At 39.3% G+C, this 72,089-nt stretch overlaps 2 protein-coding genes across 2 annotated transcripts; one reads left to right on the forward strand and one right to left on the reverse strand.

Moving 5' to 3' along the window:
- Window positions 1–29,412: 29,412 nt before the first annotated feature.
- Window positions 29,413–34,501, forward strand: FBXL21 (Putative F-box/LRR-repeat protein 21). The gene is given in 4 exon segments (XM_007461386.1): window positions 29,413–29,778; window positions 30,251–30,373; window positions 33,341–33,512; window positions 33,858–34,501. Coding segments are annotated over 4 exon segments (1,305 nt in total).
- Window positions 34,502–39,986: 5,485 nt separating this feature from the next.
- On the reverse strand, window positions 39,987–47,852 carry LECT2 (leukocyte cell derived chemotaxin 2). The gene is made up of 4 exons (XM_007461387.1): window positions 47,807–47,852; window positions 45,955–46,051; window positions 44,334–44,470; window positions 39,987–40,153 (listed from the first exon to the last, which is right to left on the reverse strand). The coding sequence occupies exons 1-4, from the start codon at window positions 47,850–47,852 to the stop codon at window positions 39,987–39,989; spliced, it is 447 nt and encodes a 148-aa protein (XP_007461449.1).
- Between the last annotated feature and the right edge of the window lie 24,237 nt (window positions 47,853–72,089).

Genomic DNA, 72,089 nt, shown 5'->3' on the forward strand with positions numbered 1-72,089 from the left:
TAAAGGTGAGGAATTGAAGCTTTATAAAGTTAAGTAACTTGCCCAGGATCACATAGTTATTACTAGATAAGAAGCCAGTCTTTTGAACACAGCAGCCTTGTGTAGATTTTGGGGTATGGTTTGCTTGTTCTCATTAATTTCTTAATAGTCTATAATTTCAGTTCTGTTTTCTTCATGAAGTTTCTATTGGTTTCTTCCTATCCACGTGATCTTCATCCTTGGAACTCAGGAATTTCACCCAGAATTTGTGTAGTTGTGGCTATTCTTTTTACTCCCGACCAGCAAATAGCCCATTTGATCTTAAGATCATAATCTTTCTTCCAGTTAAAATCTTTTCTATTAGTTTTTTGATCACCAATCTTCATTTTTGTCCTCCTATAATTCCTATTGTACATATTTTGAAATGTCTTAAACTTATTTTTCATGGCTTTGTTTTTCCCTTAAATTTCTTACCATTGTTTTTACTCCTGATTTCTGGGGGAACTTTTGGATTGGGTCCTTTAATTCCCAATTCAATTATTTGCAGAATCCAATCTGTTGTTTAAACGCCTCTATTGAGGGTTTTTCCCCCACCAATGAATATTTTAACTTAGAATTTTCAGTGTGCATTCCAAATAGTATGTAATAAGCTCATGAAGCCCATCATGCACCATTTTTATAAAAATGATTAATTAAGAATTCCACCAAAGCTTTCATTTCCATTAAAGTTCTTTGACCCGGGATACAGCCATCCAACTTCTCTTTCTCCAAAATCTGATACCCACTGTCAGACCCTAAACCAACTTATTTGGTTCAGGCTCACTCTCCCCCATACCTTACTTCAGCATCTTTCCATCTTCTTTTTTGATCTTTAGTAAAGTTTTAATTTTAGAACAGTTTAAGGTTTACAACACAGTTGTGAATATAGTACAGAAAGTTCTCATATAGCCCACATCTAGTTTCCCCAGCTATTAACATCTTACATTTGTTACTTATGTACATGGTTCATTTGTTACAATTGATGAACCAATATTGATACATTATTATTAACTGAAGTCCTTACCTTATTCAGATTTTCTTAGTTTTTCCTTTATGTCCTTGTGCTGTTCCAGGATCCCATCCAGGACACCACATTACGTTTAGTCGTTATGTCTCTTTAGGCTCTCCTTGGCTGTGACAATTTCTCAGACTTTCCTTGTTTTTGATGACCTTGACAGTTTTGAGGAATACTGGTCAAGCATTTTGTAGGGAATGTCCCTCAGTTGAGATTTGCCCGATGGTTTTCTCATGATTAAACTGAGGTTGTGTGTTTTGGGAGGAAGACCACAGAAGTCAAGTGTTGTTTTTGTCACATCATATCAAACGTACATACATCAACATGACTTATCCCTACTGATGCTGACCTTGGTCATCTGGCTGAGGTAGCATTTGTCAGGTTTCTTACTGTTGATTATTCTTTTCTCCTTTTTCCATACTGTACTCTGTAGAAGGAAGTCACCATACGTAGCCCACACATAAGGAGCAGGGAGCTGTGTTCCATTTTCTTGAGGGCTGAGTATCTACATAAATTATTTGGGATTCTTTTGCATGGGAGATTTGTCTCTTCATTTATTTATGTCAGTATGGACTCATGAATATTTATTTTACACTTTGGGTTACAATCCAATACTGCCTTATTTATTTGGTTTCTCAAATTGTTCCAGCTTTAGCCACTTTGGAGATGTTTAAATTGTCTTCTGTGTCCCTTTGACCCTATCATTGTGGGTTTTTTCGTGTTTTGAGCACTGTATTACTTTCTGGTACTATAAGATATCCCAGGCTCATCTTGCCTATTTGCTTCCCCAGTCCTAGAATCAGCCATTTCTCCAAAGACTGCGGATTCCTTTTATTGGGGAATGGTATTAGAAAGCAAGATGGAAGCTAGCTTTGTTCATTGCTGCTGGGGTTTTGTTTTTGTTCTTTTCAGTTGTGCAATTGTATTTTTTATCTTCAAGAATTGTTACATATTATTTGTTTTCCTAACAGCCTGCTCTTGCTTTATTGATACAATGTAAGAATAAGAATTGTTAAAAATATATGCACAGGAAGTGGGGGAGGGAGGAGCTCTTTTATTAAGCGCTTTTCATTCAGTATTATTTACTCTGAATGTTTCATTTAAACCGCTGAGTATTTTTATATATTTGGTAATTTTTTGCTTTGCTGATGCATATGGACAGTTGTTCAGAAAGATAATCAGGACGGGCAGCTGAGATGGGTTCCAAAAGAGACTATGTAAGCCAGTGTAATTTCTTTCAGTCCTTAACAAACATAGAAGACAAATTTAGATGTATAATTTTTCTTTAGCAGCTTACAGATTGAATAGTTTGTTCAGGACAGGGATGTTGCTGTAAGCAGTGCTAAGCTGCTTGGGTGGAATTTCATGTTAGCTCAAGAGCAAGGTCTCCTTCTTGTCTTGGAGGTTGGACATCAGCTAGCACAGAGCCTCCCTCTAGGTGACATCTTGGCCATCACAGAGTCTTCCTCCACCCAGAGGACAAGCCCTGTCCTCAGCAGCCTCAAGGATGCAGATTTTAAGCAAGATTACTGGATTCCACTCCCCTTGGTCTCTAGCACCTGCTCTAGGTACTTTAGGTAAAAGACTCAAAACAAAAAAGTATTGAACTTTGTCTCTGCTCACTCCTGTTTTTTTTAAAAAAAATCTTTATTGGAGTATAATTGCTGTAGAGTGTTGTGTTAGTTTCTGCTTTATAACAAAGTGAATCAGCTATACATATACATATGTTCCCATATCTCTTCCCTCTTGCGTCTCCCTCCCACCCTCCCTATCCCACCCCTCTAGGTGGTCACAAAGCACCGAACTGATCACCCTGTGCTATGTGGCTGCTTCCTACCAGCTATCAGTTTTACATTTGGTAGTGTGTATATGTCCATGCCACTCTCTCACTTCATCCCAGCTTACCCTTCCCCCTCCCAGTGTCCTCAAGTCCATTCTCTACGTCTGTGTCTTTATTCCTGTCCTGCCCCTAGGTTCGTCAGAACCTTTATTTTAGATTCCATATATATGTGTTAGCATATGGTATTTGTTTTTCTCTTTCTGACTTACTTCACTCTGTATGACAGACTCTAGGTCCATCCACCTCACTACAAATAACTCAATTTTGTTTCTTTTCTTTTTATGGCGGAGTAATGTTGCCTTGTATATATGTGCCACATCTTCTTTATCCATTCATCTGTCGATTGACACTTAGGTTGCTTCCATGTCCTGGCTATTGTAAATAGAGCTGCAATGAACATTGCGGTACATGACTTTTTTGAATTATGGTTTGCTCAGGGTATATGCCCAGTAGGGTGATTGCTGGGTTGTATGGTAGTTCTGTGTTTAGTTTTTTAAGGAACCTCCATACTGTTCTCCATAGTGGCTGTATCAATTTACATTCCCACCAACAGTCTGCTCGCTCCTTTTATAGTAACCTGCTCTATCTCTAGCTCCCTGAGGGGGTACAATGGCAATCCTTTCAGTTACCCCAGGTGAACGTCCTCTCATGGTGGGATGTCTGACCAGCCCTCCCTTACTCCACTCCTACCTGGGCCGTTCCAACTGAAACCTCATAAAATAACAAGGTTGGCATGTTAGTTATTTATGGCTGCGTAACAAATTACTCCAGAACTTAGCTTTAAACAACACACATTTATTATCAACACACATTTCTTATCTCACAGTTTCCGTCTGTCAGGAATCTGGGCATGGCTTAGCTGGGTCCCCTACTTCAAGGTCTCTCACAAGGTTGCAATCAAATGTCAACAGAGGCTGTGTGGTCTCATCCAAAGGCTCAGTTGAGGGAAGGATCTGCTTTCAAACCCACATGGTTTGGGTAGGAATCAGTTCCTCTGTTTGGACTGAGGACTTTGATTCCTCTCTTGTTGGAGGCTGCTGTCAGTTCCTTGTCATGTGGGTCTCTCCAGTATAGTAGCTGGCTTCACCAATGTGACCAATAGAGAGCATCTGCTAAAAAAACAAAAGATCTTTTATAAAACAAAAGATCTTTTATAACCTAATCACAGAAATGACACCCTATCACTAGGTCCAGCTCTCACTCAAGGGGAAAGGATTATACAAGAACACAAATACCAGGAGATGGGGATCATTGGGGTCATCTTAGAAGTTGGCCTACCACATGTGAGGATGGACCCTACTCCAGTCTCCAGCTGGGATACATAATTTTTTATCTGGTATGGTTGGGTTGTTTCTGTGGGACTCTGGGAAAGAATGCACATTAAAAAAGTGGGCTTAAAACATTTATCTAAGTCCTGGATATGATGAACTTTATTTTTTATATGCTGAGTTTGAAATTATAGAAAGAGCTTCAGGTGAAATTTTTCATTCTGTTGTTCACTTAACAATAATTCTTTTACCATTTTCTGTAAGCCAGCTTTTAATTTAGATACTCTGTGTACATTATCTCACTTTAAACCTCACACCAATTGTTTGTGGAAGGCATTACTAGCTGGAATTTTGGGGTGAGAAAGTTGAGGTATAGAGAATTGAGGTAACTTTCCAATGTCTGGGCATCCCAATACCCTAAGCAGCTCCCTCCCAGCCCCAGGATTGGCTGACTCATCCAGCTGCAGTCTCCATCTCAAAGGGGACAGGGCTCTGTGTATCAGCACTTGAGGATTGTGGTAGAATCCACTTCCTGTGCACCCCCTCAGATCTGTTAACTCTATGTAATTGGCCCCATATGCAAACGATTGGCCTCTGTCTCAGTTTCCACCTCTGTATCCTGCTCCCTTGGATGGAATGCATCAAAATGACTGTCTCCTTGGTTCCTGACTCGGTCTCCTCATAATTATGGCAAGCCCTGCTCCTCCTCCACGGCTAGTGACAGGTCCTAGAAACCCAGTCCAGCTTAGAGGGCAGGTTTCTCACTACCCATCCCACAACACACTGGATTACTTAGACCTCCAGTGTCACTAAGCTAGTGAGAGGCAGAGCCAGGATTCAACCCATGCTCTTTGTATTATCTCATTCTGTCTCTCAGGTTGACCATTAAAGTAAACAGTTCAAACTCAATCACTGTTTGTATTGTTCTTTCCATAGTCTAGATAGTATTAACTTGATTAAATAGGTAAAATGGAATAGAGGAACTTAATAAAGATACTGTGGCCACAGTCACAATTACAAGTGAAGGTCAGGGTAGGGGTAGCAGGCACCATGAACTCAGAGCAATGGTGGAGAGAAGCATCAGGCCACAGGCACCATGCACATGCCAGGGGTTTATTTCACGGCTCCTTTTGGTGGAAAAAAAGGCACCATCTCTGGCTACATTTCTACTGTTTCCAGAATGCCTGGGACACCAAGCATGGGAGCCAGCAGAGGCCTCACCCACAAAACCATGTGCTTTAGTGTCTGCCTAAAAGAATGAAAGACTAATGTGTTTTCCAAGTTGATTTCAGAAAAAAATAAGCAAAGCAAAGAAAGTCACCTTGCTCTTCATGACGCTGCATAAGAGGCAGACTGGAGATCCTGTGCAGTACCTCTAAAAGTTCTCAGTAAGGGCAGGGGATCTCCAATAGCCAGTGTTCACTTCAGTCATCCTGATGGGGTTTCAGTTTGGCTCAAAGAGTGCAGAAATTGCTGAATAGAGTATCATCTTAGTTAACAATGGTTACACGATTTTATGAAGTTTTGCTACTAATGGTCCTTCTAGATAAGGTATTTGTTTTATTCATTCCAACTTGTCCGTATTATCCTTCTAAGGAAGAATTGGGGGTCTGAGGTAGGGTCAGGGTCAGTATCAGAGTGTGGGTAGGGTCTTTTTATAGGCTTGTCCCCTGGGAATGTTTGATTCAGTTGCACACTCCCTTTTTCTGGAAGCTTGCTCCTCTTGTGGCCCCAGTGACAGCTCATGCTCGTAACTTTCTTCTGCCTCATGCACTACCTCTCGGTGTCCTTTGCTGGCTCCTGGCTCCGTCCAGCCTCTCTGTACTAGATTGCCCCAGCACTTGGTTCTGGGCTCTCGGCGCTTTTCTACATGACTTAGATGCTCTCCTTCATTCCTGGCTTTACCCCATCCACATGCTGGTTTCTCTCAGTTGTATCTCCAGCCCTGGCAGTTTCAGTGAGCTCTACACTTGTGTTACAAGGGTAATATATTTAAATATGTCTAGATTGCATTTCCCTCTGAATAGCCATATCGCCATTTCCCATAATCCCTTGGCCATAGCAATGTGACTGGAAAGAATTTTTGTATCCTTCAATTATATTAGAATTCTGTATATAGGGAGAAGATTCCCCCTGCCCCCACCCCATCTCTGCTGTCTGGGCCGTGATGCTTGCTTCCCAGGGCAGGAGAAGAACGGACCAGGGTGAATGAAAGTTGGAAGCCCACCTCTTCTGGTACCAAGGGCTTGTTGGGAAAAGAAGGTGGGGCAGAAGAGGCAGACAATGGGAGTTTTTGTTCAGTCTACTTTGGAGGCTAAGAGAGGAGATTGTCTCCCATCTGGGCCTGATGCCAGCTTGGGTGATGGGAGGCAGATGGTGGACAAACATATCAGAGTAAAATCAGTGGCATGGCATGGTCAGGCAGAGACAGGGCCGGGTGGTCACTCTCTAAAGCTATCCTCAGTTCCCATGTGATGAGGATGGGACTCAGAAATGCCCACATGTTCCGAAAGTGTCCGTGGACCATGGCTGGGTAAAGAGCTAGTACACGTTCATAGGGCCACAGTGTGGTTCGGGTCAGGAGCTGGGTGGAGAATATGGCAGGCACCCAGAAGGCTGTACAGGGCCAGCTGACAAGAGGCCGAATCACCCAGGGAGTCCCAGAGCCTTAACCGAGCTCTCACCAGCCATAGGCTGCCAGTTTCAGCAGTGAACACCAGCAGGACAAGCAGTGACCAGGGCCACGCAAACAAGGTGCACTGCTGCAGAATCCAGAGGTGGCAGAGGACACCAAAAGGAGCAAAGACTCCTGCCAGGCACTGCTGGGAGTGCACCGTGGGTGCCCACCATCTTGGGGGAGAGAGGAGTGATGGGATGGAAATCCAAGAGATTGAACCCGTTTAAATTCTTCCCTCAGTTGAAGAATAGCAGACTGGGCTGACTCTAGTTCTCTTCCTCCACCTGCCCCCATCCCTCAGTGGGTCAGGAATCTCGAGGAAGATGTAAGAGGCTATGATCTCTTCACACTTCTGAGTTATACTTAATAGAAGCAAAAATTTCCCCAACTCATATGTCTGACTGTTTCACACCCAACATGCATCCTAGGCTAACTTTGCCGAAATTGAATTCTTGACCCCTCTCCTAAAAATAACCTAGCCCACTCCCCGATTGCCCTCCCTCAGTCAGTGACAGCACCGTACCCCATGGGTTTAAGGATCAGCATTGATTGCTCCTTTCCCCTCGCCTCTCACATCTAATCCATCAGTAAGTCCTGCCAGCTCTTCACCCAGGCATATCCTAAACCCACTTCTTTTTTTTCTCCACCATAACTATTATCCCTACAAAGATTCTTTCAATATCTTCCCCCCTGTTCTCATTCCTGAGGCTGCTTCCTGCCCATATGGTGCATTATGTGTGATAGAAAAATATACGCCTTTCTCCAGGTGAACGTAGGCCCCTGCTGGACACAGGGCTTGGTGAGTCGTGCAAAAGCTGGATTTCAAGCCCACTCACCTACTCTGCCTGCCTTCCTCACGTAGGATCCAACCTACATAAACAGAACCAGCACCCCTCCTCACTCCTAAGCTTCTCCCTATGGTCTGTTACCCACCAGCTGCCAGAGGGATCTTTTAAAAACACGAATTGGATATCACTGCCCTGGAAGACCCTCACTGTCTTCCCCAAACCCTTAGCACAGAGTTTCAGCTCCCCCCACCACCTGCTACCCCGTGACCCACGGTGTCCTGCATGCTGGGATCCCTGCTTCCTCCTTCAGCCTCATCACGCTCACTCGTGGCCGCTCTCTCCCTTTCCCTCCTGCACGATGCCGGTCCACTCTTTGTGCTCCTGATGTCCCCTCATGCTGGGAAATGCAGGCTGGCTCCTTGTCATTCAGGTTCAAGCTCAAATGTCACCTCCTCAGGAAGGATTTTTCTAAATGCCCCTATTCATACCGCCCCCCTCCCACACCCTTTATCATATTACGTGTTTTGTTTTCTTGAAAGCATTTACCAACCTCTAAAATCATCTTTTTAACGAAAACATTTCCTCTCTCTCTCTCAAGAATAAAAGTTCCAAAAGCAGGGACCATTTCTGTCTGTTCCACCTCTGTTTTCAGAGTCTTGAACAATGAATAGCACATATTTGTTGAATGAACACTTGAATTAAATGGTGAAGATGCATGTGGTGCTCTTGTAGGTGTTTCATAAAAAGACTGCACTGCTGACTGGGAAAGTCAAGTCTTTAGTGTTTCTCTGAGAGACAGTGACGTGGCCCTCGACACACACAGAGGGAAGAATAAGCGTAAGAAACCAGTGAGCAGGTTGCTGGACAGTGAACCATACACTCATGTTATAAGTTTTTCGATAATAAATGACATGGCAAGTTGATATCAGTGCCATTGGCGAATCTTAACAAAAGTCATGTAAAGTTTTATCAGTATTTCTAAAGTTCAGAAATAATTATTATGATGTACTCTACTTGGAATATAAAACCGTTGATGGAAACTATTGATGTCTAGATTACCATATGAGTTAAGGCAAAGATTTCTTACCTAAAGAAAAACTTATTTTAACAAATAATTCACGTAGTATATTCTATTTTGCTAATTTCATGAGGGTGAGAGTGAGATCTCCCCACCCCTTCCTTTTTATAATGTCTAAATTATATAACATGGTAAAAGATGCCCTTCAGTTCTGTGTTTATGATATTAAGGAATCTTTTGGGGTGTTGTTTTTCATTACTGAATTTAAAACTAGAAAAGAGCAAGTTTGAAAGTGTCTGGGTACTTTTACAAAGCCATGCAAAACATATTCTCCTGATGACCATCTTATTTTCTGACTCTGAAACTTATATTTTCACCTTTTGTCTTCATCCTGGTTGTGGTTTAAAAAAGTCTGATCACAAAGAATGATAATAACACATACTAAACAATAATTCAAATAGAATAATCTTGACATCTATTCATCATCAAGTGCTCAAGTTTTCTAAAACATTATTCATTGTGTTACTAAGTCCAGGAACCACCCATTTTCACACAGTTTATTCTACAGCCCTTGTAAATGAATATTACTACTTGTGACTGAGCCCTGTCGTAACCAGTTCATGGAACTACTACAATTTGGGCATTTATCAAGAGTCACCGTCTTCTGCTACCTTATTTGTTTCTAACGTTCAATCCTCCAAAGATGGGCTTGTCGTGTGAGGCTCTGGCTTGAGGTTTCTCTTCTCACAGTTTCTTCTGTTCAGTTTAGGAGAAGCAGCAGTGGCATAGCGGACTAGGTTTCATGGCATTTATGGAGATTACTGTAAGACACTAGTTACTAACATACGCTCTGTTGAACAGGAGAAAAAACAATTGATTTTTACTTGAAACCCACTCTACTTTTCTTCTTTCCTCTTTCTCCCCCTTATTGCCTGCTTTCCTGTCTCCCTCCCTCCCTCCCTCCCTCCCTATCTTCCTTCCTTCCTTCCTGTGTATACTGAGTTTCAGCTATGCATTAAACCCAGTGTGAAGTAACTACGCATGAACACATTTGTAAAAGACCTTATTCTGTGCCTGGAACACAGTAGATGTTCCATTGGCAATTGAATAGAATCAAGTACATGGTTTCTACCTTTGATCCTGACGTGATCGAATCTTTTATTTGGAGTTACCTAGGCACAAATCAGTTAGTTTAGGTTGTCTTATCATATCACAGAATCTTCGGCAAATGACCCTTCATCTTGTGCTTAAATGAATGAATTTTGCCGTGATGCAGTATGGCATGGAAAGAGACCTGTATTTCATTTAGAAAGTGCTGAATAATTCACAAGAGAGAGTATATAAAGCACTGCGCAGTAGAAAACGTGTTGGAATGAAAACCAGCAGGTCTGATTTCAAGTCCAAATTTCGTCCCCAGTGTGCTGTATAACGTTGAGTCTATCACTCCCTCTGTGTGAACCTCATGTTCCCCATTTGAAAAATTAGAGGATGTATGACTCAGGATTCTTTGAATCAAAAGTGACAGAAATCTAGCTAAAGCTAATTCAGGCAAAAAAGAGAAATTTTCAAGTCAAACATCTTCAGGCATGGCTGAATCCGGGAATCGGTCAGCATTGTTGGAACACTGTCCTTCTCTCTGCTCTGCTTATCTCTGTGTTGGCCTTACCTCTCCTCCTGCAGATGGACTTCCACTATGGGCTCAAAGGAAGGAGCCACTGTAACCTCACGTTTGCACCATCCCAACTTATTAACTCTACAGGAAAGGACTCCTATTTCCCAAGATCTGTATACCAATCTGAGGAAATCTGAGAATGGTCTGCTTTGGTCACATGGCTATCCTTTGGCCCTATTTCTGTTGCTAAGGGGAGTAGGTGGTATCCTGGTTTGCATACAGATCACATGTCTACCACTGAAATTGGTTTTGGGGAGGGATCTTCTTGGTTGCCACCTGGTGTCCGTTTTCTGGCCACAGAAAAGAGCTGGAAAGACTTGGGATGACACAAGCGAGCTCTCAGCCTTCCCAGGCAATCTGTTTCTCCAAGCCTCTGATAGATGAGGAGACACTGAACCAGAGAGACATTTCTCCTTTAAAGTAAAACTATGGCCCATTTGCTTTGCTCATTTCTCTGTCCTGTCCTAGTGGATGGTAGTTTGTTTGCTTACTAGGAGGGTTTCTATTTCCCAAAGAGATGAGGTACTCGCCAAAAGTGAAATGGCTAGACTGCGAATAAGTCTGGGGTAAAACTCATAACTACCTTCTCCCGTCCAGTGCCCTCTCCACACCACCATGCTTTTTCTTTGCTCAAGCAGGTAATACTGATTTACCACTTGGTGCCTGAGGTCATGGGCTACTCTAGTTTGGAGGCAGTTGACAAGTTAATTCCTCCTGGGCCCAACTTGAAAATCTTCTTATTAGTTTATATGATTTGCATTCCTAGAATAGAGGCATTTTTGGAGCATCCTGGTTGACAAGCTCAATGAAATATCACTGCTTTTGGTGGTTGAGAGTCCACCTGTCGATGCAGGGGACACGGGTTCTTGCCCCGGTCCGGGAAGATCCCACACGTCGCGAGCGGCTGGGCCCGTGAGCCATGGCCGCTGAGCCTGCGTGTCCGGAGCCTGTGCTCCGCAACGGGAGAGGCCGCAACAGTGAGAGGCCCGCGTACTGCAAAAAAAAAAAAAAAAATCACTGCTTTTGATGAAGAAGATGTATAGAATGAATGACTATGTTGAGTTACAGGACCTTTTGTAAGAAATGCAGTCAGTCATTTCCAAGCACACACAAAAGCAAGACATTGAATGTGCACTGAGGGGCTCAGAGGACAGCAGTTAACGTTTAGGAACCTCAATTTCCTCACCTATAAAATGGGAGAGTTACACTAAATGACTTCTAAGGTCCTCCAGAAGTCTGTGAATATATGATTCAAGGCCTGTTGGAGTCTCTTTCAGACTTTAGACCCATGGGGCAGAGTTTATTTTAATAAGTAGAGCAGCTATGTGCTGGAGATGCTTGGGGTGCAGGGGTTGTGAGTGTTTGGCCTACTTGACTCTATCTCCAGGGCATTGGCAGTCAAAGTCCTGCCCCCAAACACAGAGGACTGGCTTGTTGATTCCTGAAACGTCACCACTGGCACTTCATTCATTTTATTTCTGGCTTTGATCTCTCCAAAAGGACATATAACAACTTTGGAAGAGGCAGTTTATTTAAGCCATAATCAGAGGCTTTCCTGTGTGCTAGTTTTGAAAGTAAGAAGAGTGGGGGTTCCGGGCACGAGAAGAGGGGATTTAAGGTGATGAGGGGCATGCCATTAGGAGACCAGGGCACCAAAGCCACACTCTAAACATTTGACAGCTTTGTAGGGGCTCAATCTCATAAAGGACACTTGTCTTTAGATTGTAAGTGTGGTCAACACAGAGCATATGTGTCACTCACACTTTGACCTCAGGAAAACACTTATGGTTAAGAAAAAAGTGCCGAGAGTGAACCCTTCTTCCTTCGCCAAGCCTTCTCTGAGCAATCTGCTCAACTGTGATGTGGTAAGAAGACAGGAAGAACCAAGTGAAGTTAACTGAGGTCACTGGCTGGCCCAGGGTCGCCAAGGCACTCTGTTGATAGTCAACACATCATTCACTTTTTTCTCATGCTAATAAGCAAGGCAACAATAGACTTTCTAAGGCTTAAATGACATATTGTAATTGTCAGCCTGCTGCTTGGGCTCCTCTTTCATTTTCTGTTCTATTACAAAGGTGTCAAAAGCCAGTGAGATCTTGAATCCATTAAGCCTTCTACTGCTACCTGATGTTTAAAGTGCTGTATAAGTACATGTAATTATGGTACTCTTTTTTTAAAACACATTTTAAGATGTTCAAATGAAAGGTATTATTTAATACTTAATTTCTAAAAAATATGTAATGATTATATGCTGTCCTTAGCCTAAAATGAGAAGTTCTGTCTGTAATCCTGTCTTAGTACTTGTGCTGTTTTTTCTTGGAGTAGTGGTGGGGGAGTGGTAGTGACAGGTTATACCAGCCTGTCTGTATATAGGCTTGCTCTGTCTATCCATCCATCTATCCATCTTCTGTCTACTGGAACAATTTTGTGAGATGACAAGACATTCATTTACTCATGCCCTTTACAATTATGCTTTGAGTACTCCCTATGTGCCGGGTGCTATTCTAAGTAGTGAGGATACAGCAGTGAATAAAACAGGCAAAAATCCCTGCCTGCCTGGAGCTTACATTTTAGTGGGGGCAATCGATAAGCAGAACATATAGTATATTACACAGTGGTTAGTACTAAGGAGAAAATAAAGTGGGTGACATTTGAGTGAAGCCTTGAAGGAGAAGACGGAGTAAGCCCTGTGGATATCTATGGAAAGAGCGTTCTAGATAGAGGGCAAAGTGAATAGCAAAGGCCCTGAGGCAAGAGTATACTGGGAGGGTTTGAGGAGCAGAGAGTAGAGTGAGGGACAGACGAGGGAGGAGGTAGTAGATGAAGTCAAAGGGATGGGGCGGCAGACAGCGGACTGCAGGGAGGCTTCTTAGGTCCCTATAAGGACTGCCTTTTACTCTGAGTGGAAGGACGCCATTAGAGGGTTTCAAGCAGCGGAGTGACATGGCTGACCTGACATTCTCATAGGAGTCCTCTGGCTACTGCATTCAGAATACATCGTAGCAGCAAAAGCAGAGGCAGGGAGGCCGTTAGGGGCCACCAAACACTCAGGAGAGATGGTGGTGGCTTGGATCAGGATTGTGGCAGTCAGGGTGAGGAGAGGTATTCAGATTCTGGACATGTTTTGAAGTTAGAGCTGAAATTTGCTGACAGATTTTACTGAAAGAAAAGAGAATTCTAAAGTTTTGGGCCTGAACTGAAAACATGGTGTTGCTATTTACTGAGACAGGAAAACAGCAAGAGAAGCAGGTTTTGAATAAGAGGATCTAGAGGTCACTCTGGGCACAAATTTGAGATGACTGTCGGAAATCCAAGTCCAAGAGAGACCTGGATATAAAAGTCTGGGGTTCAAGAGAGAGGGGAGGACCGGAGATCTAGACATGGGAGTCAATAACATGTAGATTGAGCTTAAAGTCAGGAGAAGGGGTGACGTCACCAAGAGAATCAGCATAAATAGAGAAAAAAGTGCTCCCAGAACTGAGCCAGGGCAGAGGTCGAGGAGCTGGGAGAGGGGGCGGCCAAGGAGAGGAGTGGCCATGTTAACGCAAGTTCACGTGCCCCACACACAGTGAGGCCAGACAAACTGAAAGAGCAGAGAAAGGCTTATAGCAAGGCCATGCAAGGAGAGGAGGTGGCTCACGCCCTGAAAAGCCTCGAGTTCCCCGAAGGGTCAGCAAAGCATTTTTAAAGGCCAGGAGATGGGGGGGGTGGGGGTCACAGGGTAAGTGGTCAGCTTGTGCACAGTTCTCTCATTGGCTGATGGTGAGGCAGCCGGGTGCTGTCACAGGGGTTAACATTATCAGTGCTTAGGCTCCAGAAGGCCTGGGGCTATGTGCTCATCATCTCCAAGTAGTTCTTCCATTGGTGGTGGTGGTGTGGGGTTTCACATCCACAAAGCAACGCAGGAAATGTGCATCAAATACTGTTATCTAGGCACTTCAGAGAGGAGCTAAAGCAGAGGATATGGGGGAGGGCCTGTCCCGGGAAGGCCCCATAGGGTCCTGCTTGTTTACAGCCAGAGGAACCAAGGGAAAACCAGAGACTGCATCCAGAGTCTTTGCCGTGGAATAGGACATAATTGAATAGTGTACTCAAAACATCATTATACGTTATTGTCCTACATTTAGAAAAGTGTCTGTGATTTGGGTTGGGAGTAGGACAAACCAAAGCTAAAAGAACAGGCTAACGTGATGTCTTCTGGTCAGAGAAAGGTGATGCCTTCCCATCATTTTTCCTGCTTTACAAGAGGCTGCATACCAAAGTTTAAAATTTGAAGCGTTTGTTTTAAAAACTATTTGGGGATTTTTTTTTTTTTCTGCGTAATTCAGGAGTAAAGTCATTAGAATTCTCAACGTATTTCTATGGAATATTAGCCAAAAATTTTTAAATTAAATTTAGGCTATTTGAAAGTAGGTTTTATACAATGTCCAGAATATAGGGCAATCTGAGTTTGTGAAAAGGAACTTTTTCTCAAATCCTTTACCTTTTATGGATAATGTTCTAACTCTGTGTTGAGAACATTTAGGAAAAGTGCTAGGGATGCCATGAATAGTGCATAAGAAATGCTGTGATTTATTAATTAATGTTTTTAGCATAATTTTCTAGGTAGTTAATTCAAGGAAATGCAACTGAATTATACTCAGAAGTCAGTGAGTAGTTGTACATCATCACCGTCACTTGTCAAAGGTAACCTATATATGGCATTCTACAAGCTTGAAATTTGTTATTTTTTCTGGATTCAAAGTGAAAACTGTTCCAAAGGGAAATACATCAATATAAGAAGAGTTTGACTCGGTTCTCCTCTGAAGTACCCATACAATTTTTCTGCTAGAAAGAACGAATCACTTTCAGGGTATGACTCAACAGCAACTTGCTCTTAACGAAACACACTTCATTCAATAGTGGATGCTGTCATGATTTCCTTTCAAAGATTTGAAAAGTTCCCTAAAGGCAAGAAGGTGTGATCGATGTTGATAAAGGAATATGAGTAACAGAATTTCCTCTGAAGAGAAAACATCTTTTATTAAACATAAGGGCAAAAATGCTCAACAAGGATTTGAGGATCTAAAATATACTCTTTCACTATGATTTGACCCAGACTGAATACATATTCTGTGACTCACCATCAAGGGAAGAAAATAGCTCCAATTCTCACACATGAGATCTGCTCCCCGCTTCTGGAGGAAAATCGTTCCCCCTAAGCCCAAAGCTTTGTGCCTTCTCAAAAGCCTGGACTCCTCCTCAGAGGCCATCTTACGAGTGCACACCACGCCACGTGCTGGGTACGCATGTGGTCCGGAAAGTGGTTTCACTTAGATTTTTATTTGACATGTTTTGCACACCTCACCCCATTTTTATAAGGCTCAAATAAGAAGACTCATTTGAAAGATTTAAAGATGTAACTCTCTCTCTAAGTGCTGAGCTTTATAAGTTTACTCAACAGGGGGAGTCCACACAGGAAAATGTAAAAACCAGACATGCTGTGTTCTGTTTGAATGTCTACTGATGCAGTGGTTTAATTAATACCACCATCTAGGAACCTTGGTGGTAGGTGTGTGATTGGCAGTGACGTGAGCAGAAGTGAACATTATTGTCGTGAGCATCTGGCTGTGTTGCACAGATGACTGTGTGGGTCAGTTTGTTCTTGCTCTGTTCTCTGTCTTGCACTGGTTACCATCGGTGTTGACTGGCAAACTCTGTTGATGTCTATGAGCCTGTGTTTTCAGTGTCTCCTTACTACCTTAGTGACAAAGAGCTGCCCTGTTTCTGTTTGGGTACTTGATTGGTGTGTTCGCTGCCAGTGTACTGCTATGCTGTAGCATTTAAAATATTACTTCCCCTAAATAGTATAGTATTTTTTTCTATTTCCTCTGACAATTGTTCTACTTTTATGATCTAATGTAATTGACTGGCAATATAGTATATCCCTCACGATAATGAATAATAATCATGTTTTTTTAAAAAAACCCTACTTTGGAGCATTTTCTTTCTAAAACCAGTAAGTCAAATTAAACTATTGTGTAGTTAATTTCCAATCTTAAGATGTGTTGTTTTTCAAAGATTTTAAATTAACATAGGAAAAGGTCATAAACAAGAAAATTTAATACACTGAAAGTGTTTACTGCTCTATATAAGGAAAATATTTCAGCGTTAAATTTTTCCTCTTGTTAAAAAAGCTAAGACATTTTCATTCTTGCTAATGACTACTTTTTGAAATGCTCTAGAAATGGCTGATCACCAGGACAGCTATAAAACATGACCTACTAACCTACTTTTATCAAATGATTTGAAATGGCTGACCCTGTTTCTCTCTATAATCCCAGATTAGTGCTGACAATCAAATTAATAATATACATTTTGCCTTTCATAAATAAAGTGACTGCAGAAAATTATCTCTAAATTAACGAAGTATTTCTATGAAATGTTTAAACGTAGCAATAAATTAGTTTCTTTTTAAAACAAAGTATATTTGCAGAATCATTTACTTGAGTTACAGCTTTTAAAACCAGATAATCTACAAAGTTGAACATAATTCAAAGTTGTACTTTATTTTAAAGACTTTGCATATAAAAGCTTGACTAGAAAAGCATTAGTGAAAAGCAACAGGTTCAAAATCATTTTTCTTCTCTGTTTTAAGAAATGATAAGTTCAGATCCATGAGATGGTACAAAACAAGGCTACCTTACACCAGATAGAACATGGTGTTTATGAAATCTTGAGCTCCATGCAATCCCCTTGATTTTATGCACTTTTCAAAACAGGATAGTGGCTTTGAATCAGTATTGTCCGTGATGACTAACCCTGACCCATTTAGAAATGTTCATTTCATAATTCCCTCTTTTTACAGGGGCTTCATACTGTGTTTGAATACAGTAAAAACAGCAGCAAGCTCTTCCACATTTAGGGACACACTAACTGGCATTTCTGATTTTAAAATTAAAAGCCTTAATTTTTACTTTACTAATTTTACCTTTACTAATTTCCTTTGGGGAAAGCTTAATCTAAAGGAATATGAAGTGAAATCAGAAAGTCTTAACCTATTTAGAATAGCTTATATATCTTTTTAAATATTAAAAACCAAGTTCTTAAAAGGAAGGTAGGATAGATCTTCAGAGCATAATTATATGGATTTTAGGGTTCAGTTGACACAAACTGTAACAAAAACAACTTTTAGAGGGTCTTTTTATATAGGTAATGTGTTTGGCAAATGTGACATTGTTTTTTCCCATCACACTACCAAAACTAAAGACTTTTTATTCAATAGCAACTATTACTGATATAATTCAAATGTTTTTTTGTTTTTGTTTTTGTTTTTTTGCGGTATGCGGGCCTCTCCCTTTGTGGAGCACTGGCTCAGGACGCGCAGGCTCAGCGGCCATGGCTCACGGGCCTAGCCGCTCTGCGGCATGTGGGATCTTCCTGGACCGGGGCACGAACCTGTGTCCCCTGCATCGGCAGGCAGACTCTCAACCACTGCGCCACCAGGGAAGCCCTCAAATGTATTTTTCTTTCCAGTAGGATACAGAGACAACTTAATTGTAGAGTTCTGAAATGATGTTGAATTAAATATGATTTAACCCCTGTGTAGTACAGAATTATCCTTACCTGAAGAGAGGTCTTATCTTCACCCTCAGCTCCCATAATGTGATCTCTAAGTCCTTGGAATGTTCTGCCTGATAAGAGTGTCTTTGTTTACCTGAGGCTTTGGGCCACACCAAACAGTCTAACAATGTGATTTATGGTGAGGGCTTTGGGCCATGTGGTATCATCTCTACCTCTGGTGGGGCTGGCCAGTAATCAGTCCACACTGGCAGTCAACCATGTCTATGTGACCAAACCCCAATAAAAACTCTGCATACCAAGGCTCAGGTGAGCTTCCCTGGATGGCAATACTCCATGTGTATTGCCATACATTGTTGCCTGGAGAATTTAGTGTTGTCCATGACTCCACTAGGAGATTACAACTGCTGACTTGCGTGGGGAACTCTCCTGGTCTTTGCCCCATGCATCTCTTCCCTTGGCTGATTTGATCTGTATCCTATCACTGTAATTAACCATAACCATGAGTATAGCCACTTTCAATGATTTCTGTGAGTCGTTATAGCAAATTATCAATCTTGAGGACTACCTGAATGGTATCAGAAGCAAGATGGTCTTGGGTATCCCTGATATCTGTAGTTGGTGTCAGAAGTGGCTGCAGTCTTGGGGACAGTCCTTTCCTGAACTTGATAATTCCCCAAAGTGAGACATTCTTTTATCCTTGAAAATATTTTTGGTGACATTTTGGTTGCACAGTTTTACTAATATGACAGTCCTTATGGCTGTTCCCAAATATTCCAGGTTTTTCCTTCTAGATATGTGATAGAATTGCACTTTCTCACCTACCTAAATTTGAGTGTGGCCATTTTGATGAGCTAAATTTGAGTGTGGCCATTTTGATGAGCTTTGACCAATGAAATGAGAATGGAATTGTTGTGAGGTTAGATGCATAAGATACAATTATGCATCCCACTGCCTCTTCCCCTCTGCCACAAACTGATAACTTTCTAGATAGTAACTGTTCCATCATTCTTGGTCCCAGAATGAAGACAAGAGGGACCAGAGCTCCCAGCTGAATTATGAGAGAAACATAGCATGACTGAGAATTAAACCATTATCGTGTTAAATCCTTGTGGTTTGCAGTTATTTGTTATGCAGCATAACCTAGACTATTCTGATTCAAACCACCAGAATCACTATTTGTTCACAGCATGACAATGACATTCCCTACAAAAGGACTATACAGAGATGCTCTTCTTAAAAATTATTATTGGCATAATTCTGTGGTCCTTAGCTTGAAATGAAGTATATCACAATTGTCTGTCCAGCATTATTTTAGATATGGCCGTATCTGTCAAAATCTAATGTAGTTGAACAAATAATTCCATATCTAGGATTATTATTCAGTAATATCTGCAGAAGTGCACTAAGACATGATTTTCATAATAGTAAAAACTAAATTTCAGCGATAGGATAATAGTTAAAGGAATTGTGATTTTTCCATATAAGGGGAACTTCTCACTCATCCACTACAGAATATGCAGGGGAGACCTCCTATTCCAACCACGATAAACAGGGACTAGATTTACCCTCTATGGAAGAAAAAAAGGTGGGGAGGAGACAAAATATTAGAAACAACAGCTTTCAAGACACAAGACATCAGAAGCCCTATGAGTGCCGCCATTTTACTGCATTGAGAGCTTCTAGACTGCTATACAGGAAGGGGGAACCCAGGCTGAGTTTAGTGGACCTCCCTGAACTTAGGTATTTGTGATATGCCACTAAAGCAGTACTTAGGGGGACAGTTATAGCACTAAATGCCTATATTAGAATAGAAGGAAAGTTCAAAATTAATGAACTCCACTTCCACCTTGAGAAACTAGAAAAAGTATATCAAGTTAAACTCAAAGTAAACAAAGGAAATAACTATCAGAATAGAAATCAATGAAATACAAAACAGAGAAAACAATTCAGAAAATCAATGAAACCAAAAGCTGGTTCTTGGAGAAAAACAATAAAATTGTTAATACTTTAGCCCGACTGAACCAGTAAAAAAAGAGTGTAGAGACAAATTACCAATATCAGGAATGAGAGACGTGACATCATTACAGATACTATGGACATTAAAAGGATAATAAGAATATTATGAACAATATTATGCCAGTCAATTTAACAGCTTAGATGAAACAGACAAATTTCTTAAAATATGCAAATGTCCAAAGCTCACTCAAGAAGAAATAGGTAACATGAGTAGCTCTATGTCTACTAAAGTAATTGAATTTGTAGATAAAAACCTTCCCACAAAATAAACTCCAGGCCCAGATGGTTTCATTGGTAAGTTCTACCAAATATTTAAGAATAAATAATCCATTTTTATACAAACTCTTCTAGAATATTGAAGAGGAGGAAGTACTTCCCAACTTGTTCTATGAGGCCAGCATTACTTGTTATCAAAATCTGAGAAGAATACTATAAGCAAAGGAAATTACAAGTCAGTATCCCCTATGAACATAGATGCAGAAATTCTAAACAAAATTTTAGCAAATTGAATTAAACAATAGATTAAAAAGATAATAAATTATGACCCAGTCAAGTTTATCCTGGGAATGCAAGATTGGTTTAACATTTAAAAAGGAATAATGTAATTCACCATTTTAACAAACTAAAAAAGAAAACCATAAGACTATCTCAATAGATACGTAAGAAGCATTTGACAAAATTGAGTATCCCCTATTCATTAAAAAAGCAAGAAGGAAGCTCTCAGCAAAGTAAGAATGGAAGGGAGCTTCCTCAACCCAATGAAGGGCATCTAGCAAAAGGCTATAGGTAACAACATACTTACTGATTAAAGATTGAATGCTTTCCACCTAAGCTCAAGAACAAGCCAAGGGTGTCTGCTCTCACCAGTAATCTTCAACACTGTACTGTAGGTAAAGAGCAGTCAGGCAAGGGAAAGAAATTAAAAGCATGTATTTTGGAAAGGAAGAAGTAAAACTGTCTTTGTTCACAGACAACATGATTGTCTATGTAGAAAATCCAGTGGAATGTACTAGATTCCAATGGAAGCTTCTAGAACTAAAAAGTGATTTTAGCAAGGTTGCAAGATATAAGATCAATGTACACAAATCAATTATATTTCTATATGTTGGCCACAAATAATTAGAAATTTAAAATATAAAAAGAAATACTATTTACAACAGCATTTTAAAAACTATAAAATACCTAGGGATATCTCTGGAAAAAAATGTGTGCAAGACCTGGATGAAAACTCAAGCATTGCTGGGAGAAATTAAAGAAGAGTTAAATAAGTGGAGTGATATATTGTGTTCATCGATTTGAAAACCCAATGTTTTTAAGATATCAATTCTCCCCAAATTGATTTCTAGATTCAAGGTTATCTCTGGCAAGATCCCAGCAAGATTTTCTGTAGATATTGACAATCTGAGTCTAAAATGCAAAGAATATAGAATAGCCAAGACAGTCTTGAAAGAGAACAAGTTGTAGGGCTAAAACTACCTGATTTTAATAATTATTATAAAGTTACAGAAATCAAGACAGTGTGATATTGGCATAAAGATGGGCAAATATATCAATTAAACAGAATAAAGGGTCTAAAAATAGACCCACACATACATGGATAACTGATTTTCCACAAAGATGCAGAGGCAATTCAGTGGAGAAAAACAAGTCTCTTCAAAAGCTAGTAATGAAACAACTGGATATACATATACAAAAAAAGTGAACTTTGATTCATATACAAAAGTTAACTCAAATGAATCATACATCTAGATGTAAAATCTAAAATTATAAATCATATAGGAGAAAATCTTTGTGAACTTGGCTTAGGCAAAGATTTCTTAGATTTGACATCATGATCCTTAGAAGATCAAACTGATAAACTGAACCTCAACAAAATGAATATTTCTGCCCTTTTGAAGGAGTGTAGAAAGGCAAGTCACAGACTGGAAAAAAGTGGTTATAATTCATATATCTGAGAGGGAATTTGTAGGCAGAATATATGAAGAATTCTCCAAGCTCAATGAGAAAACACACAACCCAATTAAAATTAGGCAAAAGACTTTAACAGACACATCACCAAGGAAGTTTTACAGATGGCAAATAAGCACATGAAAAAATGCTCAACAGCATTTTTCACTAGGGAAATGTAAGTTAAAACTGCATTGTGATACCTCTAGACATCTATTAGATTAAAAAGTGTGGGTGAGAATGCGGAGGAAATGGAACTGTAATACGTTTCTGGTGGGAATATAAAACAGCCTCATTGGAAAAGACATTGGCAGTCTTTTTTAGAAGCTAAACATACATGTATTATATAATGCAGCTCTTCCATACTAGGTGTTCACCCAAGAGAAACGAAAGCATATGTCCCTACAAAGATGTGTAATGTTCATATCAGCATTATTTATAATAACCAAAAACCAAAAACAACCCAAATAACCATCATCAGGTGAATGTATAAACAAACTGTGTTATATCCATAAAATGGAATACTACATAGCAATAAAAAGGAAAGAACTATGTATGATACATGCGACAACGTGGATGAATCTCAAAACAATTATGCTGAGTGCAAATAACCAGACAAAAAAGAGTACACACCCTGATTCAATTTACAAAAAATTCTAGAAAATGCGAACTAATCTATAGTGTCAGAAAGCAGATGGGGGAGGGGTTGAAGGAGGGATTACAGAAGGGCATAAGGAAAGTTTCCGGAGAAATTCGTATGTTCATTACCTTCACTGCAGCAATGGTTTCAAGGTGTCCAAACTTATCAAATTGTACATTTTAAGCATGTGCAGTTTATCTTGTCAGTTATACCTCAATAAAGATGTTTGTAAAAACAAAAAAGAAGTATCTATATGTGTTGATAGAGAACTATGTCCATGGTGTAGTAAGCAAAAGAAGTTCCAGAACATTATATACAATTTGATCTCAGATTTTTTTTCAAACTAACAAATGAGAATAATAAAATCCTTGCCTCTCACTGGATACTTTTGGGTGTGTACCGAAGGTCTAGTAATTTACACAATGAACAGTGGTTATCCCCAGGGAATGAGATGTGGAGCAGGACAAGGAAGTGATATATACATATTTAACACTGAGCTGTTAACACTTTTGATATTTTAAGTTTCAATTATTTGTATACTAATAAAGGGTGCACTTTCCAGGGAGGTTTAAGTTCTAGAAACTGGAATTGCAAATTCACTCCCATTCGGAGAGGCTGGTAGTCAGTTTCACAGCGCAGGTGGCCACAGCGATTTCGGTGAAGGCGGCTTGCAGAAACTTCCCACCAACCAACTAAGGAGGTGCCCCGCGGACTCCTGCGCAGGTGTGGGCTGGCGCGCACCGGCCTCCCGCGAAAAGTGGAGATGCGCGCATGCGTGAACGCCCGGGGGAGGGCCTAGGGGGGACGCCTGCGGGCTCAGGGGTCTTCGCCACGGCCCCAGCGCAGCCCGCTCCAGTGTAGCGGCTTCGAGCTGGGACGGGGTGGGCTGCTCCCGCCGCCGCAGCCCGGCCCACGAACACCGGGGCGCGCGCGGAAACACACGCGGTTCTGTGTTGCAAGGTATCCTTTCCTTCTGGGGGGCGGTGGTGTGCGGGGATTGCGCCTCCGCTGGCTTTGGGAAAAGCCGCGGACCGGAACGCGGGTCCTGACTCGGGCGGGTTGTGGTTTGGAGACCGGGAGGCGCCCCGCCCAGCGCACTTTCTCCGGGAACGAGGAGGTGTGACCTGGCCTCCGCAGCCGGCGTGCTGCCCACCGGGGGCCGCCCGAGGCGGGGAGAGGGAGGGGGGCCCCTGGCAAACGATCCCACCCGGCCCCAGGCCAGGCCGCCTTGCCAACCTCCACCCCGGCATTTGACTTGCCTTGAGGTCGGTGGTTTTTCTGCAGGGCCCAGCTCGGGACCCAGGTTTCCCGAATTCAGTCACTTTGTTCACCTTTGGAGGGTAAGCTCTGAAAGGATTGCGTTCGTCTTAACCCGTCTCTCTCTCTCTCTCTCTCTCTCTCTCTCTCTCTCTCTCTCTCTCTCTCTCTCTCTCAAACGCGCATTACATGTTTCCAGTCCATGTAGTTGATGAGAATGCTAAGTGATTGATACACGCGGTTGCTTTTTCACGACTACCTGAAGGGTTTTCCTTTTGCAGGAGGATCGTGTTAAGAGTTTAAATTTACAAAGGCTTGTCTGGGACAAAAGTAGACTCAAGCCTTTCCTGTGAGTTGGAAGAATCTATTCTCTTTTAGGTGAACTGGTTTTGTTTTTAGCACCTGTGCCCAGAAAGTTTCCCCAAAGTTGAAAAATTATGATTATTTCCTCAGAAAAATGTTGCAAAATGCCTTCCTGAACTCTTTGTATTAATTGTTGGATCCCTTGGTGTACCCAGCACTAAGATAGGGCTTTCCCCACGTCAGAAGGCTTCCCCGTAGAGGGCCTGGCTTCCTATGCTCGCTCCTTTTTCTCTTCCAGAGTTGGGAGTAGAGGTGGGGAGGGTTAAGAGAGGGGAACAGCTGGGCCCCCCTTTCAAGGATTTTTAACAGATAGCTCAGTTCAAGTTCTGTTTAACCCTCTCCGTGCATCTCAGAAGGTGTTTTGAATCCACATGTATTTTGAAAACTTCAGTTTTCATATGAGTCATTTAAAAGCAAACATACCTATCTTAAAATTAAAAGTTTTCCTGAGAAATAAATATATCTTAATACAACAGAGACTATTGAGAGTGTATAGAAGATTGCTAAATCAATGAAAAAACATAACACCAAAAAGTTGGCAGTTACTGCTTTAGGAAAGATTTGTTTGACATAAATACTAATTTTTCATCTGTTGAAACCTTGATGATATTGTAATTTGACTTTCATATTTTAAGAAATTGTAGGTTTTAGATTTAGAAGGGAACTTAGGGGTCATGTGGGCTGCAAAGAACATAAATATTTTTGAAAACATCCCTAAAAAATTGTTTTGTCCTGTGTTTGGGATGTGTTTAGTGGGAGGATTTTGCCCCTCAGCACAATTTGCTTCTATTAGAATGCTGTGTGTTTCAAAGCTATATTTTGGAATAAATCTTCTGCTCTCCTGCCAGGCCACACCTCCCTGGTCATTGCCCTGGTGACCCTTTAGCAGAGGCCGTGTGCCTGTGATGGCAGCAACCTGATTTCTCAGTGTACCACCTTAGAAAAGTAGCTTAAATAAAGAACATTTGCTCATTATTTCTGTTCATCTTCATCTTGCTGCTTCCAACAAATTTGTCTAAGCTTTTAGATAGTTTTGAATTTTTATTCTTTATCTGTAGTATTTGCACAATATTTCTACTGTTGCGACTATTAAAAACTTGAAACTTTTAAGAGTGCCTTTTGTTTATTCATTTCACCAATCTGGAAGAATCTGGTGATGGTGCAGAAGACATGGCTTTGGATGTTTAGTTTTTCGTCTAACCTGTCTTTGATTATCTTTTCCCTCAAGAATACTGTGGGAGGGCTTCCCTGGTGGCGCAGTGGTTGGGAGTCCGCCTGTCGATGCAGGGGTCGTGGGTTCGTGCCCCGGTCCGGGAAGATCCCACATGCCGCGGAGCGGCTGTGCCCGTGGGCCATGGCCGCTGGGCCTGCGCGTCCGGAGCCTGTTGCTCCGCAGCAGGAGAGGCCATGGCGGTGAGAGGCCCAAGTGCTGAAAAAAAAAAAAAAAAAAAAAAAAAAAAAAAATTACTGTGGGAGATTTTTTAGATACTTTTAGAGGCTCCGATTCACAGGGTCCTCTTATCTACCAAATTAATAAACATATCAAAAAAAGGAAATTGGGTTACGGTGGATAGTGAAGCCACCAAGTGGACTTTGAGTCATCATTGCATTCTTCCCAAGTGCTTACAAACCTGCTTTATACTCTAGAATTGTGATCAATGTCAGGCTTGCTCATCTCTCCCTTTTCCAAATTGTGGCTTACCACCCAATGGGATTCTGAATGCTGGTTTTGTCTTCCACCAGCCCTCACAATTTCAGATAGTGACTCTAAAACAGCAATCAAATTCCTTCAGCCACCAGGGAAGTAATTCATCTGATCTTAAAGACTCCAGTGAACTGATCTGAGTTAGGTACTTTAGTACCACCTTTTGGGTCTTAGGTAGTGATTCCCTATTTATATGCCTTTACCAGATATCTTCAGTGTTCTCTAGCATAAAGAATGGGCTGCACACACAGAATTAGCCGTATTGATAACTCAGTAGAAAATTTTCTGCAGTAAATAAAATTGTGTGTCGTCTGATTAGGGAAATATGTCACTTGACTTTTCTTTCTCTTATTTGTGGTGTTCCTCTGAAAGTGTACCTGGTGGCTCCTTTCTGCCTACTTCTGGAGTGGAATGTAAAGGAGAGAGAGATGACCTTGCCATTATCTGGAAAATAGTGTTTTGGGTGATAGTAGAACAACACATGGCAGTGGGGAAATCAAATTGTGGATATTGACCTCTAATTCATTATCCCTGTCCTCCAAAGTTCTATTTTAGGAGTAGGCTGCAGAGAGGAGTTGAGAGCTGGCAGGTGGTAGGCATTAGAGATTTAAGAGAAGTTTTTAGTGGATTGATAGGTTGCCTCCTCCACCTCCTGTGTGTAACTGAGTTAGGCTTACAAAAATTAGCACAATGCATTTATTTATTTTTACTTATGATACTTATTCATGATGTCCAGGCAGTGAGTTTTATCCTGGTGTAGACCTGTTATTATTTTCTTCCATGTCCATAGACTGCTCCTAATTCTGATAAGTCACTGTGCCTAAAATTGATCAAATCTCAAAGAGAGTATGAATCAATCGATTATGAACGAATCAATTATATGTCTCAATACAAGTGAAAAAATAAAAACCACAGAAGCTTATGTTAACAGCAGACTAGTCAAACAAACTACATTCATATGGGAATGATAAAAAGTAAAAGTTCTGTCTGCTTAATTATTTTAACTGTAGTGGCGTTATGTACTGCTAAAAACTGGAACTGAAAGATTTACACAGCCTATGAACAAATAAATGTAATCATGGGCTACCTTAAATGTTTTGTAATACCTCTCCATATGTGTTTGTTAAAATGTGAATTTTCAGAGCCCTCCTTTGACTGTTTGATCCACACACAGCCTTTTATTTGAGCAGAACTTCACATGTAATTCCTGGCAAGTGTTGCAGTATTTCCATTTATCAGGCTAATGTGTTTTTCTTTTGTTTTTAATGGACAGGTTTTCTTCTGAGTAGAAAATAGTTTGGGAATCAGTAATTTCCTGACAAAAACTTTCAGCATATACAATGATATATAAATATCCTAAGCATAAAAATTATTGGGTTTTTACTTACATATTCTGATAAATGTGTTTTTGTGGTGTTTTGCCAAGCTAGGAAGGGAAATCAAATGGATGTTGGTGAGCACCCCATGGCAGCAGTTACTTCATTTCGCTTGTTCAGAGGGGACTCTAACTTGGAAGCCTTCTTTAGGTAAGACAGTTGGTAGTTTGAAAAAGAAATATCAGTTTTGAAAAGTGATTGTATATGCTTAGGCTAGAATTTCAAGTTAATAAAGATCCACTTGTCTTGAGTTCTGATATTTTCCTGATGCTCATTGCTATAAAATTATTATATATAAATTTGTGATTTGTGGATGGGTTTTATATTCTGAAAATGTACATGAGGAAAAAGAAAACTAAGATGTTATTTTTAATAGAATTATTGGTACCTAATATCCTTAAGTTATTTATGGTGATTCTGTCAGTGAATTGGCAATTTAATGATTTTAATAAATAAACAGGTTTAATGTTTAATCCATGTTAATGCAGATTTAATGTATAGCACAATCCCTTTATTTAGAACTGCAAGGCAGTTTTCTAACTGGACATTTGGATGAAGTCTTTGTTTTATTTTTGGCTTCACTGCTTTTTTAATGACAGATTATGTTAGGGATAACTTTTTTGTAATTCCTTAGTAAAATTTTAACTCTCCATTCTGTAGGCTACCAAATAGTTACAAGCCAAATGTCAATAAATGTGCTCCACATCAGAGTTGAGAATCTAGTGTCTATTCCTTTACCTTCCCTGGGCCATCGTATTTCATTTTAGGGAATTAGCCCTTTAAAATAGTATGTGCTTTGAATTATTGATGTCAGCAGTTTCATATATTCTACATTGTATTGCTCAGTTATGCACATAACTGGTTTAGTCAGATTAAAGTGTGTAGTAGTTCTTTTGCCTGGTGATTGAGATACATGTTTTTTCCTTTTTTTCTCCAAACCCTAAAGATGACCTTTCATTTTGTTCAGTGACTTTATGGGTCATTCCTGTTTCTGGGATCCAACTCTATGTTGTGGTTAAGAAATGTTTCACATCAGACAGAGTGACTCACAGACAGAGATATTTACATATTAAATAGATATTTCATAGATTTGAAGGTAGGTTTCAATTTTGACACCAAGTCTTCCACATATATATTCCTAACATTCAGGGGTAAAGAGAGGGTTAAATAGTCAACATAAGTTCAGAACTACTCTTATCATTATTTTACCTTTTAAATTATTGTATACTTAAAATACTTTAGATTCTTATGTAAAATCTATGTACAGGATTATGTACTTGGGTATATCTAGACCTGAAATTTGTTGGAACTTAGTTGTGTCTCAAGCTGACTGATACCTGGAGAGTCATCATTTCTTTTTGTTGGGAAAGAATGCTCATTCCTTTGCTATTTTACATTGGCTGGTAATGACCCAGTATGCTGGTCACACAGCTTCTGTCCCTGCTATATCCCACTTCTCTACAGCTCATGTGTCCTGGGTGTCATCTGAACATTGTCACAGGTCATTTAACTTTTTGTTAGAATTGTGCTCCAACTTAAGTAATGTCATGAAATTTATTCAGGAAGATTCACTGGACAATTTAATGTAACAACAATGACTGCCGCATATATTGAGCACTTATTGTGTCCTGGCACTTAAGATACTTTAATCCTCTCAATAACCTTATGAGATTGGTACTGCAGTTCTCCCTGCTTTTCAGATGAGGAAACTGAGGCTTGTTAATTTGCTCAGACAAGATCCCATGGTTAGTAAATGGCAGAGCTGGGACTTAACCCAGATTTATGCTTTTAATTATGTTTTACCGGCTCCCAGGCCCCCTGGGAGTTCTTAGCACAATTGCAGTGTGATAGTGAGAATACAGTCATTGACGAGGAATAAACCTGGCACTTACACTGCTTCCTTGGACCTTTCCTCCTGGAAGCCTACCCAACCACTCCCTCCCACATACAAACTCAAATACATGCCCTTCCCTTAATCTTCCATTGCAGCTTGTCCCAACTTCAGTGATGGCATGTATCACCATATTTTGCCGTTTCACCATAGCTCTTTGAGAGCAGGTCCCCTCCTATTTATCTCTGTATCCCTAGCACATAGTGGTACCTATCAACGCGTGAAAGTGGAAGATTCTTGTCAAAATTGTCTTAAACTGTTTCTCATTTTCTAATGTTGTTATTCCATACAATTAAAGAAAAATATATGATGGAAATGTGGGGGAAATGGTCACTTAACATGGTTTAATGTTTACAGAATGAAGAGGAACAATTTATCTGTTGTGAATAAAGTTGTCCAGTCTTCACCAGCAGTGAAACAGCCTAAACTTGGGTTCTACTCTTCTCTCAACCAGACTCATACATACACCGTCCTTCTAGACTGGGGGAGTTTGCCTCACTATGTAGTGTTACGCATTTTTCAGTATCTTCCTTGAATGGATCGGGCCCGGGCATCTTCTGTATGTAGGAGATGGAATGAAGTTTTTCATACTCCTGACCTTTGGAGAAAGTTTGAGTTTGAACTGAACAAGTCGGCTACCTCATATTTTAACTCCACTCATCCTGATCTCATTCAGCAGATCATTAAAAAGCATGCTGCCCATCTCCAGTATGTCAGCTTTAAGGTAAGAAAAATAAGCATTAAATAAAAACAATGACTTGGGTTTTCTTGACATTTGTGTATAACTAGATCATTATATTGAAGCAGTCAATGAATTTTGCAGAATTTTAATCCCAAACTATTTCCTATTTCTCTGTTGTTACTTGCATAGATTTAGGTGTAGCACTTGAGCTATAACTGAATAATTTAAACTTCAGTTTCCTTCATGTAGATGCCATTATTAAAATTCAGGTAATTGTATTTGAAAGTGTAAATAAGATTTGAAAGTTTAAAGTGCTTAGAAGTTTCATTTGTCATCATTTCTATTTTTCATTTTTTATCTGAGATAGCGTGTATTAGAGAAAAAATTCTAATTTATTTTATAGCTTGAAGGGATAAGTACGGTTTTGCAATTGAATTCTATTAAATAATTATATTGCCAATAACTTTCTGATAAGTTATATTCAGGAAATTAAGATTTTAAGTTGTCTTTGTAGGTTGATAGTAGTACTGAATCAGCAGAAGCTGCCTGTGATATACTTGCTCAGCTGGTAAATTGTTCTATACAGACTTTGGGCTTGATTTCAATGGCCAAGCCAAGTTTTATGAATGTGTCAAAGGTAAAGATGCTAGACATTTTTGTGAGGTCTACTAAAATTCTTAAATATTGTCCAACTAGTCAAAAATAATTCTATTCCTAAAAACAGACCATAACCCTACTTGCATTCAGATATTTATTTAAAGCCATTTTCTGTTGACTAGCACTTATTTTTGATGAAATAGCTGATGCATGGTTTCATTCTTTAGATATATTCTGTAATTTTAGTAATGGTTTCACAGTAGATGTCATTAATATAAAAGTTAGATGTTATACTTAGAATTTTCAAGTGCCAGTTTACTTAGTTACTTTGAATGTAGAGTGTGTAGGGCCAATAGTGGGTGTCTTTCCTGTAATTCTATAGTCTCTCCATTGGAGGTGGAACAATATAATGTTTAACTAAATGTCCTATACTGATTAGGATGATGATTGCATCCTTACAGTAGAAATTCTAAAACAGCAGTGGCTTGAAAACATGACTGAGGTTTATTTCTCTTACAGTAAAGAAATCCACAGGTGCCACAGTCCATAACTGGTATGAAGTTGTTTGGAACCCATGCCCCTTCTAGGTGCTCCATTCTCTCCAAGGTGTTTTCTTCATTTTCATTGTCCAAGATGGCTTTCTCAGTTCCAGCCATCACGTCCCTGTTCTAGACAGCTGGAGGGAAGAAATGGGGGGAGAAGGGTGTGCCCTCTCCTTTTTCAAGCTGTAAGGACCACAGGACTAGCCATAAGTACCTCATGGTGCTTCTGTCTGTCAGCCAGCCTAGCTCTGTGGCCACACCACATTTCTGGGAGGCCAGGACAGTCTTTTAGCTGGGTGGCAATGTGCCCAGCTAAAAATTGGAACCAGATTACCAAAAAAGAAAGGACGGATGATTCCTAGGAAGCAACCAGCAGTCTTTGCCACAGAAACTGATGACTGTCTTCTCTTCATTCTGTCTTCGACTTGAAGGCCATTTCCTCAGGGAGGCCCTCCTTGACCACTTTTGCTAAAACAACACCCCCTCCTCTAGTTACTCACTAATGTATTACAGTATTTTATTTTCTTTATATCCTTCATCAGGGCTTGAAATCACCTTGTTTATTTAACATGTTTACTCTCTTCTCCTCAGAAAACATAAACCAACTCCTTGAAGGCAGGGATTCTATTTTGCTTATTTACCATTATAAACCCAGAATTAGAATAGTGCCTGATATGTAATAAGCACTAAACTATGGTTGTCAGTAAAACTGGCTAATGGAAACCTTCCTGTGGAAGAGGACAGAGGAACAGTAGCATCTCCTTTCTCGTTAACTGGGTCATGGCTCTCTTCTAGCAGGCATTTCTGCTAGCCTGAAAAGAATGGGTCTTTTGGGGATTCAAGTAATTTAAGTAACCAGATGAAAACTTACTACTTCTAAATAGTTATTTCCTTGTTTATGGGCTAGGGAATCAGATCAACCTGAAATTCTTAGATTCTGGGCTGTCTCTCATGTTGCACATCAGCTTCCAGGGCTAGCTTCTGGGTTAGCTGGTGCGGTCACCAGAGTGGAGGACCAGCGATGAGCAGGCTTCATTTCAAGCTCTGCCTCCACAGCGAAATGAGCTCTGTGGCTTCTGGCAAAGTTGTGGATCTCTGTGAGCCTCAGTTTTTTCATTTGTAAACTGAGGGAAAGTAATGTAAAGATAGAGCATTTTGCTAGGTGTAAGAAGTACTAAACTAATATATTGTTACTGTAATGAAATATGTACTCTAATGCTTAAATGTGTCCTTCAGTACTAAAAGAGTTGGGTGAGAGTTGATTAAAAGGAAAATAAACCTTATATTTCTTAACGAAAATGAGTGATCTCTTTCTATTCCTCTAATGATTTTTCGCACCATAAAATTTAGTAAAGAGGTTTAGCTGTCCACCATTTAAAAATTTGTGTAAATCAGTTTACAATGAGTATAAGCCAATGTTTTGTTATAAATGAATTAAGATGTATAACCAGTTTGGTCATTCTGATAGGGACAATAGAGCCTTTGATAGAATCCAAGTTGATTTTGAAAAAGGAAAAATGATCATGCATGGATATCGTTTCCAGACTTTCTGTGTCAAAAACTACTGGATCTGAAAACTTGTGAAATTCCATCCATTTTGAAGTCAAACTGTAAATAAGCTTTAGTTTGTCAATCTTCAAAACAGAGAAAGTTTTCAAACTGTATCTTTGTTTAGATAATTTGCTAGAAAAAAATTTGGAAGAATATGACATCATTTATTCATCAACAATAAATATTGACCTTTTACTGTGTGCCAGATACTATTTCAGGTGCTGGAAATACAGGAGTGAATAAAACAGATAAGATTTCTATTTCTTTTAGGCTAAGGGGTTGAATACGTCCTGAAAGCACAATTTTAGGTTTTGTGGGTGATATAGTTCTGCTCACCTCTAGCACTGTAGTGTGAAAGCAGACGTTAGCATTACATAAATGAGGCAGCATGGCTGTATTACAGTCAGACTTTAATTATGGACACTGAAAGAGCTTCATATAATTTTCACATATCCCAAAATATTACTCCTTAAAAATTTTCTTTCAACCATTTGAAAATGTAAAAACCACGCTTAACACATGAGTCATACAGTAACAAGCTGTGGACTGGATTTGGCTGGTGGACCATAACATAACTTGCCTACCTCTATTCTAGGAAATAAATATGATTATATCCTTTTAATATTGAAAAACAAATCCTTAAGATTGAAAATAATTGGAAGATGTGTTTATGAAATCTTTGAAATTTCTTCCTTTCTCACCATTCCATTTATTAATGGTAAAAGTATAAAACTATACTTTGTTATAGAAATGTCTTCTACTGGCTAATGGCACTGTAAAAAATAGTAATATGTTGATTGCTTTTATTATGTTAGTGTAAGCATGTTGATATAAGTAGTTTTAATGAATTACTTAATTGAAGCTGTAGATGTTTAAATAATGTCTTGGTAATTTTCTTCTTATTGCCATGCTAGTCTCATTTTGTGTCAGCACTTACAGTTGTTTTTGTCAACTCAAAATCATTATCATCAATCAAAATTGAAGACACACCAGTGGATGATCCTTCTTTGAAGATTCTTGTGGCCAATAATAGTGATACTCTAAGACGCCTCAAAATGAGTAGCTGTCCTCATGTTTCATCTGATGGTAGGTTATATTTTTTAAGCTTGCATGATGTTTTTTATTATAGTCGTAGTAATAATGCAATTTCCTATTGAAAACTACATGCTTATGAGGCATAATTCATTAATCTTTTTTCAAAAGACCTCTTAATATATAAGCTACGTATAGTTTAAATTGCTTCTCCTAGGAGTGTCTTAGTTATGGATATTTTTTATTACATGTATAATTATATATATCTTGGCATCCATCTCCTCAGAAATCATTACATCTGTTTTAGCAAATAATGAATAATATCAAATTTAAATTCACAAAATGTTATATTAGTATCCATATTCTTTGTGTTTAAGGATTTTTCCCCATTTCCTGCAGGAGTCCTTTGTGTAGCTGACCATTGTCAAGGTCTTAGAGAACTGGCATTAAATTATTACATGCTAAGTGATGAACTTCTCCTGGCCCTTTCAAGTGAGACCCATGTTAACCTTGAGCATCTTCGAATAGATGTTGTGAGTGAAAATCCTGGACAAATCAAATTTCTTTCTATTAAAAAACAAAGTTGGGATGTGCTCATTAAACACTCCCCTGGAGTCAGTGTTGTTATGTACTTCTTTTTATATGAAGAGGAATTGGAGACGTTCTTCAAAGAAGAAACCCCTGTTACTCACCTTTATTTTGGTCGTTCCGTAAGCAAAGCACTTCTAGGACGGATAGGTCTTAACTGTCCACGACTAATAGAGTTAGTAGTATGTGCTAACGGTCTTCAGGCTCTTGATAATGAACTTATTTGTATTGCTGAACACTGTAAAAACTTAACAGCCTTGGGCCTCAGTGAATGTGAAGTTAGCTGCCGTGCATTCATTGAGTTTGTAAGACTATGTGGGAGAAGGCTAACCCAGCTGTCTGTCATGGAGGAAGTTTTGATCCCTGATGATGATTATAGCCTAGATGAAATTCATGCTGAAGTCTCCAAATACCTGGGAAGAGTATGGTTCCCTGATGTCATGCCTCTCTGGTAATTGATTACCGAAGATTCTTAACTTTTTTTTTTTAATCTATAAGATTAGCTTCTTTCTGTCTCTGCAAATGTAAGTTTTAAGATGCATTGCTGAAATGTCTTAGGTAAAATATTTTATTGTTTTCAAACTGTCTTAATGGATTACAGCAGAAACATTTGAGAAAATAAGAGAAATTTGAAAAGACAGAAACCGTATATAGCGCACAGACACTGTATTGTGTATTAGATAGTTGATAGAAACAGTTGGTTTCTAGATAAGTTCCTCAGCCTTCCTTGAAGGTATATTTTGGCTTGCTAAATAAATTTATAATATTGAGCTTTGGATCCCTTAAATTATGTCATTTACAACTTTATATTAATCATTTTTGTTTCATCTTGGTATTGATATATTTTACAAAATATTCAGTATTAAAAACTAAGAGTACAATCAAAATATAGATACAGAGGCTGGCTTAATTGTACTCCATTTTTAGCACTATATAAGATCATATTATGATTCAATAAATAACTTCTAATTTTCAGTGCACTTTGAATTCTACTTTATTATATTACTTGGGAGAAAATGGGCATTAGATTAAAATTAAATAATGCTAATTCATTTTCTAAAGATACTGTGATTGCTAATTGATTAAATACACTACTGAGATAAAAAGGTAAATTTTTCAGAGTGTGCTTGGGAGGGAATCAGCATTTACTGAATATATTTACTGTGTATCTGAAACTATGCCAGATCCTTTGCAGAAGTGATCTTAGAATTTAATTAGTAACACAGCTAAAACTTGAACGGCTGTGTATTTGTTGCCTTTAAGGTGAACATATATCCTTAAAATGACCCACAAGACCCTGCAAGGTCTGGCTTCTCCCTGCTTCTCTGACCTTGTTTTCTCCTACCAAGTGCCCTTTGCCTTTCTGCTCCCATTCTCTTTCAGTTCCTTAAGACTGCCATGAACCCTCTAGTCAGAGTGCATTTGTGCATATTCTTTCTACTTCAGTTACTCTCTTTGCTCCCTCTTTCCTTTAGATGTCATTTCCTCAGGGAAGCCTCCATGAGTCTCAGTGTTCTGTGATTTCCCTTTGTGGCGCTTATCACTATTGTAATTTGCTCTTCACTTGTATGATTATTCTCTGCTTCAACCATTGTGCTGTAAGCTCCATCGTTGCAGGATCAAGGTTGGGTTTTACTCACTGTTGTATCCCCAGCATCTAGCATAGTGTTTAGCACATAGTAGGCATTCAGCAAGTTTTATATAAGTACTTTCTTTTTCAGACTTTCTCCTCTAAGTCCTCTCCCCAATACCTTAAATTTCTAAGAAGTCAATTAAACTAAAAAAATTGAAATACGTTCATTATTTTCCAGTTTTGAATATTTTTATAGGAAAAAATTTTTAAATATTCTCATCTGTTAAGGAATTAAAATATATTGTTATTTCTAAATGGTGATTTTAAAAAGTAGCACAGTTCATATCCCTTTATTTAGAGACTGTCCTTGTGCATACGCTCTCACCATTGTACCACGGTCTTTGCTACTGTGTGTCTGAGAACAGGCATTTCATTCACCTTTGTGTTGGAAAGTCTCAGAACACATTCAATAAATGCTTGTGGGACCGATATTTCTGGTTCAAAAATAAAACCCATTTCTTAAAGATAGTTATTACTATTGCAGATCATGTAATTTATACTTTGAGATTTCAGGAGAGTGCAGAAGCAGCATATTATAGGGAGCTTAAAGTCTGATTAGAACCACAGGACAAACAACCTTAAAGGAAACAGCATGAGATGGAGAGGTCAGTCTGATTGAAGATCAGAGTAGTGGTGGAAACACTGCAGAGATGAACCTCCAATCTCACCTGGTGTTACTTTAAGTGTATATACCTGAATGGTGAGGTGATAGAATGCCAGTGGTGTTTGCACTAGAGGATAATGGAGCAAAACAGAGAGGGGCTAGAGAAGGGAGGTGAGCCCACTAGCATGGAGGGAGAGTGAGTAGTGGCCTCTTTCGCATTGAATGAGCAGTTGCTGCTCTAAATATTGGTCTTTGGTGGCCCAGTATTCAAACCTAGTTAGCTAAGCGCTACAGTGACTCTTAGAACAAAACTCAGAGTAAAATTGATCAGCTCAGTTAAATGACTCTGGTTGATCTGGTATACTTTTGATAAATTGAAGAGCAAAGATTTTAGGATAGCCAAAAACAAGATGAGGAAGTTGAGCATTTTTGTTGCTCCATCGAATGAAAATGTCGTCATTACTTTGGAAGTCCATGAAAAGTACTGCTTACCCAAGAATAGAGGTTTCTAGATAAATGAGTGAGTTCAATATTAGATGGATTTCAAGCGTTAGCCTTTGAAAAATATTTTAGTTCTGTAAGCAAACTTGTTCTTTAAAATGTTTTTTTCTGCATGTGTTAGAGGCTTCTGGAAAAGTTAGGATAATTCTGTGGGCAAATTGTAAAGGGAGAGAATGGGGGAAAAGGTTCTATTGTAGGTTATATTGAAGAGACACAAAAATAGGATTCTCTTTGTTTTTTTCCTTCCTTATAAGCCTTGCTTGCCTCATTTGTATTTTACTAAATATTGGGGAGATAGGCAGATTTTAAAGTTATATGTATTGTTGTTAATATGCACTAAGTGTGATAAGTGTTGCCACAAGGAGGTAATAATCTTCCCTCTCTAGCCTTGGCCTCTTAAATTGGCCACTTATCTTGTTCTTTCATTAAATTACTTTCTTTTAGAAAACTCAAAACATTTTCTAAATAAAAATGGATTTTATAGTCATTTAACCTAATATCTCACACCAAAATTTTAAGTATATATTATAATCACCTTCAGTAAAGAAAATTAAGTTACTCACGGCTATTACTTCTCTGTCATTTGAACCTTTACAATCCTTTAAACTGAACACTTTAACACTCAAACCTAAAGGAAAAGGAAATTAAAACAAAAAACAAACAAAAAAAACCTCTGATATAATGCACCAGAGGGCGCTGTATTGTAGTGATTCCTAGGAAAGAAGTCCTTTAGTCTAAAGTTTGCATTTCCATTCAACAGATGTGAGAGTGCTTGTGGAAAGCTAGGCAGAAGGCAGTGTTCTTGCTCTACCTTGGAGAAGCTCTCCGTTCCAGGTAATGAGTCTGGTTTTTAAAACAGTCACTTCAGAAGGTTGATTATTTAGAAGGCTAAGCATATATTTCATTGTTCAAACATTTTAGAGCTCCTTTTAAAATTGCCTTTGAAATCTGTATGCTATTTCCTTTTTTGTGATCTCAATGGGAACACAGCCTTTGTCCGTTGAAAACAAATATAATCTTTGGAAACAATCTAAAGTTATTTGGCACTAAGGAGATGAGTAAGGTAGATGATCAAACCAGACAGTGCTGGTGTTATAGTTTTCTTTTCTTTTTTTTTGCGGTACACGGGCCTCTCCCTGTTGTGGCCTCTCCTGTTGCGGAGCACAGGCTCCGGACGCGCAGGCTCAGCAGCCATGGTTCACGGGCCCAGCTGCTCCACAGCATGTGGGATCTTCCCGGACTGGGGCATGAACCCGCGTCCCCTGCATCGGCAGGCGGACTCTCAACCACTGCGCCACCAGGGAAGCCCTAGTTTTCTTCTTCTTTTTTTTTTTTTTTTTTCTTGCGCCATGCGGCCCTCTCACTGTTGTGGCCTCTCCCATTTGCGGAGCACAGGCTCCAGACGCGCAGGCTCAGCGGCCATGGCTCACGGGCCCAGCCGCTCCGCGGCATGTGGGATCCTCCCGAAACGGGGCACGAACCCGCGTCCCCTGCATCGGCAGGCGGACTCTCAACCACTGCGCCACCAGGGAAGCCCTAGTTTTCTTCTTTTTAACCAAAAATTAAAGTCTTAATTTGCTAGCCTTGTATAAGATGTTATGACATAGTAGAGAATAGTATCTAACTGGATATGAGAAAGTACTAATTGTGTTGTATAGACTCTATACTGTCTTGAGAGCCGTCACTGACTCTTTCTTCTTCCTGGAGACCCACCTGTAAGTCCTGTTGCCTCCATAACATCTTCTTCATAATAGTAAATACTCATGAAATCACCTCCCAACCATAAAACTACAGCATTGATAGTAACTTAAATTTTTCTGTGTGGTCATTCCCTATCCAGTCCTGAGATAACTAGTGTTCATTATTTGCTTGATTTCCTTTTTGTATGTTTTTATCACATATGTATATGTGTTCCTAAAAATTATGTTTTGGCTTTAATTGTTTTGACTTTATAAAAAGAGTATCATGCTATATGTGATCCTTTGGGCTTTTTTTTTACTCAGAATTATATTGCTATGATTCATCTATTTTGTTATGTTTAGCTGAGGTTCACTGCAGTATAATATTCCATCTATAACTAAACCACAATTTGTCCATCTTCCTATTGGTGAGCGTTGGAGTTGTTCCAGGTTTTGCTATGACAAATAGTGATTCATGAACATTCTTATACATTACGTCCTTGTATACAAATGCAGCCACTTCCCTCCAGTAAAAAATGTTCAATTGACTGCATTTCCTATAGCATATCTACACTAGGAATGGAGTCATTCTACTGGAGTTTTCTACATTCCAAAGAGTTTAAGCAAAAATTCATGAAGAAAGTTTCCAGAATGATGAATTCACCTTACTCATTTCTTACTGACTGCCTAAAATCTACAGAGCCATATTATTTCTCATCCTTTGAACATTCATATGGTTTTATTTCCCCTTTGTACCTGTTGTCAGCATAACCAGGAAAGAATAATAAGGATATACGATGATGTGTAAGAATCAGTAGCTATGATAGGCGTATGGCTAGATGAGGTTGACTGACTTGGTTTCATGAGATACTTCAGGTTAGGATAGCCCTCTTTCTCTTTCTAGTACTCCCTGTAATGCAATCTTTCTGAAATCTAGAATGTTCCATATTACCTTGGACTGCTGTCATTCATTACCTGGAAGATCAACTGCTTAGATAGAGCACAGGAATGTGTGGATATAAAGACCAGCAAACTCTGTCTTATCCGTGTAAACCCCTCACCCTCCAAGCACTTTGACAAACCTAAGGCTATTGCTGAAATTCTTTACTACCTTAACTCAAAAGAAGCCTCCAGTTTATCCACCTAATATTTATCAGGTTTATGTGTCTAGCATTGTACAACACTCTATTCTTGTACCCTAAAAACACTTCAGGCTTTTTCTTATTTTCAAGCAGAAAGCTAGTGGGACCAGTTTGAATTCATGTTTATTTATCTTATGTATTCAGGACTGAGAAATCTTTAAGGAAAAACACACCCCAGATCCCATAGATTACAGATCAGACCTGAGAGATTAATTGACCCTCAAAACATCAAAGTGGCAATGAGTTGAAACCAACATGCTTTTTTCTTTCTTGCATTCATCATGTTTCTATTTGAACACAGTTTTCTTGAAAAGCAGAATATGCACCCAGGTTTTAAGAAGATGGCTCTCTCTTTAGAAGATCTGGTTATTTGTCTTCCATTTATAGGTACACAGTAGGATCACTCAAGTCACAGTTTTCAATGTGTACATGAGATTGTATGCCAGGATAAAGTTTCTGCAAGGGCAATAGAGTGCCCAGTTTTTCTCCCTTCTTGATAGAACCTTTATATTTAATTGGCTTAATGTAGAACATTTTAATACAGAAACCTAAAAGAAAAGAAGTAGAATTATTCATTATCTGGGTTTTAGTAGTCTTGAATCAGAAATTGTAAGAAAAAAAACCAGAAATGAATAAAAAAATACAAAAAGAAAAGGTTGATTAAACTCAATGAGGGAGTAGAAGGAAATGACAGAATCATATCAGAAATGAAGATTAAAATTACAAGATGCCTAAGGAAGAGTAGACTCAAATGAGTATTTTAAAAGGCATTGAAGAATAGCAGAAAAACACCAGGTAACTGAGAAAATTGACCCAGAACGATGTCAACTCCAAGACAGATTCCAATAAAACTATTAGGCTTTAAAGACAAAGAAAAATGGAAATAACAGGCACAAGAATACAAATCTTTTTAAATATCAAAAGAAAAATTTAAAATAAGACCCATCAAATAGAGATAATACCATTATAATACCATAATTACAACATAAAATAATGACAGTGTTTGGACCAAATATATGAGTTGTATCTATAAATGTTAATTCATATAGTAAAAAGATTTTCCTATTGGCTTGGAAAGCAAAATGCAATTCTGTGCTGTATACAATAAAACAGTAATTGAAAAAGGCTAAAAATTCAGGACTGAAAAAGATTTGCCACGTAAATGGAAGGAAAAAGGAAAGCAAGGATTATGATCCTGTTACCAGAGAGTGAAATTCAGGCCAAAAAGCATTGAAACAAGACAAAGGAGGACAATGTGTAATGCTAAATCCAATGAAGATATAATTATCCATGCAGTAAATAACACAAAGGAGAGAATACAGGAGGTACAAGGATATATAGATAGAAACCCAGTAGTGACAGAAGACTTCAACACACTTGCATCGGTGAAAACAGGTCAAGTGGACAGAAAACATAAGTAAGGCTATGGAATTGTCCTGTCCAACACAGTAGCTGTTACCCACATGTGGCCAATCAGTGCTTGAAGTAGCTAATCTGAATTAGATGTGCTTCAAGTATAAGACACACGCTGGATTTTGAAGACAGTACTCCCCCAAAAGTAAAATATTACTAATTTTTATATTAATTGCATTTTGAAATAATAATTTGGAGGTATTAAGTTAAATATGTTGTTAATATTAATTTCACTGTTTCTTTTTACTTAATATGATTACTGAAAAGTTAAGATTGCGTATGTGGCTTTTATTATACTTCTGTTGGACGGTACTGCTATAGAAGATCTATGGAAAATGAATAAGGTGCATTTTATGTACATATATTAAACAAAAATATGTGCAAGACCTCTACATTGATACTAATATAACTCTAATTAAGCTACTAATACAACAGTGTAAGAAGACCTAAATAAATGGAAGATTTAACAAGTTCATTGATGGGATGACTTTCATTACTTTTAAGATATCACTTCTTCTCAGTTTGATCCTGTATGATGAATGCAAACCCAAGGTCCCAGCAAGATTTTTGGTGGAGATTGACAAACTGATTCTGTAATTTATTTGGTAATGCAGATAACCCAAGAATTGCCAAGACAATCTGAAAGAAGATCAGAGTTGGAAGATTTATACTATTTATATCAAGATGTATTTTAAAGTTATGGTAATTAAGACAGTGCAGTATTTGTGGAAGATTGACAAACTGGCCAGTGAAACACGATAGAAGGACCATAAACAGACCTATGTATATTCAGACCCTGATCTATGACAAGAGATACTGCCGTGCGGTAAGGAAAAAATGGTCTTGGCAAGTTAATGGTACTGAGTCAGATGTCGATATGGGGGGAAAGTTTGATCCCCGTCTCCTTCCTTACAACAAAAACCAATTCCAGATGGATTATAAATCTAAGTATGAATGATGAAGCAATAAAGCTTGTACACAGAAACATAGGGACAATACCTTTATGACTAGGGTGGGCAAATGTGTCTTAAATGGGTAATAAAAATGTGTCAACAGTAAAGGAAAATATTACTAAATTGGACTGCATTAAAAATAAGAATTTTTGTTTATTAAAAAACATTAGAAAAGTGAAAAGGAACCCATAAAGTGGGAGAAGATACTTAAAATACATATATTGGGCAAAGGACTCATATCCAAAAGACACAAAAAGCTCCCACATACCAATAAGAAAAAGGCAAAAAAGCCAGGGCAAAATACATGAATAGGCACTTTGCGAAAGACAATAACCATGTTATCAATAAATATGAGAAGGGGCTCAATATCATAGCCATCATGGAAATGCAAATTAAATTTAAGTGAGACACCTTTACATACTCATCAGAATGGCTGAAATGAGAAAGGTAGCTAGATAACACCAAGTATTGTGTATGGAGCAACTGGAACTTTCATACACTCCTGTTGGGGCTGTGAATTGGTACCACTACTTTGGGAAACTGGGTGGCAGTACCTGCTAGCACTGCAGATACACATACCAGGTAACCCAGCAACTCCACTCCTCCAGCGTTCTGCCAGTTGCTGAGTATATTGATTCCAGTTATGCATTCTGGAACCGGCGGAATTACCACAGGGTGGATATGTGGATGCACTAGGTCAACTGTAAGATGGACCCTCGGAAAACACTATGTTGATCACCTGACCCTGGAAGCCCCTAGTTTGATTGATGGACTACAGTGGCTTGGGTCTATAGGAATTACTGTCAGTTTTGAGCGAGTCTCTTCTTCCCCAGTATACAATCATCCTGCTAAAAGGCTGCAGGTCCTTTTGGGGATGGCTAGAAGTAAGGGTTACAGTATAAATTTTTGGCATTGTAATAGGGCCCTTCCTCAGAAGGACTCAGCCTCCCTTTCATTCAAGGGGTCTGGGACTGTGAACTGGCTCAAGTCTGGGAATTGGTGGATGGTGTTGGGAGGAAGGTTTTGAGACCGAGTATTGTCATGATTGAAGTCAGAATTTTGTTCATCAGACCTAGAGTGTTTCCCTTTATACAAATCAAATAAGGCTTTAGTAGTCTGCCCATGTATTCAGTTCTAGGTCACCATGATTAACTAGACAGTGGCACAGGCCTCTGCTTCTGATGTATCTGATTACTGCTTCAGCTCTGCTCCCTGTTGGATAACCATGCCAGCCTTGGCTTCTAAGTGGACTCCATTCAATGGCAGTAGTTCCTCTTGTCATTTCAGGCCTAGAGAAGATAGCCACCAGATAGCTCCTCAAGGATGTGGGCTCCCTCACAAAGTGTTTCTCACAGCCTTAGTGAGAGGAGTGTCCTCCGGATCCACTCCCAACAGGAATGCATGTTTATGTTAATGAAAAGAAATGTACAGAAAGTTCATAGCAGCATTTTCATAATCACCTAAAACTGGATACTGCCCAGATGTCCGTTTAGAGAAGAATGATTAAATAGGTGAAGATATATGCATACAATGGAATGCTCTACATCAATAAGGATGAAGGGACTTAAACTACATGCAAAAACATGAATGAATCTCATAAACCTTATGTGGAGTAAAAGAAGCCCCACTCAAAAGACTGCATGCTGTTTAATACTATTTAAATCATTTTCAGAAACAGGCAAAGCTAATATATGGTGGGATAGTAATCACCCTTGCTGGGAGTTATGACTAAAAGGTAGCACAAGGGGTCTTTGAACTGTTGCTGGTATTCTTTTTCTTGATCTGGTGTAACCAACAGGCTACACAGATGCGCTTACTTTGTGACAATTCATGGAGCTGGCCATTTTTGCTTTGTGCGCTTTGTTGTGTGTATGTTCTACGTCAATAGAATTAAAACAACCATACAATAAGCCCAGTACCTGGAGCACCAGGAGACCCAGCTTTTCCTAGAACATAGAGCATTTGAAAATAGTTCACATCAACTCTTGCAGAGATGCCAACATTTTCGAATTGTGGGATTTTGGTGAATGAAAGCGTCTATTCATTACAGTTAATACGGCAATGCTGAAAGTGATTTTGCTTGTAGATTGTTAAGCAAAGCCACATGGGCCTCAGGAAGAAAGCCCTTCAGTCAACTATAGAGTTAGGTGGGGCATGTATGCATAAAGAAGACGACTTCAGGGAAAGTGGTGGAACATCTTTGAAAATGCATGGGCTGCTTTAGTTTGGTACCGTTGTCCTTTAGGTCCTAGGTTTTGTCACTTTGAAGGAAGAATGAAACATCTTTGTATCGAATACGCATTAAATAAATAAGCATCAAACATCTCCAGTATGTGCTCCAGGTATATACACCACCTCTTACCTCTTCCAGAGATCCGAACACCATTATTGATGGCATTTTTGTTTTTATAAGGTTTCTCCTGGCCCACAATCATTCCGGTGAAAGGTGCATACACAGTAGATCCATCTGAGCACAAGACATCCACACCCCGGTGAAGCCTGTGATTTCCAGGATGTAAATAAGAATGAACAGACTGAGGAACTGCCCTGGGAATTTTATTGCCCAGGAACATGGTGTTAGCCCACTGTTCCCAGACCAGGGTATCAAAAGTTGAAGCTGTTGGAACGTGTTGGAATGTCCCAGGTTTCCTCACTCTGTTTACCCAGTTTTCACCTCCTTCTCTGCAGGTTGTAATAACGATGTTATAAAGGTTAAAACATTTAAGATAGTAAAACACAGGAAGCCTTTAATAATGTTAGCCGTTATTATTATATGGCATTTTGGGGAAATGAGGCAATCCATGTAAGTAAATTTTATAGATACCTGAATCTTGACCCCGGCAAGACCACTTAGAAAAGAGATGACTTTTTATGGGAACCTATTATAAAAGAATCATATGTTAGCCTAGTCTTATTTTTCTCCCAGTGATCCATAAGTCATTATAAACATCATTTATTGTGTATGGTTTTAATATAGTGAGTGATGCCTCCTGCATTTATTATAAAGTGTGTGGAGCACAAACACAAAATGATCCCAGGTTGTGAGATTTCTTGTCGTCTCCGACAGTCCTCACTGTTGACACTATGCCAGTTCTCCACCAGCCTCTTCTTCCTTCTAATAGTCTACCTGAAAGTCAGATTCACTAGGATTGTTGGCATTATGTGTAAAGCAACATTGAGCAGATTCCAGGTGAGGAGCCAGTAAGTTATTGTATGAGTCAAGTGCATAAAGTTTAGGGTATGAACTAATTGAGTCTTAATTTTGGCAATTCAGAGGCCACTTTCCCCTATGTCCTGTCTCTCAGCCCTATTCCAGGTATGTGAGGTTGCTTTGTAAGTAGTATCTGTGTGAGTGAGAGTTGTTCTGTGATTAGGATGGAGATCAGTGATACAGTTGGACACATGGCTATTTCATCAGAAAGTGGCACTCCCAAGGTAGTACTGTGCACTGTTGAAAGTTCACACGTGTGTCTCTCACTGTCTGGAAGAGATTACCTGCTTAGGGCCAGCCTCTGGTGTTCACCTCCCAGAGCCTGGGTCAGTAACACCATGGTTTGATGGGAAGAGGATCCAAAAGCCTGAATTCTAGTCCAGCCTTCACCACCTCCAGCTGTGTTTGGCAAGTCCCTTAACCCTCTGGTGCCCCAGTTCAAGTTCCTCATCTATAAAATGGGACAGTAATGTTTGGCTTCCACCTTGGAAAAGCCAGGTGAGGTGAGTCAACGCGTGAAAACATTGAGAGAAAACAGTGCTCTCCTCTCTCTTGCCCTTGTTCAATGCTCTGTTCCTAATGCAGAGCCCAGAGTTGACGCCCTGTTCTTGGAAGTTGCTCCAAACGTGGTAATGTAACTGGTTATATCTCTGAATTTTCCTGCTGTCGGAAGGGGGAAGATGGTGAGCACTTGAAGAAACTTCGGGCAAGGACGCTAAGCAAAGAGGTTACGAGCCAAAAGAGGATATGGTTATGTGTGAAACCCTGTTACCTTTGAGCCGTGTACTGGCCACAGCCGTGGCTGTCACATGTCCTGATCTCATTGGAAGACTTGCCGGCACATATAGTAGCCCATGGCCCAGCCAGTGCTAAAAAGGAGAAACAGGAGAAGCACATTTCCTGACCACATATTCCCAATCTCTACTATCCTTGTGTCTCCCAGTAGATTGAAAAATTCTGTTTTCACTATACTTTCTCTCTAATTTTTCTGTAGTTTAAGGAGTGGGCTTCCTTTAACTCCTGATTCAGCTATAACATGGGCTTTTCCCCTGGTCACGGAAGTCTGTTTTATGACATGTAGAGTATTTGTGTGTTTCTTTATAAGCATTTACCTTTATAGTTATAGTTTGTTTCAGATTATTCATTAAACAATGGTATAGATTGCACTTTTCAAATATTTTTTTTGCTCATGACTTGGTATGGGGACCACTATGTTTAGGTTAAACAAAATAAACAGCATGGCTCAAACAAATAACTCTAGAAATTCTTCAGTTACTTTAGTCACTTTGAAATGTTCTTTATTGCTAGTCTTCGTAATCAAATCCAAGGAAATGTTTGAATTAAAGCAGAAACAAACTCTGCACTAGCAAACTTTATTTAACACGAAATAAATCTCTTTCATATCTGCAAACACAGAAGAGGAGATTCTTAGAAATAAGAACATGTCAAACTAATTTAGCCTAGAGTGGAGTGAGAAGAGAGAGTGGGAAGGGAGTAAAACAATTATTTAAAAAATTATGAAGCAGTAAAACAAGGAGGAGCGCACTGGCTCTCTTTGTGTATTTTGTGCAAACTTTGTTTTTAGTGCAACTTCTCTTTAATAGAGTAGGCACTTGATAAATGTCCATTTGAATTAAATTTCCTGGATTTCCAATTGTTAACGTTCACAGAGAGATGCGTTAAGAAACTCGTCTTTTTACTTCAGGGCAGACTAACAAAAACAAGCAAAAGCAAGAATCTGCTAATTTGGTTGTTGATTTTATTTAAAGATATTTTTCTATTCATTAGTATATGTGCTATGAAGAGAATCTACAGAATATGGCCATTAAGCATATTCTTTTTTTTTTTTTAATAAATTTATTTATTTATTTATTTTTGGCTGCATTGGGTCTTCATTGCTGCACGCGGGCTTTCTCTAGTTGTGGCGAGCAGGGGCTACTCTTGGTTGCGGTGAGCAGGCTTCTCACTGCAGCGGCCTCTCGCTGTGGAGCATGGGCTCCAGGCACACAGGCCTCAGCAGTTGTGGCACACGGGCTCAGCTGCTCTGCGGCATGTGGGATCTTCCCGGACCAGGGATCAAACCCGTGTCCCCTGCATTGGCAGGCAGATTCTTAACCACTGCGCCACCAGGGAAGCCCAAGCATATTCTTGAATATACCTCTAAAAGGTGGGTTTCATAAGTCTTATACCTTGGAGCCAAGCTTCAAATCTCTTTGGCAACTAATATTTAGCCTTCAGAATTGAGACATACATTAGACAGTTTATTAATTTATTCATTTTCTCTTGTGCTGTGGCAGTTCCCCTTGTCCTAATCCATACTAGTCTCTGTATCAGGAGTTTTATAAATCAGATTCTTATACAAACTTTTTATTTTCTAATTTTGTTCCGATTAAGTCCTAGACTAAGACGGAAAGACTTTTGTATTTCTCTCATTAAAGAAACAGAACATTCAGGTGGAAATCATTGAGGACCACCCCTCTCCCCCGTGTATCCTTCCTGTTCCACTTTTAATAACCAAATAGACAAGTTTCTGTTGTGATTATGATGTTAATGACTTTTAAATCTATCCTTGAAATCAGTTTTCAAAAGTCAGCCAAGATTGTAAAATTGTAATTTTGACTTACCAGGTGAAATCAAAACAGCCAGAAGGAGGACTCCTGTGGAAAACATTTGGCTTTGGTCTCCCTTAGGATGCTTCCTCCTCTGATACTTACGATTGCCCCTATGCTCTCTTTGAAGAACACTCAAGTTTGACTTAGTATTTTCTAGCTATTTAGCCTTAGAATGCTGCATCTCTCATATCTTTAATTTGCTATGAGACACACAAAACAAATATGAGAACGGGGGGAATCAGATTCTAATATTCCATGGATAGCTGTTCGGCTCACATGTAGGACCTATGTAAAAGCTTTTGTTCTGCGGAAGCTAACTTTATTGGAAATGCTGACTAAATATTAACAGAAAGTGATAAGGCTGGATGAAGAGTGACTCTTTCCTGGGCTGTGACTGGTGGGAGAATATCCCGTGAAAAATTGAATGCTTAGTACTGTCTTCTAGAAGACATACCTTTCATTTCCTGGGTAGGACATGTTTCAGAAAAGACGATTAGTAATGTATGACCCTCTATAACATATTCTTTAGTATATATCCCTTGGGTTTTTTTGGATCATCGGTTCAGTTTCACCTGTGCAATGTTTGCAAATAATTTTACTATTTTGATAAAATTATATTTTTTTCCTTTAAATATACGATTTTAAATGTTTGCTTGTTTGTAACAATGTTACAAAATTAACAACATCCAACGTATCCATAAGTAGAGGAAAAGATGACTTAGGATACAGTCATACAATGGAGTATAATAATAACATTTGGAATATAATTTAACAGTTCAAATGAATTAAAACAGCTAGATCTACTGTTGAACACTTTTGAATAAAAAAGCTACTTTTAAAATGTTATACACAGAATTAAATTTAACCACTTATTAAATTTTGAAAGCAAGTGTATTATCTTTGTGAATAGCTGCATGTATAGTAAAAATACAAAAACATGCACAAACTTACCCTAGGATAATAGCTACCTCTGAGGAGGGAGAGAAATAGAATTGTGAAAGGATATGCAAAGTGCTTAAACTCTAAAATCCTTTATAAAAAAGAAAAAGATCAGAAGCAAATATGTTAAAATGTTAATTTATTAATTATTGAAGGTCAATACATGGGCATTTGTTATATTATTCTCTTTACTTTTCTGTATATTCCAGACATGTATTAGCACCTCTGCCTTTTTATGCTTAATATTAATTGAGGCCCTGGAATTTTCTATGGAAACATCCCTATTTAAGTAATTTGTCAGGGTCTGCAGGAGACTGAAACTGTGGCCCTGGTTCTTCACCCCTCCCTGCATCAGTGCCCTTGCTGTGTCTCACTGTGGGCAGGGGAACTTTCCCCACCTTCGATTTGTAGTTCAGTGATATGACTTGCTTTGACCAATAAAACAAAGCAGAAGTGGCAATGTGTCCGTAGAGCCTGAGTCCTACAGGGTCTGTGTCTTTCCATCTGCCTTCTTGTGTTCTGCCATCGCTGTGAGGAGACCGTTCCCAGACTCACCTGCTGGCCTCAGGAGGAGAATGCGGGTCACATTGGAGCAGTCACCCTAGCCAAGTCAGCCCCCTGAAGCCAGCCTAGCACGCCCCGCAAATGTGTGAGCAAGAATAACTGGTTGTCATTTGAAGCGGGTGAGTTCTGGGATGGTATGTTAAGTAGCAGTAACTAAACAATACCAGTTAGAGTATATTCCACTTTTTACTTCACACACAGTCTCTCAAGGAGGCATCTCATGTATAAAGTGGGGACTGCCTATGCATTTACTATATCAAAGAACTTGAGTCTCTGTACTAGAGGAAAAACAGTGCCAGCAAATCCAAATTGTTTTTTTTGTCCTTTGGGTTGCGTTCTCTTTGGTTTAAACATGTATGTATTTTAATCCATCAAAACGTAAAATCAAACACATATTCACATAAAATGTATAAATGTGTAGATTTGTGGGATGGTGTCTGGCAACAGTATCACAAACCATAAGGTGATACTATTAAATCCAAATACGCTTTTTCTTTCTTGGGATCTCTAAGAACAAAAGTGAGGAATTAACCTATGGAGTTGGGCTGGTGTTTTTAACTATAGGGCCATGCACTGTGTAGTGCAGCGTATGTGTCAGGCACTCTGTTCACTGCTTATCTTATTTCATTCTCACTAGAGCCGAGGACAGAAGAGGGCTGTGTCTCCCAGGAACGGGCCTACCTTAGTATCCTCCCTCCAATGCAGTCATTGGTGGGGAGCAGCCAGGTGGAGGCAAGGTCTTTGGTGCAAATGAGGTGTTGGATTTCAAAGCACAGAAGCTGGGGACCTTGGTTAATTACACTCCCTAGGGGAGGCCCTGGGAGCAGCAGTTTCATGGGCCACCAGCTCCACGTTGCAGTAATTTTCAGAGCAGTTTTAAAGATATAGGTTTCGTCATTAATTTTCACACACGGTGTTGATGATGTTACTACCAGCCCTATTTTGAGGATAATGTTCGTGAAGGTGGGAAGTGTGAGATTTGAAAATCCCAAGGAAATGAGAATTAGAATCCCAGTTTTCTCCAAAATCCATGTTTTACCACCTGCATCATATTGCTTGTTCAAAAGAGCAACTGTCCCTCAGTCAGAATCTTAATTCCAGCTGAATATCCTAAGAGCCCTAGCTCACTGATTGCAGAGTGAGGACCTCGAAAAGCTGAAATTGGGATGAAAATATTAACAATAGCAATAACGGCAGCCCGCAGTTACTGAGTGCTTGCTATTTGCTAAGTGGATCATTTTATTTACGCCTCTTGAGGTGTAGGTACTATTTTAATTCCCATTTTCCAGAGGAGAAAACAAAGGCACAGCTTGAGTAGGTAAATTCACTCAAGATCATACAGGGAGGAAGTAGCAGATCTGGGATTCAAACCTACGGGGAAGTGGGGAAGTTTTGCTGTGTTAGAATCATCTAAAGACATTCTCTCTGAGGCGTCTGTCATTTATCCAGAGCATTGATTCTCACCCGGGATGGTTTTGTCCCTTAGGGAATTTGGCAATGTCTAGAGATATGTTTGGTTGTCACGGCTACAGGGGTGTTGTTGGAACATAGTGGATAGAGGCCAGGGGTACTGCTAAACTTCCTACGAGGCACAGAACAGACCCCATGACAAAGAATTATCTGGCCCCAAATGTTAATTGTGCCAAGGTTGCAAAACTGTGATCTGAGGTATACCCAATATTTTGTTTGTAACTAGAATTAAGAACATGTTGAACTAAATTTGTCTAGGTGATTACTGACAGGTTTAAAAACATCACGATGGGCATTAGCATATTAAACCTGGACTAATTCCATAATTTACATTAGAAAATCACCAGCTCTCAGTATTTTTGAACACAATAATTAAACTCCATTGTGTCTAAGGAAATAGTAAGGGAATTAAAGCAGATATAAGCTAGCTAACTGAACATTTGTTCTGAATAAGGCTGGCAGATGTCCATTTTGGAGTAGGATCCCAGGGCCAGGAGGCGCTGCCGTTGCTCTTTGTGTGTAATCAGTGATTGTGAGGAATGATCAGATAGTTGCTATATATTAGAGATCTTTTGACTAGAAACAGTCATCTGTTAATAGACAGCTTTTTAAATTAATTTATTTTTGGCTATGTTGGGTCTTCGTTGCTGTGTGCAGGCTTTCTCTAGTTGCGGCGAGCGGGGGCTACTCTTTGTTGCGGTGCACAGGCTTCTCGTTGAGGTGGCTTCTCATTGCGGAGCACGGCTCAGTAGTTGTGGCGCATGGGCTTAGTTGCTCCGCGGCATGTGGGCTCTTCCCAGACCAGGGCTCGAACCCATGTCCCCTGCATTGGCAGGCGGATTCTTAACCACTGCGCCACCAGGGAAGCCCAGTAGACAGCTTTGAAGGAGACCTTTATCTTCTCTGAGCTATACTTCATAAAGAAATACATGTGGAAGTACGAATTCTTACTGGGCTACAATTACTGACGGGCATTTAACTCTTGCAAGAAGTAGCCAGCTCTCAGCATTGTAAGTTGATCTCACATTTCTCTCCTACCCACCCCCACCTCCTGCCACCTCCACTGCCCCACCCCAGGCCTCATGCCTTGACCATTTTACTTTTCTTAGCACTTTCACCAAAGGAAGGGAGGCTCAGGATGAGGAGAAATTCAAAACTGGCTATAATTCAAATTTGAAGGCAGGGGTGATAAAACTATTTTTCCTATATTGAGATTTACTAAAAGTTACTTTCAGCACATCATTCTCATCTCTTGTTAGAAAAGCTTGAGATAAAGGAATGTAAGAGCTCACCCAGTTGCAAGGCTCAGCTGTTTCCTCCTGTCTTGTCTCTGCTTCTCTGTAACTGTCTTCTGCTTCTGACGAGGTAGGTAGTGAACTTGTGCTGAAATATCAAAGTGATAATACTGGCCAAATTGCAGGAGTTTATGAACAAATTGCTTCTGATATGTTAATATTTTGTGTTCATCTTGGTCTGTTCAGGTTGCTGTACAGATCCCCATAGACGGGGTTGCTCATAAACAGCAGAAATTTCTCTTACAGTTCTAGAGTCTGGAAGTCCAAGATCATGGTGCCAGCCCAGTCAGTTAGCATATAGATTAAAATCTATCTATCATCCTTGATTGAGGTGAATTTACCTTAATCCAGAGTCTGGCCCTTAGTTTTTTCATTGTCTAAGACTTAGACTCAGGGAGAGTGATTCAAGTTCCTCAAGTTACAGGAAGCCAAATGCACACAGAGATAGATAGATAGACAGACAAATAGATGATTTTCAATGGAGATGATTCCTCTCTAATGGGAGGATATGCTCCCTTTTTGGTATTAAAACCCTTGGGAAAGTGGTTTGATGAATGTAGAATGAGGGCAAAAAGAGGTAAAGAATTTTAAGGGCTTTTCCAACCAACTTTGTGGTCCGTCTGAAGTTTCTTTCCTTTTCTGTGATAAAATGGACTAGAAAATGTTTCTGCCTTCAGTGACACCAAATGGGCCCATAAACATCTTGCTCCTTGATTCCCTTTCTGGCTCCCTCGGCCCATGTTTTTCAACCAGGAGTATCTGGAGGTGGGCCAGGTAACACAAAAACGCACAGGATAAACGTGGTGACACAGGTTGTCAATATTTCTTTAGGATTTGGAAATGGGGCAAAAGGATAACAACAGTATACTTTTGTATATATTTATATACATATAAATATAATGTGTGTTTTTATATCTGCTAACATACTTGATCTTTTTTAAATTGAGATTTCATTCACATATCTTAACATTCACCCTTTTAAAATATATAATTCAGTGTTTTTTTAGTATATTCACAAAATCATACACTCATTACCACTAATTCTAGAACATTTTCATCACCCCAGAATGAAAAACCTGACACATTAGCAGTCACTCCTCATTCCCTACTTTCCCCAGCCCCTGGCAACTCTTAGTCTACTTTTTCACTCTATGGTCATGCCTGTTTTGGACATTTCGTGTAAATGAAATCATAGAATATGTGATCTTTCATGTCTGGCTTCTTTCACTTAGCATAATGTTTTCAAGGTTCATCCATGTTTTACCATATGTGAGTACTATATTTCTTTTTATGACTGGATGATATTTCATTGAATGAATATACTACATTTTGTTTATCCATTCATCAGTTGATGGACAGTTAGATTGTCTCCACTTTGGGCTATTATGAATAATGCTGCTATGAACATTCATGTACAAGTTTTTGTGTGGACATATATTTTCAGTTCTCTTGGGTGTATACCTAGGAGTGGGATTGCTGGGTCATATGGTATCTCTTTGTTTAACTTTTAGAGGAACTGTTAAATGGTTTTCCAAAGTGGCTACATGAGTTTACATTCCCACCAGCAATGTTTAAAAGTTCCAGTTTCTCTACATCCTCACCAACACTTGTTATTATCTGTCTTTTTAATTATAGCTATTCTAGTGGATGTAAAGTAGTATCTAATAGTGGTTTTGACTTGCATTTCTCTCATAACCAAGGAAGTTGGACATCTTTTCATGTGCTTATTACCCTTTCGTGTATTTTCTTCGTCTGTTAAATGTCTATTTAAATCCTTTGCCCAGTTTTTTAAATTTAGTTATTTATTTTTTTTGCGGTACGCGGGCCTCTCACAGTTGTGGCCTCTCCCGTTGCGGAGCACAGGCTCTGGACGCGCAGGCTTAGCGGCCATGTCTCACAAGCCCAGCCGCTCCGCAGCATGCGGGATCTTCCCCCATGCAGGGGGGACTCTCAACCACTGCGCCACCAGGGAAGCCCCTTTGCCCAGTTTTTAATTGGATTATTTATCTTTCTCTTCTTGAGTTGTAAGAGTTCTTTATATATTCTGGACACAAGATCTTTGTGAGATAGATGATTTGCAAATATTTTTTCCCATGTGTGTTGTCTTTTCATTTTCTTGATAGTGTCCTTTTGAAGAATAGAAGATTTTAGTTTTAATGAAGTTAAATGTATCTTTTTTTTCCCCTTTGGCTGCTTGTACTTTAGATATCATATCTAAGAAACCATTATCTAATCCAAGGTCATGAAGATTTATGCCTATGTTTTATTCTAAGAATGTTATAATTTTATTTCTTGCATTTAGGTTTATCTATTTCGAGTTAATTTTTTTATATGGTATGAAGTGGAGGGTCCAAATTCATTTTTCTTTTGTATGTAGATAGTTCTCTCAGCATTATTTATTAAAAAGACAATTATTTCCCCCATTTAATTTTCTTGGAACCCTTGTCAGAATTCATTTGGCCATTCTGGACTCTCAATTCTGTTTCGTTGATCTATATGCATATCCTATGGAAGTATCACACAGACTTGATTTGTAGCTTTATAGTAAATATTGAAATCTGGAAGTATGAGTCTTCCAGCTTTTTCTTCTTTTTCAAAATTGTTTTGGTTACTCTGGATCCTTTGCAGAGTAATTAATTTTAGAATCCTCTTGTCAGTTTCTGAAAAAAATTGAAAGGCAGTTGAAATTTTGAGAGATTGAGTTGAATCTGTAGATCAATTTGGGGATCATTGCCATTTTAGCATTATAAAGTCTTACAGTCCTTGAACATGGGGTGTCTTTCCATTTATTTAGGTTCTCTTTAATTTCTTTGAATAAGTTTTATGGTTTCAGGGTACATGTCTTGCACTTCATTTGTTAAATGTATCACTAAGTATTTTATTCTTTTTGATGCTATTATAAATGAAATTGCTTTCTTAATTTCATTTTCAGATTGTTCATTCCTAATGTATAAAACACAACTGCTTTTTGTATATGTATCTTGTATCCTGTGATCTTGCCAAATAAGTTTATTAGCTCTTACAGGTTTTTTTTGATGAAGTCCTTAGAATTTTCTATATACAAGGTCATTTAATCTGAAAATAGTCTTTTTATTCATCTGTTTACTGCCTTTTGTGTTCAGTAAATATTTTCTATTGTACTTGATAATTTCCTTGTCATTTCTTTTACTATATATATATATTTTTTTTTGTTGTTTTTTTGTTTTTTTTTTGCGGTACGCGGGCCTCTCACTGTTGTGGCCTCTCCCGTTGCAGAGCACAGGCTCCGGACGCACAGGCTCAGCAGCCATGTCTCACGAGCCCAGCCGCTGCGCGGCATGCAGGATCTTCCCGGAATGGGGCACGAACCCGTGTCCCCTGCATCGGCAGGCGGACTCTCAACCACTGCGCCACCAGGGAAGCCCACTATATATTTTTGAGTTATTTCCTTAGTGGTTCCCCTGGTGATTATAAATTAATTTACAACAATCTAGTTCAGATTAATACCAAATTAACTGCAATAGTATACAGAAACTTTGTCCCTATATGGCTTTACTCTTTTCCCCCTCCTTCGTGCTTTGTCATATAAATTATACCTTTATACATTGTATGCTCATCAACATACAGATTTGTAATTATTGCTTTCTTTACCTATGTATTGATAGTTACTTTTACCAGTACTCTTTATTTTTTCATAGAGGTTCAAGTTACAGTCAGGTGTCCTTTGATTTCAACCTGAAGGAGTTCCTTTGCATTTCCTGTAGAGCAGATCTGCTAGCAACAAATTCTCTCAGTTTTTGTTTACCTAGGAATGTCTTAACTTCTCCTGCATTTTTTGAAGGATAATTTTGCCAGATACAGATACAGAATTCTTGGTTGGCAGTTTTTGTCTTTCAGTACTCGGCAGTATTTTTCTTATATGTCATACCACTGCCTCTGGCCGCCATGATTTCTGATGATAAAATCAGCTGTTAACCTCTTTGAGAGTTCCTTGTATGTGAAGAATTCCTTCTTTCTTATTGCTTTCAAGAATCTATTTTTGGCTTTGTCTTTTAAAAGTTTGATTATGATGTGTCCAATCTTTGAGTTTTTGAGTTTATCTTACCTGGATTTTGTTGAGCTTCTTGGTTGTGTAAATTAATGTTTTTCATCAAATTTGAGAAGTTTTCAGTTATTATTTCTTTTTCTTAATTAATTAATTTTTATTTTTTGTTTTTTGGCTGTGCTGGGTCTTTGTTGCTGCATGCAGGCTTCCTCTAGTTGCAGTGAGCGGGGGCTGCTCTTTGTTGCAATGCACAGGCTTCTCATTGTGGTGGCTTCTCTTGTTGCAGAGCATGGGCTGTATGCACATGGGCTTCAGTAGTTCTGGCATGAGGGCTCAGTAGTTGTGGCTCATGGGCTCTAGAGCACAGGCTCAGTAGTTGTGGCTCATGGGCTCTAGAGCACAGGCTCAGTAGTTGTGGCGCACGGGCTTAGTCGCGGTATCTTCCTGGACCAGGACTCGAACCTGTGTCTCCTACATTGGCAGGCGGATTCTTAGCCACTGCACCACCAGGGAAGTCCCTCAGTTATTATTTCTTTAAATATTCTTTCTGCCCCTTTCTCTCTCTCTCCTGTCCTTCTGGGACTTCCATTATGCATATATTGGTATTCTTGGGGGTTCCCCGCAGGTCTCTAAGCCTCTGTTCATTTTTCTTCATTCTTTTTTCTTTCTGTTTCTTAGATTGGATCATCTCAGTTGACATATCTTCAAGTTTCCTGATTCTTCTCCCTGCTCAAATCTTCTGTTGAGCAGAAGAGAATGTTTTATTTTAGTAATTGCGTTTTCCAACTCTAGAATTCTTATTTGGTTCTTTTACATATAATTTCTGTGCTTTATTGAAATTCTCTATTTGGTGAAACATTGTTCTCATACTTTACTTTTTTATACATGATTTCCCTTAGTTCTCTGAATGTTTAAAGTAGCTGATTTATAGTGTTTGTCTAGTATGTGCAATGTCTGGTTTTCCCAAGGGACTGTATGTACTGGCTATTCTCTGTGCGTAGTCCCTACATGAAATCGTGTGCCTGTATCTGGCCATCAGAGCCATGACCCCAGGGGAAATGCTTGTACCTATGTAGGATGTAAACATACTCCCTCTTTCTATCTACTGTGAGCTAAGGGCAGAGGATCAAAACTGAGGAGGCTACTCCTCACAACTCATTAAATTACAGTGTCTGCCTTCTCTGCTTACAACCACTAATATTTACCTAAGGTTGCTGTCAAGAACACTTGTGAACCAGTTGATTCTCTATCTCTTGCATACCTTTGTAGCTAAAAGAGAGTGGTAGTCATCTATACAAAATAAAATAAGATCATTCTAGCCTGTGATTTTTTTTTTTTTTTTTTTTTTTTTTTTTTTTTTTTTTCTTTTTGCGCAGTATGCGGGCCTCTCACTGTTGTGGCCTCTCCTGTTGCGGAGCACAGGCTCTGTATGCTCAGCCTCAGCAGCCATGGCTCACGGGCCCAGCCGCTCCATGGCATGTGGGATCCTCCCGGACCGGAGCACGAACCCATGTCCCCTGCATCGGCAGGCGGACTCTCAACCACTCCACCACCAGGGAAGCCCTAGCCTGTGAGATTTAAATTAGACTTGAACTTTTACTGAAAAAACTGTTCTTTTTCTCACTGGTTACAAATATGCAATCAAGGAAGGCCTGTTCTTTATTTAAATCCATTCTTTTCGAATGAGAGTCTCTTGGTTTTAAAATCCTGCCAGAGAATTTTTTGTCAGAACTGACCATTTGATTTTAAGGTTCCAGAATGTACTAAGCCCAGTCAATAGACAGTCCGCACTCTATCAAATACTTACAGACCCACAGTGGGCATATTTCCTCACCCAGTTTCACCATCTGCTAGTACTTTGACCAACAGAAAGCAAACATCCCAGGGCCACCTAGGGAAACAAAGACTTAGATTACCCCAAGCCATGGTAAACAGATGTGATTGGCCCACTGAGCTTTGAACCCTGAAATTGCACCACACACAGACATGGTCAGAACATTGCCAGAGGTTATAACACACACATTCTTGGCGCCATTGTTCGGATTGACTCAGACCAGCTGAACATCTTAAACTGAGTAATAAGTGGATTATGATAATGGAAGAAATGATGCTCTCCTGTTCGGGGACTAAATTGTCTCTCTAGCTACTGATACCTCCTAAAAAAGGAACTGTCAACATGAGTGACTGTCAGAGTTACAGTCCTGCTTCACTGTTCAGTGCCTCAAGTTCATGTTCAGTGAGTAGTTTGTGCAAGGCACTCAACTAAGCACTGTGAGAATGTGAAGATGAGTAGGGAGGCAGGCAAGCCAGGAAAGACTGAGAACATGGCAGGGGTCAACCCTGGATGTGAGAATGAGGGTGAGTGTAGGCCCAGGAGGAGTGAAACAGGTGTGGGGAGTGTTGATGGTCTTGAAGTTGGCCAAGCCCATGAAGCATTTCAGAGGGCCTTGGAAATCAAGACTGTGTGTGTTGATTTCCCACTGTGTTGCTTGTTTCTAACAGTAAAGATGGAATTTAAAAATTTCATTTGACCCTAGGGAGATCTGGAACTGCTCCAGGAATACTCACGTTGGATGCTGTGAGAGAGGATAGGGAAGTCATTGTTGGATGTTTAGATATTTGTGCAAAGACTAGATATACTTGTGTTTTTATCTGTTTTCAAAGTTAACTTTTAAATTGTTTTATCAGAAGGTATATTGGAGATATAAAACTTTTTTTTTTCTGTTATTGCTAAATAGGTACTGTCAAGGAAAGGAACTTGGTTGGACCTGATGTTGGTTGGACATAAAAGACAGAGAGCATGACCTTCAGAGTGGATGACTCTAAGGAAACCTTTGCCAGACAACAGGGTAAACAGAACTTTTCAGGGAAAATGTAACAGTGCTAGCCTAGAAGTATCTTTTGTAATTATGAATTCAGAAAATTTGTTTCTGCTGGAGATGTTGTTTTCTCTCTGCAGTTAACAAAATGGTATCCATTTGTATTAGGGTTCTCCAGAGAAACAGCACTGGTAGGGTGTGTGTGTGTGTGTGTGTGTGTGTGTGTGTGTGTGTGTGTACACAAAATAACAGAATATATTTTTTCTGTATAGAATATATATATACACAAAATAACCCTCTGTATACTATATTCTAAAGAGAGAGAGTATGTTTTATTTTAAGGAATTGGCTTATGCAGTTGTGGAGGCTGGCGACTCCAAAATCTGCAGGTCAGCTGGGCAGGATGGAGACCTAGGGAAGAGTTGATGTTACAGCTTGGAGTCCAAAGGCAGTCTGGGGGCAGAATTCCCTCTTCCTTGGGGGACCTCCCTCTTTTTTCTCTCAAGACCTTCAACTGATTGACTAAGGCTTTCCTACGTTTTAGAGAGTAATTTGCTTACTCAAAGTCTACTGATTTAAGCGTTAATCTAAAAAGTACCTTCACAGAGACACTTACATGGTCTCTGACCAAATACCTGGGTACCATGGCCTATGCAAGTTGATACATAAAATTAACTATCGCAACATTGTAGCACCTTTGCTTCGGGAATAAAAATTTAACTCTGTGCTTTGACTTCAAGAGTTGAACCAGAACAGAAGCAAAGCTTGGCATGCCATGGGGGCTTTCATGGGACTTCAGGAAATTTCATTTTGTTGGTTTAATTTATGGACGCTTTATATACCCAAGTACAGTCTCATTGAAAACTTTCCTTAAGGTCTGTTCAATTTAAAACCTTTGATGAGGAGTTAGAGGAGAAATAAGACATAATGAAAATGATGGAGCCCTAATTCTCACATTTCATTAGCTTGTTTTGCATTTTGTGAGCACTCTGCACATCTTGTGTTTTACCAGTGCCAAACCATACAGAAACAGAAGGGCTGTGAGAGAAGAGCAAAGAGTGAGTGCTGTAGAGAGCAAATGGAGAATCCCACAAGGGAATGTGCATTGAGGTTAGCCTGCAGCCCCCCCACGTTTTCAATAACAAATAGCAAATGATAAGCTGTTCCAATTTATCATTTAAGAGCAATGTTTTAGAAGGATTTCTGGCCCGTATTTTTTGAAACAAAAACCTGCTAAATGAAAAACAAGTCACCTGCTAAATGACTTCGTGTGTTTTGTTGATCATTATCAAATATTCTGAAACATCTTTTTGTTAGTTAGTTTGTTCCTTTCTTCCCAAAACCTTGTTGTAAAAAAAAAAAGAAAAGAAAAAAACGTTACTGTGCCAAAATTAGAAGGCTCATGCATCGATCTTCGTTCCATGATTGAGGGGACTTCGTTCCTTGGTGTGTTTCTTTTAAAGAAAACAAAGCACCTTTTTGTTTTCAGGTTTACTGCCTCATTTGTCCCTGCTCCTTGTTGCTGCCAAAACTGAAGCTCAGATACGTGAAGCGATGCCTGTCTGACTCCTGAGATGCTGTCCTGCGTCCATTCTCCTATCTCCAAGGACGGTCTCCCTGGGCAATTACTAATCCCGGGTCTCTTGGAATCACAGGAGCTCCAGGACTGAATATGTAGGGTAAATGTTTTCCCTTGTAAGTCTCACATTCACCTAATTCATGGAATGCCCCAAAGGAGAGATGGTGCTCTCTTCTGCAAGAGACAGAAAATATTGGGGAGCTGGGGGACCTAATTATAGTCTTACCTGAGGATGTGATGTGTGAAGGTGAGGGGGTTGTCTGGAACATGGAAGGAGAATAAGTGGCAATAAAGAAACATTTTCAAGTGGGGACAAGGTATGTTGTAGCCCGTGTAGAAGAGCCTCAGTCTTCTGAGATGAGATGGGTAGAAAATGTGAGAGTGGCAAGGAAATGACCTCGAGCTTGAGATTAAGCATGGTTTGTACTGGCCATGGGAGCTGATAAATGGGAAATGAAGGAAAGGATTGCCAAGCAGCTGGGACTCAGGAGGCCAGTCTCTGCGATGCTCCAGGAGTGTCCAGCTGCGCAGGAGTGGGAGAAGAGGACGCGATAAGCAGAGGGAGGCCCCAAGGTAGCTAAAGCATAGAGTCGACAAGCTTGATCGGAAGGGCTGACCATGACATCTAGGCTGGACAGAGAGGCGAGAAAGAAGCCAGCTGGGACCTGGGAGAGGTTTGAGAAACTAAAGTCATGATGAGATGAGCCATGACAGGACATGTCCACGGAACGCCTTCCTGCCTCAGCCACCACCACCCTGCGTCCTTGTGCGTTTGCCTTTTCTGATCACTTGCCTTTCTTTCTACTTCAGTGCCCTTCCCATTCTTTAAGGTTCAGTTCAAGTCCTGTCTGCTCCATGAAGTTCTCCTAGCTCTTTCTAGGTTTGTCAGTGCCCCTTCTTGAGACTCCCTCCCAACTTTTTTTCTGGGGCATTTAAGTTATTTCAGAATTATAGTCATATATTGTATCCATTGTGTACGTCTTACTTCCTTGTGAAGATGTGCGGCCTCTCGGGATAAGAACTGTCACACGCTGCTTTTATTTTCCTAACGTGGTTAAACACTGTTTGAACACAAGTGTGCTTAATGTTTCAAGTACAGGTTGATTTCCAGTAAATAAATGGCATTACTACCATATACTTGAGACTACTTGGTGGATTTTGTCGGATTTTTTATACTGGAGAGTTTGCAATATGCTGTCCTGGTCACTCATGAGAAATTCAAAATATCTGTCAAATAATTCTTACTTCCAATATAATTTATCTCTCTGAACCATTTTGATTCCAATAAAGTATTCATGGGAGAGGGGATCCCAAGAATATTTGCACAGCTATTAAATTATGACAAAATCAGAAGACCTGCCTTTGTCCAGACATTTTATATTTCCTTGGATGAAAGATAGAGAAAGTTTGCTCTTTCTTTTAATATAGTGACCAGGATCTTGCAACAAATGAATATTAAATGATAGGTTATGATAGAGAACCATTGGTGTGTTGTACAGAAGACAACTTCTCTGTGTGGACCAAATGGTCACCTCTGTCTCTAGCTAGCTGATGGGCTTGGACAAGACACTTCCTCTTTCTCCTGTTTCCCTAGTCAGGAGTTGCATGGGTGGACTTTGGGCTTAAACAGTATAGAGCTGTTGGAACCCCTGCAATCAGCAGGTCTGCATCACTACAATGTGGTCTTCCACTAGTGGACGCCATGGAGCAGACTTCAGAGCCTCTGCCTCTGCCCCCGGGAGCAGCCTGCATGCCTTTCCCATCTGGACGCATTTGGGTCTGAAATGGAGCAGGATTATGAAACTCACTGGTATAATTCGATTCCCTCAGCTCTTCTAAAGGTGTTCCTTGGCCTTCTGGTTTTGAGTCATGCCCATTCTGGAAGCTTTGCAGTTTTGCCACCACAGCCTGTTGCCACTGAAACAGAGTTTATCCTTTGTGGAAAATGCTGATCCTTCTAATGCCTTGCTCTCTTTCTTCTTCATAGGGCAGTTAATCTTTTTCTACATAGTAAAGCTAGGTTTCAGCCTCCCTGGGCTCCTGGATTGATTTTCACAGGCAAAATCTTAGAAGTGACTTAAATTGTAGAAGTTCAGAGCAGAGGGAAACCTTAGGAATCATTCCAGCCAGATCCTCTTGTTTTACAGAAGAATGTCCAGTCCAGAGAGGAGAAGTGATTAGTCCAAAGCCACACAGCCTCTCAGGGAGTGATTCAGGGCTGGAGCCCAGGGATAATTGTGAAGCAGAAGTAGAACCAAAAAGGGACCCGCAACCAGGTGGTTCCCCTTATCTTCCATTAACTGTCCTCTCAGGTGCCTTCAGTGATGTGGAAGGTATGTGATTTGCAGCTTGCTTTAGTCTGTTTTAGTGTAAATATCCTTCATTTTACCTTTATTGGCAGCTCATTATGTGCCAGGTGCTGGGCTAAACTCCCAAAATGCAGTATGTCTCATTTAATCTCAGGCTTATAAGGATGGGCTCTGGAGCAAGCAACCTGGGCTCAAGTCCCAGCTGCACTTCTCAAGGGCCATGTGGGTTGGGACAAGTGATATACCCTGCTTGCACCTCACTTTCCTCTGCTGAGCTTGGAGGATAATTATAGAACCTCTTTCTATTTGGTAAGATAATGCAAAGAAGCCGCTTAGCGCAGGACCTGGCCCATAGGAAGTACCCACAGAAATGGGAGCTATCGTTTTTATCAGTCGTAGGCATTAGTTGTCTTCATATTGACAATTCAACATAAGAACCATCTAAATGTTCTATTTCTCGTTTATAATGTGAATGAACTATTGAGTGTGTATACTACCAATGTGTTAATAACTGTACTGTTTTCACTTCGTCGTACCAATAATGTTTTTGTGAGATGAATACATGAAACCAAAATGATATAATTATCCTTAAAAAAAATCTATTCTTCAAAAACAGCTTATTTTCTCACAATGCCTTTCTTTACCCTCAAATTCTAAAAGAGAAAAACAAAAAGAAGAAAATATTCCAGGTAAAGGGCATCTTCACACTTCTTTCTGATAGTTGCTTTTGTTTTTTCTTTTAAGGATTGGCACTCTGTTTATGGCTCTGACCAAATAACGCTTTTGGCTTTGGGGTTATGTACTTTCTAATCTGTAGGAGATAATCGCAGTTAACTTTTTTCTTCATAGAAGAGGACAGCAAAGACTTGAACCCCCCATATTGGTTAATGTGGCAGTGTTGCCCAGAACCATGCGTAATGATAGACCCACGTGTTTACAAGTTACGTAAGGCTTTGCCTTGTTGACAGCCATCAAAGTTAACACCTCACAGCTCGAGGAGTCTGCTTGATTTCCCCGTGTCAGGCTCGGCATTAAAAGCAAGAGGCATTCAAAGAGAGCTGTTTGCAGCTTGATGCATTTTAAACCTGAAAACTGGGGTTCTAGATATAAATAGTATGAACAGTTGGACAACAGCACTACCATCACGGTGAGATCACTTCCAGGAAAACACTGCAGTGTAGCAATGGGAATAACATCTGGCCTTTCAACAGTTGCATTTGATTTAGACTTGGACATCCTACATGAAATAGAGGCTGTATTTATTAATGACTTCAGTTTCCGTGCAATCACTCACTTTAACTTGCAAAGCAAGACCTCCACAGCCTATTCGTTAAACCTACTATGTTAGGGTATGGATGCAAAGCTCTCTTGACTTAGTAATTGCTCGCTTGCCTGTTCCTCCCTGCCCCATCCAGTCCCCCTTCATACCACGACAAAGGAATACAGACAGAGGGGATCCTAGGGAGCAAAGTTTGTTTTTTTTGTTGGTGGTGATAGGCTGGGGCTGGGGCTGGAGAAAATGTCCATTAAATAAGATAAAATGTGAATCTCTTTTTTCCTCTCCTTATTTCAGCATCTGGATATCATTATAGTTTTCCCTGTGTAACAATGAAACCCTCAATTCTTTTTTGCTGGGTACTTGGCCAACCAAAATAAAAACTTTATTCCCAGCCTTCTGTGGAACTAGATGTGAAAGTAACTAAGTTCTGGCCAATGAGATATAAGCAGAAATAGTACTTGCAAATTCTAGAAAGTGTTTTTACGAGGACGTTATGAAATCCCTCTTCTTCTCCTTCCTGCATTTGGAATGTGATCCTAATAGCTGGAGTTTCAGCAGCCATTTTGGACTGAGGCAGCTTCAAAATGGAAAATATATATAGTGGAACAACAAGGTAGAACAAGGCTGGGTTTCTGACACCATGGAGAATCTTAATCCTAGGTGGAGAACCTCCAGATTATTGTGGAAAGTAGTACAAAGGAGTAATGTGAATAAAATTTTCAATACAGCTCAATGATTTATCAATAAAGAAAGCTCTATATAATACCACTTGAGGAAATAAATGTATCTTGCAGTTTGAAGTGTAGAAAGTTTGTCCACCGTGTCAGTTTGCTGATCATGTTGTTTACCTTTCCCGTATTTCTACTGGCTTTTTGTCTGCTGCTTCTTTCAGTTACTGAAGTTGGTGTGCAATAATTTCCACTGCGATTGCACATTTCTATTTCTCTTAGTGTTTGAAGCTTGATTTGTGTGCTAATATTTTGAGGCTATTTTATGAGAGGCCTGCAGTTTTAGAATACTTATATTGTTCTCCGAATTAAACTATTTTCAAAAGTGTTTCTCTTTATGTCTGGTAATGCATTCTATTTTGCAGTCTACTTTATCTTTAGATATTAATATAGCAAAACCAGATCTATTTAGTGACTTCCATATTATCTTTTTCAATCCTTTCAATCTTTCTGTATCCGTCTGTTTTAGATCTAGCTCTTGTAAATGGCATCTATTTGGGTTTGTAGTTTTAATCGTCTTGTAATCTTGGTCTTTTAGTTAGGACACGTAAAACTGTTTTAACCACCCAGAAGAAGCAAGATACACCCTTACCCAAATTTTGGTTTGGATGTTGAGACGATGACAACATACATACCCCCCAAGAGGGTATGAAAAGATTTATTACTTACGTAACAGGCTGTCTGGGAGAACAGGTGAGACCTCTCAAGCAGGCCTGGAACGGCTTGAGAGCAAGGAAAGGAGACTGTAGTTAGGAGACTGGGCTGGCATTGGGATGCCTTCAAACAACAGGGCTTGTGTGGCTTGAATCTCCCACTGGTGCCTTAGGAGGAAGTACCAATATTTTTCCTACCAAATGTAGAACAGAAGGGAAGAGGGAAGGCAGAGACTGAAGAACTGTCAGCAGTCAAACATCCCCAAAGGGAGGCAGACTTTTTACTACCTAGACCAATTCACTTAATGAAAAAACTGATGCATTTTCAATTAAATCTACCATCTTACTCAGTGTGATCTATTTTCCTTGCCTCTTCTATATTATTTCTTCCCATTCTTGACCTCCTTTTGACTAATTATTTCTATATGGCATTTACCCCTCCATAAACTTGAAAGTTGTATATGATTTGTAGTCATTCTTTTAATACTTATTCTAGAGATTACAGCGTGCATTATCCAAATCCAGTTTTAATTGGTGTTTTTGTTGCTTTCTAGACGTTCCAGTGGTTTTATTTAATACTTTAACTCTCTGCTATTGTTTGTATTTTAATATTTTAGCTTGTAAACACACAATACATCATTATTATTATATGCAGTTGAACGTCATTTAGATTTATTCACATATTTTCCATTTTCCTTTTTCTTTGTTTCTTTCCGCATCTCCAGACTCCCGTCTGGGATCATTTTCCTTCTACCTGAAAGAGACTTTTTAATATTTCTTATAGTGCAAAGTAGTTGGAGAAAAACTTACCTCATTTTTACTTTGTCTGAATTTTATTATGTCACAATTTCTGAAGAATGTTTTTCCTGGGTATAGAATTCTAAGTTACCATTGTATTTTTCAGCCCTCTGAAGATATCATTCCAGTGTCTTTTGACTCCCATTATTTCTCTTTAGAAGTCAGCTTTAAGTCCAGTAGGGACTCTATTGAAGGTCATCTGATTTTATTTGTTTTTGTCTTTGGTTTTCAACAGGTTTATTATGATGTATCTATGTGTGGATTTTCCTTTTTTTTTTAACATCTTTATTGGAGTATAATTGCTTTACAATGTTATATTAGTTTCTGCTGTATAACAAAGTGAATCAGCTATATGTATACATATATCCCCAAATCCCCTCCCTCTTGTGTCTCCCTCCCACCCTCCCTATCCCACACCTCTAGGTGGTCACAAAGCACTGAGCTGATCTCCCTGTGAGATGCAGCTGCTTCCCACTATCTATCTATTTAATATCTATTTCATATTTGGTAGTATATATATGTCAATGCTACTGTCTCATTTTGTCACAGCTTACCCTTCCCCCTCCCCACGTCCTCAAGTCCATTCTCTACGTCTGTGTCTTTATTCCTGTCCTGCCCCTAGGTTCGTCAGAACCTTTTTTTTTTTTAGATTCCATATATATGTGTTAGCATATGGTATTTGTTTTTCTCTTTCTGACTTACTTCACTTTGTATGACAGACTCTAGGTCCATCCACCTCACTAAAATAACTCAATTTCCTTTCTTTTTATGGCTGAGTAATATTCCATTGTATATATGTGCCACATCTTCTTTATCCATTCATTTGTCAATGGACACTTAGGTTGCTTCCATGTCCTGGCTATTGTGAATAGTGCTGCAGTGAACCTTGTGGTACATGACTCTTTTTGAATCGTGGTTTCTCCAGGGTATATGCCCAGTACTGGGATTGCTGGGTCATATGGTAGTTCTATTTTTTAGTTTTTTAACGAGCCTCCATAGTGGCTGTATCAATTTACACTCCCACCAACAGTGCAAGAGGGTTCCCTTCTCTCCACACCCTCCCCAGCATTTATTGTTCATACATTTTTTGATGATGGCCATTCTGACTGGTGTGAGGTGATACCTCATTGTAGTTTTGATTTGCGTTTCTCTAATGACTAGTGATGTTGAGCATCATTTCATGTGTTTGTTGGCAATCCGTATATGTTCTTTGGAGAAATGTCTGTTTAGGTCTTCTGCCCATTTTTGGATTGGGTTGTTTGTTTTTTTGTTATTGAGCTGCATGAGCTGCTTGTATATTTTGGAGATTAATCCTTTGTCAGTTGCTTCATTTGCAAATATTTTCTCCCATTCTGAGGGTTGTCTTTTCGTCTTGTTTATGGTTTCCTTTGCTGTGAGAAAGCTTTTAAGTTTCATTAGGTCCCATTTGTTTATTTTTGTTTTTATTTCCCTTTCTCTAGGAGATGGGTCAAAAAAGATCTTGCTGTGATTTATGTCATGGAGTGTTCTGCCTGTGTTTTCCTCTAAGAGTTTTATAGTCTCTGACCTTACATTTAGGTCTTTAATCCATTTTGAGTTTACTTTTATGTATGGTGTTAGGGAGTGTTCTAATTTCATTCTTTTACATGTAGCTGTTCAGTTTTCCCAGCACCACTTGTTGAAGAGGCTGTCTTTTCTCCATTGTATAGTCTTGCTTCCTTTATCAACAGTAAGGTGACCATATGTGCGTGGGTTTGTCTCCGGGTTTCTGTCCTGTTCCATTGATCTATATTTCTGTTTTTGTGCCAGTACCATACTGTCTTGATCACTGTAGCTTTGTAGTATAGTCTGAATCAGGGAGCCTGATTCCTCCAGCTCCGTTTTTCTTTCTCAGATTGCTTTGGCTATTCAGGGTCTTTTGTGTTTGCATACAAATTGTGAAATTTTTTGTTCTAGTTCTGTGAAAAATGCTGTTGGTAGTTTAATAGGGATTGCATTGAATCTGTAGATTGCTTGGGTAGTAGAGTCATTTTCACAATGTTGATTCTTTCAATCCAAGAACATAGAATATCTCTCCATCTGTTGGTATCATCTTTAATTTCTTTCATCAGTGTCTTATAATTTTCTGCATACAGGTCTTTTGTCTCCTTAGGTAGGTTTATTCCTAGGTATTTTAGTCTTTTTGTTGCAGTGGTAAATGGGAGTATTTCCTTGATTTCTCTTTCAGATTTTTCATCATTAGTGTATAGGAATGCAAGAGACTTCTGTGCATTAATTTTGTATCCTGCTACTTTACCAAATTCATTGATTAGCTCCAGTAGCTTTCTGGTAGCATCTTTAGGATTCTCTATGTATAGTATCATGTCATCTGCAAACAGTGACAGTTTTACTTCTTTTCCGATTTGGATTCCTTTTATTTCTTTTTCTTCTCTGATTGCTGTGACTAAAACTTCCAAACTCTGTTGAATAGTAGTGGTGAGAGTGGACATCCTTGTCTTGTTCCTGATCTTAGAGGAAAGGGTTTCAGCTTTTTACCATTGAGAACGATGTTGGCTGTGGGTTTGTCATATATGGTCTTTATTATGTTGAGGTAAGTTCCCTCTATGCCTACTTTCTGGAGGGTTTTTATCATAAATGGGTGTTGAATCTTGTCGAAAGCTTTTTCTGCATCTATTGAGATTATAATATGGTTTTTATCCTTCAGTTTGTTAATATGGTGTATCACATTGATTGATATGCGTATATTGAAGAATCCTTGCATTCCTGGAATAAACCCCACTTGAGCATGGTGTATGTTCCTTTTAATGTGCTGTTGGGTTCTGTTCGCTAGGATTTTGTTGAGCATCTTTGCATCTATGTTCATCAGTGATATTGGCCTGTAGTTTTCTTTTTTTGTGACATGTTTGTCTGGTTTTGGTATCAGGGTGATGGTGGCCTAGTAGAATGAGTTTGGAAGTCTTCCTCCCTCGGCTATATTTTGGAAGAGTTGGAGAAGGATAGGTGTTAGCTCTTGTCTAAATGTGTGATAGAATTCTCCTGTGAAGGCATCTGGTCCTGGGCTTTTGTTTGTTGGAAGATTTTTAATCACAGTTTCTATTTCAGTGCTTGTGATTGGTCTGTTTATATTTTCTGCCTCTTCCTGGTTCAGTCTTGGAAGGTTGTGCTTTTCTAAGAATTTGTCCATTTCTTCCAGGTTGTCCATTTTATTGGCACAGAGTTGCTTGTAGGAATCCTTCATGATTCTTTATATTTCTGCAGTGTCCGTTGTTATTTCTCCTTTTTCATTCCTAATTCTGTTGATTTTAATCTTTTCCCTTTTTTTCTTGATGTGTCTGGCTAGTGGTTTATTAATTTTGTTTATCTTCTCAAAGAACCAGCTTTTAGTTTTATTGATCTTTGCTATCATTTCCTTCATTACTTTTTCATTTATTTCTGATCTGATCTTTATGATTTCTTTCCTTCTGCTAACTTTGGGGTTTTGTTGTTCTTCTTTCTCTAATTGCTTTAGGTGTAAGGTTAGGTTGTTTATTTGAGATTTTTCTTGTTTCTTAAGGTAGTGTTGTATTGCTATAAAGTTCCCTCTTAGAACTGCTTTTGCTGCATCCTATAGGTTTTGGGTCATTGTGTTTTCACTGTCATTTGTTTCTAGGTATTTTTTGATTTCCTCTTTGATTTCTTCAGTGATCTCTTGGTTATTTAGTAGCATATTGTTTGTCCTCCATGTGTTTGTATTTTTTACAGTTTTCCTCCTGTAATTGCTATCTAGTCTCATAGCATTGTGGTCAGGAAAGATACATGATACAATTTCAGTTTTCTTAAATTTACCAAGGTTTGATTTGTGACCCAAGATATGATCTACCCTGGAGAATGTTACATGAGCACTTGAGAGGAAAGTGTATTCTGTTGGTTTTGGATGGAATGTCCTATAACTATCAATTACGTCCGTCTTGTTTAATGTATTATTTAAAGCTTGTGTTTCCTTATTTATTTTCATTTTGGATGATCTGTCCATTGGTGAAAGTGGGGTATTAACGTCCCTTACTATGACTGTGTTACTGTCGATTTCCCCTTTTATGGCTGTTAGCATTTGCCTTATGTATTGAGGTACTCCTATGTTGGGTGCATAAATATTAACAATTGTTATATCTTCTTCTTGGATTGATCCCTTGATCATTATGTAGTGTCCTTCTTTGTCCATTGTAATAGTCTTTGTTTTAAAGTCTATTTTGTCTGATATGAGAATTGCTACTCCAGCTTTGTTTTGATTTCCATTTGCATGGAATATCTTTTTCCATCCCCTCACTTTCAGTCTGTATGTGTCCCTAGGTCAGAAGTGGGTCTCCTTTAGATAGCATATATATGGATCTTGCTTCTGTATCCATTCAGCCAGTCTGTGTCTTTTGGTTGGAGCATTTAATCCATTTACATTTAACGTAATTATCTATATGTATGTTCCTGTTACCATTTTCTTAATTGTTTTGGGTTTGTTTTTGTAAGATTTTTCCTTCTCTTCTATTTCCTGCCTAGAGAACTTCCTTTAGTATTTGTTGTAAAGCTGGTTTTGTAGTGCTGAATCCTCTTAACTTTTGCTTATCTGTAAAGGTTTTAATTTCTCCATCAAATCTGAATGAGATCCTTGCTGGGTAGAGTAATCTTGGTTGTAGGTTTTTCCCATTCATTACATTAATTATGTCCTGCCACTCCCTTCTGGCTTGCAGAGTTTCTGCAGAAAGATCAGCTGTTAACCTTATGGGGATTCCCTTGTATGTTATTTGTTGCTTTTCCCTTGCTGCTTTTAATATTTTTTCTTTGTATTTAATTTTTGATAGTTTGATTAATATGTGTCTTGGCATGTTTCTCCTTGGATTTATCCTGTATGGGACTCTCTGCACTTCCTGGACTTGACTGACTATTTCCTTTCCCATGTTAGGAAAGTTTTCAACTATAATCTCTTCAAATATTTTCTCAGTCCCTTTGTTTTTCTCTTCTTCTTCTGGGATCCCTTTAATCCGAATGTTTGTGCATTTAATGTTGTCCCAGAAGTCTCTGAGACTGTCCTCAGTTCTTCTCATTCTTTTTCCTTTATTCTGCTCTGCAGTAGTTATTTCCACTATTTTATCTTCCAGGTCACTTATCCGTTCTTCTGCCTCAGTTATTCTGCTATTGATTCCTTCTAGAGAATTTTTAATTTCATTTATTGTGTTGTTCATCCATCATTGTTTGCTCTTTAGTTCTTCTAGGTCCTTGTTAAACGTTTCTTGTATTTTCTCCATTCTATTTCCAAGATTTTGGATCATCTTTACTATCATTACTCTGAATTCTTTTTCAGGTAGACTGCCTATTTCCTCTTCATGTGTTTGGTCTGGGGGGGTTTTACCTTGCTCCTTCATCTGCTGCATATTTCTCTGTCTTCTCATTTTGTTTAACTTACTGTGTTTGGGGTCTTCTTTTCGCAGGCTGCAGGTTCATAGTTCCCATTGTTTTTGGTGTCTGCCCCCAGTGGGTGAGGTTGGTTCAGTGGCTTGTGTAGGCTTCGTGGTGGATGGGACTAGTGCCTGTGTTCTGGTGGGTGGAGCTGAATCTTGTCTTTCTGGTGGGCAGGGCCACCTCCGGTGGTGTGTTTGGGGGTGTCTGTGAACTTAGTATGATTTTAGGCAGCCTCTCTGCTAATGGGTGGTGTTGTGTTCCTGTCTTGCTAGTTGTTTGGTATGGGGTGTCCAGCACTGGAGCTTGCTGGTCATTGGGTGGAGCTGGGTCTTAAATATGTCCCAGGTCTTAGTGTTGAGACAGAGATTTCTGGAAGAGCTCTTGCCGATTGATATTGCATGGGGCTGGGAGGTCTCTGGTGGTCCAGTGTCC

This window comes from Lipotes vexillifer, unplaced genomic scaffold (genome assembly GCF_000442215.2).
Source record: "Lipotes vexillifer unplaced genomic scaffold, Lipotes_vexillifer_v1.1 scaffold217, whole genome shotgun sequence".
In the NCBI taxonomy this organism is placed as follows: domain Eukaryota; kingdom Metazoa; phylum Chordata; class Mammalia; order Artiodactyla; family Lipotidae; genus Lipotes; species Lipotes vexillifer.

Bases quoted from the DNA above. Each gene is read 5' to 3' on its own strand.
- LECT2 (XM_007461387.1), bottom strand. From the start codon at position 47,852: ATGTTTTCCACAGGAGTCCTCCTTCTGGCTGTTTTGATTTCACCTG. The intron at 46,052-47,806 runs GTAAGTCAAAAT...TCTCCTTTTTAG, and splicing joins GGCTGTTTTGATTTCACCTG to CACTGGCTGGGCCATGGGCT. The intron at 44,471-45,954 runs GTAACAGGGTTT...TGGAAATCACAG, and splicing joins GGCCAGTACACGGCTCAAAG to GCTTCACCGGGGTGTGGATG.